The sequence below is a fragment of the Pinus tabuliformis genome, chromosome 1_1 (assembly GCF_031772625.1).
Source record: "Pinus tabuliformis cultivar Carrire ecotype Pingquan chromosome 1_1, CPIR1, whole genome shotgun sequence".
NCBI classification, from domain to species: domain Eukaryota; kingdom Viridiplantae; phylum Streptophyta; class Pinopsida; order Pinales; family Pinaceae; genus Pinus; species Pinus tabuliformis.
Window position 1 is genome coordinate 741,468,768 of NC_142297.1, and position 72,089 is coordinate 741,540,856.

Here is a 72,089-nt window from a genome sequence, read left to right on the forward strand (position 1 = left end):
ACCTTGCTACATGAAAAAATAGAAATACATGAAAAATGTGATTGCAATCACATTTTTTCATGTATTTCTCATTTTTCGTGTAGGAGGGTCCATCAAAAGTATGCAACATGGGTACTCCTTGGATGATGAATTAAATTTTGCATCCAACGAGTACTACCACTTGAAATTTGAGTGAAAATTTAGGGAGATAAGTTGAAAATACGAGTTAAAAAAATAGTTGTATTATTTTATTACTTTTTGATCTTTTTACTTTTTTACTCCAAAAATGATGAATCATCCCCATGGTTGACATCATCATCTTGAATCCTATTGGTTCTTATAAAGTTTATTTTGGTTGTACATTTTTCTTAGGAGACCCATTTTAGACCTCAAAATTCCCCTAATGAGCGAAGAGCATTTTGATGCTTCATTAATGAACACATGGAATTAGTGACATTGGAACAATTGTAATCCTTTTTGGCTAGTGACGGAATTAGAGGGCAACATTAATGCCATTGCAAACAAGCCCTTGTATTGGAATGATGTTATTATACAATATTTATTAAATAACATCTTTGGGAAGCTTTACTATAACATTAAATTAATGGCACACGACATTGGTATTATTTGAAGACAATATTGAGATATTGACAACATTGATACATTAAAGGAAACATTGATACATTTGAAGGTAGCCTTGGGATTATTTGATATTGTTGAATAAAGGCAACATCTTATATTATTTGTGGTGGCATATTACTTTGATACCAACATTTTCTTTCTCCTGACAACAATGCATTTTCTATGGACAAGCAATTTGTATTTACAAATGAAATGGTTTTTAGGGTTTTATGCCCTAATCTGGGCAATATTATGTATATTAAATGCTCAATGTTATCAACGGAAAACGTTCTCATAGCTCCAGTTTTTTTTATGGTGCCATGATATTTTTCTCACAGCTACAGTTGTAACAACATATGAATTTATGCAGCGTTAGCCTTGTATGAATATTGGTACTATCTTCCTGAAAGCAGCGTGGAATGATAATGCATTTATCTCTTTGGAGTGTTGGTGGAATGATAATGCATTTATCTCTCTCTTCAGTTCAAGCAGAGAATGTTCTCACTTCCAGGAAGGACCTCTCTAGATGAGGATCTTAGCATTGCAAAGCTAAAACGCTTCATTGATTGCAGCAACATGACCGGTAGGAGAATGGGTGTCAATAGAGATATTAGTGCCAGCATACAACAATGCCCAACGTACAACAAATGAAGTGTTCATCATTATTCTGTGCAGCCTACAACAAATGGAGCGCTCATCATTATTCATTTAGTGTTTGGTATTATATACCTTGGCAGATTACCTATGCATATGAAATATTACATCGACTTCCAATGCAAGTATTATATATACCTCGACTTTGAAATGGAATGGAAGAAGTATTATCTATGCATTCGACTTATGTGTTTGCTCCAACGATATTACATGCCTCCAACGTTAGATTGTTTTATAAATTTTATGGATGGAAATGTCACTAATATTTTTTCTGTACAAAATTTCCTATATTTTGAGTTTTACTCTATTTGTCGAGTTTCACCGACTCTATAACCAAGTTTTGATGCATCACTGGGTTTTGACTAGCCTCGAACTGGCCAACTTTTTGTTGAGTTTGAGTAGCACAACCTTCATTGCAATTTCAGTAATCAGCCTCAAACAATTCCAAGTGGGTCAAGTGAACTAGAAGCAGATACCACGCAGATTGAATAATTGAGATAATAACGCATAAAATGACATTCACAAACTGCATAGTTGTCGATGGGAATGTGTAAATGATGTTGCACCTTGGTATTACAATATATTACAAGAAACATTAATACCAACGTTCAATATTATGGAGCAACCTATTATTTATTTATTATAGAGCAACATATTTATTTGGAGCAATGTATTATCTCTCTTGCCACAAGTTTATTTGGAGCAGTTTATTATTTTTCTTAGTTATTATTTGCAGCAATATTATTCATACATTAGACAACAGTGGCATCCCTATTGGAGAGCAGCAAGAAATATGGCAACATTTTCAATATATTGCATTTGAAGGGTCTACAATTTGGAGCAGCGTCCACATTCACAATGCATTAATACTTGGCACTAATATTGGATATGATTTTATGGATTGAGTGTTATTATGAACTATCATTGTCAGTCTTAAAACCCCTTCCATTGATGTCAAAGGGGGAGGTAACAAAGGTATATTTTTTTTGGAAGCAGAGGTATTTTGTGTTGCCATCAATGCCAAAGGGGGAGAATGTTGGCATTGATGTCATTTATCACATGAATGTTGAATTTTGAATTGGGGATAATTTATGCTTGAATGCAAAAGGCTGAAAGTGATGTGAAATGCAAAGGCTGAAAATTAAATGTGAAGTGCAAAGGTTGAATGTGAAGGTTGAACATTGTTAAAATGGGACATTACAAAAGCGCGCGCACACACACACACACACACACACACACACACACACATATATATATATATATATATATTACTGAACACAAAATGTATAAAATAAAGAAAATAAGATTTGTCTCTTGTAATTATTACTAATTGAGTTGTTTTAATTCAAATCTATTTTATGTTACAAATTATTTTTTCAGAACTGAAACTAAAGAGACAAGACTGTGAGCAGTTTTTGGAAGTCCAAGAGACAATGCTTCATTTCATATTCTTGCAAAGAATACAAACAACCAAGATGGCTTGCTTATAAAATATACAATGTGGAATGGTAAACGATTTTTTTTTAAAAGAAACAATCTGCATAAGAAAGTGGATGAGCAACAAGAGAAGAGATACAAAGTGAAAGGGAGAAGTAGTGCAGCGGTAGACTTGACAACAGAACTATAAATGAGGTAACCAACATTTGTTACATGATGTTGTGATTGAGAGATTTCTATCCCTTTCTATGTTGTAGCTTGAAGAGGAACATGTTGTAGCCTGTTGAGGTAGGAGCCTCCTGTGGATTCTAGCCTGTAGAAAACTTGTGGGAGTTGGAGCTTCCTTTGAGGTAGGAGCCTACAAAAATATGATGTAATAAGGAGTAGCAGCTTGCCTTCACATCACTTTCAGCCTAAAATTCGTGGTTTTCTCCCTTCAGGGTTTCCACTTATATCTGGTGTCTTCATGTGTTTATTCTTGAATGTTGTGTGAATGTTTTGAATTCTTGATAAATAAATTTACAAATTTCTCTCTTTGACACCTGCAAAAGGAATTCAATAATAATTGAGCACAAACATAAACCATTAACTACATAAGGAGAAGATTAAGTTGAGCAAAAGTAAATAATTTTGAATTATTGATTCACCCCTCCCCCCCAGTAATTCCCAATCATAAATATCAAGAAAATGATAATTTTCATGGAAATATTATCTAAAATTTTCCAAAATATTAATGTTCCAGCTACCTCCATCAAAGATATATAGAGAGCTTCATGTCTTCCAATTGAAATTATTTAGGTAGGTTATGATTACTTCAGTATTTTAAAAATATTATATATATTTTATTATGTTAGATTTATAAAAAAATTAGGTTAAATAAAATTAACATATATTGAATCATCTTGTATGACTCTTTTTGTGTTAATGGTCAACTCTTTTGTTAACGCCTAAGACATATATCAACCACATTTATTAATGTAGTTGTGCTAGTATATATATATATATATATATATATATTGTAATTCAACATTTTATTCATTCAAAAAAAAAAATTTTAAAAATAATAATAATAATAATAAATATATAAAAAAATAATAATTAAAAATTAAAAAAATTAAATATATCTATATATATATATATATATACACACACACACACACACACACACACACATCCAATACTTCAAAAAGAATGTGGTCTCACCCCGACCAGGTTTGTTGACCAAAGTCTGCAAAAGGTGGAAAAAATACAAAAAAGATGCCAATAACAGTGTCCACAAATGAGAGGGCCATAAGCTCCAATAGAAAAACAAAACATAAAGAAAACCAAAGGACATACTAGACGTCATAGGTGATAGAAGCTGGGTTATTTGGAGCATTCCTTAGAGGAGGCAAAGGATGGAAGTTGCATTGAATGTGCCCTTTGAAGTGTGCCATCTAATTCTCCAGCTTTTCCACTTTCTCTGCTAGATGGTTTTGTCCCCTCCAGACTACCACCACTCGCTCCCTGACTTGGCACTGGAAGTAATGCATGTGATCCAATATTGCCATCAACTGGTTGTGCTTTTCCCGATTGGTTCATTATGCCACATCTACCCAATCCATCAAGGATTGGATTAGGCCTCGGCAGTTTTCCAAGTAGCAGTGATGTAATCCTTGTGGGTCTGGGGCATCACATTGGCCATCATTTTGAGATGCATGAGCTCTCTGGTGCCCACCACCCCTCCAAGAGCCAAGAGTCTGAGTACTGCTACAAGTACGAGATGTCTTTGTGTCGCCACTATCGCCACACTGAGTCAACTACCCCTGACTCTTGCAACATCCTCAGGAGGTCTTGCATCAACCACGTCGAAGTTCACTAACTCGCCCTCCACGCGCTCTAGTACCTACACCCTGAGCCTTTCCCACTGGTTTTCTCCTGCTTCCATCCACCATGATTTCCACTGCAAGGGCCTCCTCTGCGATGAGGATAAGGGCGCATCTACCACCACCCAAGCACACCCAATTTGACCGGGGGTACTGCCCCGTTTGCTAAATTGAATTGTTGCCCACCCATCCACTAGACAGAACTCAAGGTTCCCCACCTGCTCCAATGCACGACGGTAGCTGCACCGCTCCACTCGTCAGTCCATCCAGAATGAGTTCGAGGAGAAGGTGGAATGCGGAGTAGATTGTCCCCATCCTGCATAAACCAGATATAATTGTGCCAACTGTGAAACAGGGTCACTCTCTTGGAGCCCGGGGAGTCCGCTCGAATGTCTCCACAATCACCACATTTACATTCCCTGCCACACCAGTCACTACACTATACAGAGCCAGCTACCAGGACGATGACCGTCCTCCAGAAGCTTGGTGCCTCCCAATAGCCTCCCTCACAATGGCACTGCCAGCTTTTACATAGACACTCCTTAACCCGAATGAACCAGAAATAACATTTTCCTTCACACAACAATTGCCAACCCAATCTGGCCCTGCAAATTCCAAGAAAAACAAGGAGTTGGACTTCGTTGTATGCAACAAACCACAATTCCCTAGAGAAAATCAAGAAATCACCAATTCTATCACGCCTTTGATGCCTCTTTCATCGTCGAGAAAGAGGCCAAGTATAGTTCCACCACCAAACTTGAGCACTGAAACGAAATCCCGACACCTTCCTCATCCAGCTTATCAACACGTTATCGCTCCCCATTTCCAATGCAATGTAAAGACTCGCACGTCTGAAACCTAAGGCTTTTGTACGCCATTCTCTCCGCCGTATAAGAAGAGGGGACTAGGAGGTATGACCCTCCTTGATGACCCATTTGTCACTCCTCATGGGGCCTGACAGCCACGTTATTCTCGGGTCTCACCCCCATCGGGGAGGTTATGCTAGTATATATTATAATATAAAGAAATTTTATATTATATTAAAGTTAATAATATTATTTTAATCCAAAAGTAATAAATTTAATATTAACAATAAAATATATTAATATTAATTTTTTCGTATTAATATCATTTTATCATTTAATTTAATAATAATAATAATAATAATAATAATATTTTAATATTAATATTAAATTTAATAAAGTTTTTACATGACATTATAGCAAAAATTCTAATAAGATTTGAAATTTTAAAATATTTAATTTTACATCATTCAAAAAATTTCAATAAAGGCTAGATCGAGCATAATACCTTAATCGATCTATAACGCTCGATCAAGCCTGTGTTAACCATGTTTATGGCTCAATCGAGAGTTTACAAAACCCTCGATATGGATATTTAAATTTGAAATTTATACACTTGATTGAGCACTTTAAGCACTGGATCGAGCCTCTTAAGTCCTAAAAGCAGCAATTTCAGCACGTCTTATGCAAAATTTCCTACAACTCCATTTTGTACCCTAGCGAACTTAGGGCTAAATTTGTCCTTAGGAGGCAGAGTTGATCACATTGGATTCATGAAGGAATCCTCTATCTAATAGCATATGAGTTTGACATGTTTCGAATTCATATGATATTTTTCATCTAATTTCTTTTAAACATAATGCTTGAATTTATTTTTTTAACTCTTTTAAAGAGGTTGAATAAATAATCAATATCATAAGATATACACAACGAATTTTTTTTCAAAAAATACCACTTTCTTCGTTTACGAGTTCTACTCAAAAGGGTACTTTTGGTTTTTCAATTTATTTAAATATTAAAAAAAAAACTTACGTGAACACATGTGTCTGCAAAATGCAATTGAAATATTACTTCGCCAATTTCAAAAAATAATAGAAAATATATTTTTGCATAAAAAAATAAAATTTTAATATGAAACTTTTAGCTCTCTCTGTGTAGATCATGCTCATATATATAATTTTTTTTTAATTACACATTTTAGACTAATTTATGCTACTTGAACGCACACATACCTCTTAAGATGTGTGAAAATTTGCAAGGACAAGTGTTTCATTTAATGGGAAATTGACATATTGACACTAAATATTTTTGCAAAAAATATCATTAGGACAACAACATAATTCTCCACAATTTGTTTTTTTACTCTAAATCAAAATTCACAATGCTTACATGAATTTTGAGGGCTTCAATTCAATAAAAGAGGAAAAACTTGAAATTTCATCTCCACATTTGGCCCCAAAGTGTAACCCATCTTCATGCTTTCATTCATGTATATATAAATATGATAATATTGTAACACAATGCATATTTATACCAGTAGTCTTTTGATTGCAAGTGTTTTGCTAAGATGACTTCACATAATATTATGAATCTAGGGTGCATATATAGTGATGTTAAGTGGGGGTTGGAGATAATGTTTTCATTTCTCCACTTTTGTTGTTTCATAACATCATGAGGCTGATTATCTAGCATGACTGCATGAATAATGATTTTGTATAAGTAGCACTCAATGTGAAGAATAATGTGCAAAAAAGTGTGGGGATATCCATAGAAAGGAGACCTTTTGTGTTGTATTCATTGATTATAGATATTCTAATTGGAAATCATTCAATTGTAGCACCAAAATGGTGGTTGGATGCTTTTAAATATTGTCATACTTATTGCACTTCTATATGTGTATTGGGAATAATCGATATAAATAATTATGTTTGTTGGAAATTTGGGTTATTGGAATCTAGATGGGATTCAAAGGGAGTTGGAGACGAATGTTGGATGGTTGGATCGATGGTGTTAGAATGGAAAAGAGAAGAGGAGACATTAGTGGGGAAAGCTAATAAGGATGCAAGTGCATTGTGGTCAATGTGAGCATCTAAATAGTAGGGTTCATTTGATATTTTGTATTCCAATCCAGCCAAAAGACGATGTCTACTTACCATGCAATCATAAGCCCAATGGTCAAGGATACTATGGGTAACCAAAAGGATGTTAAAGTCCTCAACATGAAGAGCTAAGATGTTGGTTATTGTTGTAATGTCTTGTGGGAAGATTATTATGTGGCCATTGTATTTATATTAGCCACCACATGCACGCGTTAGTTGGAATATCAAGTTGACTCTAGCTATGAGCATTTCTTTGATTTGTGTAAGAAAGCTAGGACACATGGTTGATGACCATGGTCCATGTTGTTCCATAATGAGACGTGATGGTTGTTTGTTTCAGACATGGATTTGGAGTAACAATGCATCTTGTTGGAGATGTAGAGATGGATTTAAGGTTATGATTCAATACAAATAGAATATGAATTTGTTAGTGGGAGTTTGTCAATTCTTGCATGGAATTCATGATGCACATGGATAATGTGAGTGTTGTTAAAAGCATGTGCTAGTGAGTTGGTGGCATGATGAATAGTGTGGGTGTTTTTTTAAGTGATATATTCATGAGGAAGATAGTTTGTTTATTGTAAAATAGGGTTGATTTGGAAGTGGGAAGTGGTAGCCACATATGGGTTTAAGGGAAAATGTGAAGTAGCAACATATGACTTAGAGGGGGAGGGTTGGGCATTTTTTTGTTTCTTTTTTTCTTTTGAAATTTGTAGATTCTTTTATAGCATGATAAAGTTCACGTCGACATGTATTTATTCATTTTTTATTTGCGATATAATATCTTTGGACACATTCATCATTAGAAGTAGAGGACATTTGCAGAAGTAATTGCAAACAAGGAAATGTACCTAGAGGTGACAAAGGAAAAAATGAGAATGTTATGGGGAACAGAAAAAAGAATAACATTTAATAACAATTAACAAATAATAGAAAGTGAAGAACAAGGTATTCTTATATTACATTATCACATTAATAAAATGAGGTGTGGCATTGCTTTACATATGGAAAGAGAATTTAAACATTTGAATAGTATGCATGCAAAAACATTTGAGTATTTTACAACAACATATGTAAATAAATGCATTTGTTAGACTCATCAAGTTCCATGATTTGTTACAAGAGGGAAAATGCAACCTATGTTGAAAAGTGTATTTACACATTGGAATTTTACATACAACAAATAAGGGATACAAGGACTATATGTTGAGAAAAAAATACCACAAACTATAGAGGTACACGTAATTAAATCCAAAAAAAACTTGTGCTCAAAGTATCTTTAAACATTAGAATATTACATATAGTCGAGGATATGAAGGCTATATGTTGAGAAGACATTATAGCAAATTGTAGAGGTACATGTAATTAAATCCATTTATGATTTAGAAATTATCTTGATTTCTTCAAGGATGATGTTGCATCCTAACAAGAATTCAAATCTTTCTTCCTTAACGATGAAAAAACTTCAAGCGTGGTATTTGTTGAAAATTGGCAACAAGAAATTGCTAAAAATAGCAGTTTGGACATCAGTGCTGGATTGGGCAACAAGGAATGAAATATGGAAGTGCTAAAAATAGAAGTTCTATTTTTAGCAGTTCAAGTTGGATTCCTATTTTTAGACAGTCCCTGGTCTAAAATAGGAAGTAAATTTCAAATTTGGTCTTACCAACAGTTTGAATATTAATTAATTAACTCTCCATGAGTTAATTAGTTAAGGAAAATCAAACTTGAAGTCTTTGTGAGAACATGCAATAATTTCTCCACTGATTGGGGAATTTGTCCTTGATTTGCTCCACTGATTGAGGAATTAAAGATGAGTTCTATATTGAGAGGATCAGTTGACTTAGTTTAACTTAGTCAAGTTCAATTAGATTAATTTAACAACTTGTTAAATTAATGAGATTTAGTTTGTTGATGCTTGCATGCATGTGACAACTGGTATTTTCAGATAACTGAGTATTCTCTCATGGATAACTGATGCATGGAAGTTTAGACAGAGACTCAGTTGAGATCAGAGAAGGGACAGTGTATTATCAGTTGGATGAATATTTTTCCTATAAAGGAAGCTCATCCATGATGAGGATTTATCTCCTTCAAGTTTGTGTAGTTAGATCAGAGGTTAGTGAGTGTGTGAAGAGGCCAATTCACACAGGTGGCAGCACTGGACCCCAAGGAAACTGCACAAGGAAATAGGAGGCTTGGAGGGTAGAGGAGAAGGTTTGTGAGAAGCCTTTGACTATCTATGAGCGGCAGAGGGATTGTACTAAGAGTTGGATAGCTTTCGAGCTAAGGCTTTGTGTAATCCGGACATATTTCCACTTGTATGATAATACAGAGATGGGGTTTTAAGCAAGTGCTTTCCCTGGGTAAATTCTTCTGTGTTATGTGTGATTGATTCCTTCTTATCAGTTATATGTGTTCTTATTGATGTTTCTCATGGTTGTAGAATTTTGTAGAATTTTTCCTACAAATCAGCTAGCTTTGATACCATGTAGAACTCTTTCTACAAATCAGCTAACTTTGATACCATGTAGAAATTTCCCACCTGTAGATCAACCTGGTAATGCAATGTACTAAAGCAAAACACTTGATCTACTTCTACAAACAATTTAGCGGAATCTTAATCAACCATGAGCAACATCAATAAGAACACATATAACTAATAAGAAGGAATCAATCACACATAACATAGAAGAATTTACCTAGGGAAAGCACCTGCTTAAAACCCCATCTCTGTATTATCATACAAGTGGAAATATGTTTGGATTACACAAAGCCTTAGCTCAGAAGCTATCCAGCTCTCAGTACAATCCCTCTGCTGCTCATAAACAGTCAAAGGCTTCTCACAAACCTTCTCCTCTGCCCTCCAAGCCTCCTATTTCCTTGTACAGTTTCCTTGGGGTTCAGTGCTGCCACCTGTGTGAATTGGCCTCTTCAAACACTCACTAACCTCTGATCTAACTACACAAACTTGAAGGAGATAAATCCTCATCATGGATGAGCTTCCTTTATAGGAAAAATATTCATCCAACTAATAGTACATTGTCCCTTCTCTGATCTCAACTGGGTCTCTGTCTGAACTGCCATGCATCAGTTATCCATGAGAGAATACTCAGTTATCTGAAAATACTAGTTGTCACATGCATGCAAGCATCAACAAACTAAATCTCATTAATTTAACAAGTTGTTAAATTAATCTAACTGTACTTGACTAAGTTAAACTAAGTCAATTGATCCTCTCAATATAGAACTCATCCTTAATTCCTCAATTAGTGGAGCAAATCAAGGACACATTCCCCAATCAGTGGAGAAATTATTGCATGTTCTCACAAATACTTCAAGTTTGATTTTCCTTAACTAATTAACTCATGGAGAATTAATTAATTAATATTCAAACTGCTGGTAATACCAAATTCGAATTCTACTTCCTATTTTAAACCAGGGACTGTCTAAAAATAGGAATCCAACTTGAACTGCTAGAAATAGAACTTTTGTTTTTAGCACTTCCATTTTTCATTCCTTGTTGCCCAATCCAGCATTGATGCCCAAACTGCTAGTTTTAGTAGTGCTATTTTTATCACTTCTATTTTTAGCAATTTCTTGTTGCCAATTTTCAACACTCCCTCTCAAGAAGAAAGGCTTCGTCTCAAACCCGATCATGTACCTCTGGAATGTTCTGCATGCAACACATCTACCAAGTGTGGTTGCTCCAGTAACTCTCGGAACAAAAAAAACTCCCAACTGACCACTCTATTGGGCTAGAAACATACTCTGATGCTAAAGCTCTACCTGCTGCTGACAAGTGCTCCCTCTTTGACCTATGCGCTACTGCAACATCTCCATGCATCTCACACCGTTGCACCCTTCTTTATAATACCCTGCACAGTGCAACACACTTGTTCCTCTCGCATTGTTGCAACCTGCATGCTCTGCGATGTCCTGGGACTCCCTGCATTGTAGCTCTCTCTGCCACTCCATCCGCATCTGTCTCTACCCAATCAATTAGTTCCTACTACTCCATGTTGGGGCTTCCGTAGCAAGGTCTAATCCAAGAGGTTGGGTACCTCAAGAATCCTACCCCTCCTCCTTGGGACGATCACTCTATATCGCCCCACCTCCTACCTAGAGGTATCGCTGCATGTGATCCCTCTACCCACCTGGCTTGAAGTTTCCCCCTAATGGAGGTCTCTGCATGAGTAGATGTCTCTACTCGATCTCCTCTCAGCTTCTCTAGTTGTGGCTGCTCCACAACTTCCTGAAGCTGCTACATCAATCGTGACTCCTCCACAATCGTCTAAGACTTCTTCTGGCGCTGCATGTTGAGAGGTAATATACTCTCCGTCTCAACCACCAAGTATCTAACCTTTGCATGCATCTTTTACCTCGAGTGCATATAGGTTCTTGGCTAGCACACCAATCTGTTTCCACTTCTATTTCCTGTTGTCACAAAATTTTCTATAAAAAGAGCTGATTGTAAATCAACGATATCTCCCCCATTCAAACTCCGATTCAGCCGATTTTTTTTATTTTTTTTTTGGGTATTTTTCCACAAGGAATCAAAATCTGCTATTTATTTCTAAAAATTTTGTACAGAAATTTTCATATCTTCTCTACAAACGCTCGGCCCAAAACTCAAAACTTTGAAATCTGCTCTCAGTATACTATTCTCTCCTTGATCACTTGTGCTTTGATACTATGTAGAACTTTGTAGAATTTTTCCTACAAATCAGCTAGCTTTGATACCATGTAGAACTTTTTCTACAAATCAGCTAACTCTGATACCATGTAGAAATTTCCCACCTTTTCTTCCTTAATGATGACAAAATTCAAGCGTGGTATTTCTCTAAATGTTTCCATCTTCACTAACAGTGTGAAGAGGTGATCTTTCTATAGTACTTTGGAGACAATCTCCTTGAATGTATCTAGGTTTGAAGATAATAAGTGAAATTCTTTTGCACTATTTCCAAGTATGGTAGATGTTGCATCTTCAAAAGTAATTGTTGGGCATGGAATCCCCCCAAGGCATGTTTTTGGGCTTAAAGCCCAAGTTTTGACCAAATCTTTTTGTAAAAGCTCTGCAAATTGTGGGCGCAGAGTGCAAAATTATGATAGAGTCACAGGGTTGTCCGCCCTCGTTTTGTAATGTAATGTCGGCTTAATAGACCTACCCATGGTCCGCGGACCATGGGATTGTATAAATAGAGCGAGGCTCTAAGTGTAGAGAAGGGCACAAGAGCAGAGCGAGGCTCTAAGTGTAGAGAAGGGCACAAGAGCATGAGAAGTCTAAGGGATTGAGTAAAAGTGAAAAGTGTGTCTTTGGGTCATAGGGTAGGGGAAGGCTCTGCAGCTCAGTGCACAGAGGCCCAGTAGTCCGCAGCAAAGTGCGTGGACCCCTGCAGCTGAGTGTGTAGGGCGGGTCAAGTTTGTAACCATTGGAAGAATCAATAAAGAGAAGTTTACCATATTTTTGTGCATCTTTTCCTGATTTAATATATGATTAGGTATAATTTGCAGGTATACTGTTTATCTATTGCATGAACTTATATTAATTTTTTGTATAAATAATTATAATGTAAGACATCCAAGTACGTAGAGGTAATTAACTCGTATAGGAAGATAAGTAAGATCTCATGTAATAGTGCAGAGCGCGGCTCTAGCAGCATGGAAGCTCCACAGCCCCTAGTTAGGGTTGTGCGAAGGCAGTGTATCAGGTTGTGAGGAACAGGGAAGTGCGAAGTGACCTGCACGCAGGGACAAACAGTGGGACTAGTCGAACCTCTTAGACATCTCAAGGGTGTGGAAACCTGGTTCTAGTACCCTCCCATACTACTTCGGGTGAGACCTCAGTCCGCGCCCCACGGACTGTTGCCGAAAGGGCCAATAGTACAAGGATTTTTTTGGCTAATTAAACTCCGAACCTGGGTCAAGCCCCAACAAGCCAACAAATGGTTCTATTGCCAGGACCAGGATCTGCATAGAGATGTTTGATGTCGTATCACTGGAATCCGACAAAGAAAGGAATTGAAGATTGGTTGGACAGGAAGATTCACGAATTCGCGACACAGGAAAATAGGAATCCGCAACTATCAAAGGAAGAGTGGTTAGACTACTACTTATATACAGAGATCCATGAAATTTTCTTCGCATCCTTCCCCACTGAGTTATACGAGTGGATAGCGAAGCTAGCAGATAGCCAAGGAAGGTGTAAACTCGACAAACCTATTGTGTGGACTCTAGAATTGGTGTGCAGACTGGAAGTGTCGAAAGATAAGATTGCAAGCGCCATCAATCACTGGCTCGATCGAATCATAGGAGGATTCATCACCGAATTCGCGATAGATACTTCAGTCAATTATAGCGAGGCAGAACGACGCTTCCTCAAAGGACCGTGAGGTAAGTACATTAAATCTTTGAACACTTGGATTAAAATTCTACTGTGTGAAAAACAGGTTATGCGAATAAATTGATGTTTGGGGCTATGCGAAGTGGGAGAATCTACAGAAACGAAGGTAGCATAGAACTAGAAACTAGCCCCTTGATTTCACCTCCGTGAGGGGGAAAGAAGAGTTCGCGAAGAAGTGTGATCAATCTAATAAGGAAAAGAATTCCGCGCATACCACCCCCACCGACACCACGGCCAATTTCACCATATTCACCCCGTCTTCGCCCATACCACATCTGCCACCACTGCGAAGAAGTATGGCAAGCGCGATAAATCTACCAGTGTTCAAGGGAGTAAGGAATGAAGATCTGGACCAATTTTGGTTCATGATAAAATTTGTATGGGAAGCACATGGAGTCATGGATGACAATATAAAGAAGGAAATATTGGTCAGCGCTCTGCAAGATCACGCCCTAACCTGGTACATTAAGCATTCCAATGACAATCCAAATGTGGGGATTGCAGATATCCAAGCTGCTCTAAACAAAGAATTTAGCAGGCCAAAGTCAAAGGCACAGTCAATCATTGGGTTCAAGGAAATCACAATGCTACCAAGCGAGACCCTGTGGGAGTTGGATCAAACACTGAATTGCACAATTCGTGAAGAAAACATGACGTTAATAGATGGGAAACACCGCGAATGGTTTGTAGCATCATTAACATCGCATCTACGGAACGCATTGTTGTAACAGAAGCTAAACACTTAGGTCGAGGCCTTAAAGGTCGCGATGAGATTACACAAGACCCCGATACAAGATCCCAACCTGGGAGTTCAATAGATTCATGCGCAGTTGAAAAACTTGTGCCTTGAGATGCAGAGTTTGAAACAAGACAAGACAACCCGCCTAGAGATGCACGATGAGGTATGGTGTGTAAAATGCAAGGGCCAGGGGCATGACAAGGACCACTGCCTGGTGTTCACGAATTACCTTGTGGGAGGAGGGCCAATGCCACTAAGATCGGAGGCACAAGCAGGACCAAGCGTGGTGCCTATATTATGGTGCGCGATTTGTCAAATAGGAGGAAATAATGCTACAGATAAATGCCATCTATTATAGAAGTATACACAGAATTCACAACAATAGTTCTATAATTTTTGTAGGTCAGTGCGACACAATGAGTGCACCTGTAGAAGTTATGAGTTTATGATGGATCGAACTCCTATTACAGAGTTCAAGTCGAAACACGGCCCCTCAATCAAAACACAAGAATGATGCGCATCAAATTTCAGAGGTGTGGATGAGGTCGAGGTGGAGGGTGACCAGCAAGAGGTCGTAGACAGCTGATATGTTACAGTTGCAGAGGGTCAGGGCATTATGCCTGCGATTGTACGAATCCAAGGCGACCATCATGCTTGTATTGTACATTGTTTGATCATGAGATAGAGGATTGTCCCACATTGATAGTGAGGTTGCACGATAAAGGAGCACTCCAACCTCCCCCGACTCAGAACCTGCAAAGGATGAGGTCTGAGACGCACGAGAAAGACCCTAATGTAAATATCATGCTCCGGAGTGGATTTACAACAAGGGATGATAAAGGCAAGAAGCCTGAAGAGAGTACATGTGTTCACAAGGCTCCAACGAAGGAACCAAAATTTGATTTGGAGCGCACTAAGGAGACCTTCATGGAAGCTAAGAGGAGCTTCGCTAATGCCTCCACTTCAGGAAGTAAAGACATATTGGAGCTGGAAATGGACCCATCAATGCTCACTACGTTCTTGGAGACATCCATGAAGCTGTTGCACGACAGCAAGGCTGTAAAGGGGCTATAAGAACTCATAACTAGATGCACTGGGACCCCGCCAGGAGAACCGCGCGGAGTACGGAATCTCAAGAAGCACACGACACGAATAGGAAGGGAGATGAGATTGACCACGCAGATTGGGGAATATGATATGGACCAAGCGATTCTGGATCTAGGATCAGACACGAATGTCTTGCCAAAGCAGACATGGGAGCGCATGGGCAGGACTACATTGCAATGGTCTCCTATCCAACTACGAATGGCGAGCTAGCAAAAGATCCTACCTATGGGGAGATTGCAGCGAATAACAGTAGATATTGAAAGAGCAAGCACGCTAGTATATTTTTAAGTGATAGAGATTGTTGATCACAGAAATCCCTACCCCGTGCTATTGGGAATAGATTGGGCCACTGACATGAATGGAGTGATAAATCTAAAGAAGTGCAAGATGATCTTTGAGAAAAAGTCTCTGCGCGTAGTGGTACCTTTAGACCCTGCAGAAGGATCGTGCTACATGGAGCCAATGCGCGACTACGACAGCGACGACGATCCAGACTGCATCTACAAGATAACTGCGTAGGAGCAAGACTGGGTAAATCCAACCGCAGATGGCCAAATCTCATGGGAGCACGAAATCTCTTGCACATCAGATTTTGACGAGGAGATAGAACAATGGCAGGACCGGTTACACGAAGTAACCACATTCAACTGTAACATGATGACGAGGTCGCTACATTGCGTAGCAATAGAGGTAAGAGATCTGCCTACGTATGACGGGTTAAGTGAGGTGGATGACTTCCTGAACAAATTTGAAAGAGAAGTGTCGCAACAGCAGCACTTCGACACTCTGAAATGGGTACTACGAGCTACACCCGCAAGATGGTGGGGTACGCACCAAAGAAGTTTTGAGGACTGGCGCGACTACAGAAGAATGATGCGTACATGGTTTGGGAAGCCTCTGATGTAATTAACAGACAATATTGTTGGACGAAACGGCCTGCACACCCACATATCTAGGTGGATACAGGCATATGGTGTGAAACCTGCACGAATGCACATCGTCATCGCGGTAGGAGACATGATCAGTAAGAAGGTACAGGTAAGGCAATGACGTGAAAGACCCCTCTAGTTAGGACCACGAAGTATGGAAAGATCAAGTGCACAGAAGAATATCCACACAGAAGCCTTTAACAAAGTATGTGAAGTGCTGAATAAGGTCCACAATGCGAAGCAAACTAACTGGGACCTGTGCGTACCAGCGGTTCTATGGGCTTATAGGACTACATGCAAGAACCTAACCGCCAAGGCTGGAGTATAAAGCAACCATTGTAAGCCCTATAGTACATGAAAAGCTTAGATCGCGCATGATAGTACCAGTAGATATGATGGTTCACAGAACCTTGGAAGAAAAAATTCAATAGGGAAATTCTAGACTCCAAGAACTTGAAGAAGAAAGGGTACGATTACGGAAGAAAAGACGCAGAAGTCAAGAAGATGGAGGATGAGATAAAGGAATATTTTCTTGGTAAAAATACCAGGGTGATAAGGCAGGATGCGCATGATCACGATGACAAGTTTGAGGCCTATCGTCGCGAATTGATCATTCTGATGCCTTGGCGTGGACCGCACATTACTAAGTGAATCGACTACGGTAGCGCGTTGCAGATGATAAAGTGTGCGATGCCGCCCATAACAATAAAAGGTTGGTATTTTCCAGGAAACGTGATGGGTGACATGATGAAACTATACACAAGTGGTGCGACCACCTGACTAGCCGAGGGAAGTACAGTCTTAGCGCTCCAGGCATTTGAAAGGAAGCGCGAGACTATAAACTATTCTGCCCGGGAGCTGCGCGCAGAAGCAAAGAGTCACAAGGTCTGCGACGTGCACGGGGGGTTGTGCTGCCACGCGAGTTGGCCAGAAAGTGACCGTTGAAGTCACTATTCACAATGGGATGCTTGACTTGAGACCAAATGGAACGGGCGACAGGTATTTAAGATGCGCTTTATGGGCAAGATTTGGGAAAATTTGCTGCCAAGGGAGCATTAATGAACCGGATTTGGGGGGGAACGGTCGAATTCAAATTCAAAAAGCGTTATAAATTACAAGGGGCTGCCCAGCAAACAACACTTGGTCATTTGCAAATTTATCTATTGAGCAGAGCACTATTTGTTTTGTGTTGAGCATTGATTGAGCCCCTGAGTTTGCAAGTGATAGATTTATGGACAGACACAATGGCAGCAGATGAGGAAGTTATGGAAATCACAGAAATGACTGCCGAAGAGGCCACGCAGGCCCTAACTATGGGGGATGCTTCAGAAGGCGTCGGGATTGTGGAAGAAATCTTGAAATCACCGCCCATGCCAAGACCAAAGAAGGACAAACAAGTGATGGTTCTTGTACGTGTGTCCCCGCGGAACCTGTTGTGCACCAAGCTGTCAATGGAGGAGAAGGGAAAAGTCATCACCATAGAGATCGATGATGAAGAAGAAGACCTGGAGGACCTTATCATCGAAGATGATGAGGACGAAGGCATGGAAGAGGAAATTGAGCCTGCGCACCCCCCGATAAAGTTTCCCGTCTGTGTCCCCCCACGGAAAGGGAAGGCTGAAGTGCCCAAGGACCTTGACAAGACCAAGAGCTCACTCTAGACCTCGCTCCTCCCAGACAACATTATTTTTTAGGGCACGCACCTAGGATGGGTGCCGAGCTTAAAATTTGAATATTGGGACCTCACTGGCACCTCATGAAGCCCAAGAAGAAGACTGCGGCGGGGCTTATAGAATTAGAGCCGTGAAAGTGGTTGTGCAGAGTGGAAAGGTCGGGCTACTTAACCTGCTTTGGGTGTCGCATTTCCACCGTGCCCCAATAACAATTTTCGTCATCAGGTAGCTACTTTGCCTGGTGCATGATGGGTGTTTGTGGCTGGAGGAGCCCATCCCCATCACGGCAGACTTGATTCACCACATTTCCCGGCTTCCATGCAAAGGAGAGGACCCCATAGACATCTCGAAAGGGAAGAGTAGTGACTTGGCCATCGCGGAGGCCATGAAGAAGAAATACAAGCTGGCAAAGAAGAAAAGGGGCTACGCCATATCCAGCATCAACAATAAAGCAATAAGAGTGGTGACCCAAATATTGGCTGGTAAGATTATGCGCAAGTGCCACGCGGACGAGGTACCCGCGCCGGTGGTAGCACTTGTTGAACAGTGCGCGGAGGGGGTCCAGTTTAACTGGTCCGAGTTCCTCTGCAAGGAATTCTTAGAGAATTGTCGTGAAGCTCAAGAATAGGGCAAAACGTTCCACTATGCGTGGCTTCTGCTATCCATAGTACTTGTGGCAGGGGAATTGCCGGAAGATAGTCAATTCCCCACAATTGACAGGGATCTGTCGGAGGCCGCGAAGTATGCTTTGCTCTAGGCCACAAAGGATGCAAATAGGATCCGCGACAGTAAGATATTCTGGGTGTTCATGGAGATGAACCTCAGAATGGGGATCAACCACAAGTCGCGGTTGTCGCCCACTGTCTACAACAGCCTGCAGAGTTTTGTGGAATTTAAAGTGGACATCCATAGCATATACAGCAGAGTGTGCAAGGACCCAGCCAAACAATGGAGAAAGCTACCCTTAGTAGCCACAGACGATGTCATCTTTAACTTACTGGAGACATGGTTGCCGGAGTGGTGTGCTCTAGACATCGCGGAGATAGAGAAGTCGGCGACACAGAGGAAGAAAGAAGAGGCCAAACTGTGCATCGCACAATTGGTAGAAAAGAGAAGGAAGGAGGCAGTGACAGCAAAAGTGCAGGCGGCGCAGGATGTTGCATAGGCAGTAACTAAATAGGAAAAGGCTACAGCAGCAGCAGAGAAGGAGGTAGCCACGAAGGCGCGCAAGGGCCAAACGTCGCCTTCACATGGGCAGGAAGCAAAGGAAGAAGAGGGAGGCGCGAACCTACAAACCACGTCAACACAGTTGAAGCACCAGCACCAAACCGAGTGGACATGGCTGCACAAGAAGGTCAAGGCATCGAAGTTGTCTATTGACCTGATTACCCTAACCAAGGGTGATCTACACAACATCAGTGAGATAGTGTGTGATGTCACCTTCGAGGCCCTCCAAAATTTTATGCAGGATAACCAGATTGTGTTAGGGGCCCTTAGAGCACAACTGTAGGAGTTGCAGGTGCACCCTCCTCCAGCTGGCACCCTTTTGACCAGCCTCACAGTCGGAACAACGACAGCAGAACATATGTTGTGCGCTCAGGTGTCGAATACCATAGTGCTTCGAGAAGGGGCACTAGTGACAATAAATGAGGCCGACAGGCCAATGGTTAGCACGTTGAAAGTTCTCAGGATCAACATGGCCGCACTCCTATGGGAGACCTTATATGTTCTGTAGGATGGGATAACTATAGAACTGCAGGCTAGGGAGAGCCACGCACTGCAAGTCCTCAGCGAGCAGAAAATCAACATGGAACAGTTGAGCTTGCAGCATGATGAAGTGGTGTTGCAAAATCGACAGCTTGTACAGGTACTAGATGAAGCTTGCCAAATCATCCTGAAGTTGGCCATCCCATCAGACACACTAGTAGAGGCACGCATCCACAGGCTAGCAGTAGGGGTGCGCGAGGCGCGGGAGGAAATGACAAAGGTTCAGCTGGCGTTGAACCTTCAGATTACCGAGATGCAGTTAAAGACACAACCGTCCACCCCTCTGGAATTCAGAGAACAATGTGCTAGCACTATTACAGCGGGACTGGATGAGATTGGCAGTGCAGTGTGAGACTGCACCAGCATGTTGGAAGAGTCATTTGAGGTCCTCACAAATCTGCAGAAGGACCCCAACATCCAACGCTTAGAGACAGAGGCACGAGAACTCCAACAACAATATGACAGCATCAAAGGAACTGCGTAGACGGTGGCCCTCACTCAGAGGCTCGCGCGAATGCAACAGGCCAAAGCACTGAAAGAACAGGTGGATGTGGCACGACACAAGGAAGCAGTCCTGAAGGCACGCGTTCAGCCTTGGATCGACGAGGCCTTCACCATCACAACAGAAATTGAAGGCAAGCTCGCACACATGCAAGGGATACAGGCACAGATGCAAAGAAGAACTTTCGACACCGCGGTCTCGGAACAACGCATGTAGCAGATCCAGCAGGCAGCAGCTCAGTGCGCTGCCAACCTTGCAGCAGTTTGAGCAGAGTTGGAAGGACTCCGCACAAAGATCTCCGCGCTAGCAGAGTGACTTGAGGGCGAGTCACGATGTTTGTGTTGGGGGCCTGTTGGGCATGGAATCCCCCCAAGGCATGTTTTGGGGCTTAAAGCCCAAGTTTTGACCAAATCTTTTTGTGGGCGCAGAGCATGAAATTATGATAGAGTCATAGGGTTGTCTGCCCTCGTTTTGTAATGTAATGTTGGCTTAATAGACCTACCCATGGTCTACGGACCATGGGATTGTATAAATAGAGCGAGGCTCTAAGTGTAGAGAAAGGCACAAGAGCATGAGAATTCTAAGTGATTGAGTAAAAGTGAAAAGTGTGTCTTTGGGTCGTAGGGTAGGGGAAGGCTCTACAACTGAGTGCACAGAGGCCTAGTAGTCTGCAGATGAGTGCGCAAACCCCTGTAGCTGAGTGCGCAGGGTAGGTCGAGTCTGTAACCGTTGGAAGAATCAATAAAGAGAAGTTTACCATATTTATGTGCATATTTTCCTGTTTTAATATATGATTGGGTATAATTTGCAAGTATATTGTTTATCTGCTGCACAAACTTATATGAATGTTTTGTATAAATAATTATAACGTAAGACATCCAAGTACACATAGGTAATTAACTGGTATAGGAAGATAAGTAAGGTCTCGGGTAACAGCGCAGAGCGCGGCTCTAGCAGTGTGGAAGCTCCACAACCCCTGGTTAGGGATGCACGAAGGCATTGTATCAGGCTATGAGGAACAGGGAAGTGCGTGAAGTGACCTGTGTGTAGGGACAAACAGTGGGACCAGTCAAACCTCTCAGACATCTCAAGGGTGCAGAAACCTGGTTCTAACACCCTCCCATACTACTTTGGGTGAGACCTCAGTCCGCGCCCCGTGGACTGTTGCCAAAAGGGCCAGTAGTATAGGGATTTGTTTGGCTAATTAAACTCCGAACCTGGGTCAGGCCCAACAAGCCAACAATAATTGTTGAAAGCAACTCTTATGTGTGATCTTGTATGTCTAGTTTAAGTAAGTATCTAAAATCATAGTTAGTTACATCAATGTTGCATTTTGGACAATGCCATGTGTTTACATTATTGGGAATGAGTTTTTTCATGCATTGTTTCCCCACAATGATAGAAGGGTAATAAAGATAATAAAAACTCTCCATCCATATTTTATCCATTACAACCTTTACATGAAAGAGTGTGAATGTCTGAGAGACATTGATGTTGGAAAGCTATACAAGTGTTATTTTTTAGGTAGTTGGTAAGAAGAAGGTGCATATCTTGTAGTTAGGGATGGAGAAGTTGTAGCTAAGACTTCCTTTTCAAACCATGCTTTTAGAGTCTGGGCCTCTTCATTATCAGAGTTGACAAGAACAATAAATTTTGATGTAGTTCCAATATTTTTGCCATTGAATTCACTAAATTCAAATTCTTGCTAGTGATATGATAAACTATAATGCCTTAATGAATATTATTGTAATGTCTTCGCGGCTAGTGATAAAAATGTATAAACAATTACCAAATAAGATAAATGAAAAACCATTATAAAATTATATGATTTAAATTAAAAATACCATTGCTAAATGAAATAATACCAGTATAGATCCATCATAACCACCAATCTACGGAGAGCCAGGAAATTTGAAAAAAGATTTATACGTCAAGACAATTAATTCTTTTTGGTGCTTGATAAAACCATGATTAAGATAGATCCATCTCTCTATATAGACCATGTATAATTTTTCATTGTTTAACTTGTATTTTTGAATAAATTATTATTATTATTAATATTTTATATTAAAAATTGAATGAGTTACACATTTTCCTCTTATTAAGAAATAACTAAATTAGTTTACCTTTAATTTTAATTACTTTATCTTTATCTTTGGAAAGTTATATAAAATTAAATTATTTAAGATAAGCATAAAAATATTTTATTTATTATTTCAAGCATGAAACAATGAGAATGTGATTTTTAACATTTTATAATGTTTTTAATCAAAACTAACCAAATATATATAATTATTTACGTTTTTACTATAGCCCAAAATGTTTTTTCATTTAAGTATTTTTTTAAGAGACACATGTCAACTCTAAATTGACCATTAAAAAAATTACACATCCCCTCATACTCTATTGTAAAATAAGTCTCTCAACTCAATAAGTGAACAAATATATAAACAATTATTCAATAAAATAAGTGAAATATACCATTATTAAATAAGACAATTTAAATTAAAAATACGTGAAAATAAAATTTACTCCAAAAATAAGTTTAAAATACCATATTTGAAATGGTAAAAATTAAATATGTGAGGTGCCTTCAAATATCAACTAAACGAAAAAACCAAAAACTTCAAAAGACATTACTCCTTTCTCTTTTTCACATGCCTTTCTTACAAAAACGCCTTTCGTAAAAATTCCAATTCCCATTACTAAATGGGATGGTGTGACATGTCTGCCTTTGAAAATTTTAATTCCCAACTTCCATTACTAAATTCCAATTCCTATTAGTAAATGGGATTATGGGATACGAGTCATCAATTAAAAAAACCCAAAAAAACCCTCGAGACTTCCACTAAGCAAGTGGTCCAGGTGTTTTTCACCTGAGTAGAGTTCCATGATGCAAGTGGCGTAGACAATTTAGTTTACTTTTGAAACGATGTGGATCTTTGAAAAAAAATCATAATCCTACGTCTATATCAACTCTAATCTTTCTCTCATAAATTCCAATTCCTATTAGTAAATGGGATTATGGGATACGAGTCATCAATTTAAAAAAACCCAAAATAACCCTGGAGACTTCCACTATGCAAGTGGTCCAGGCTTTTTTCACCTTTGAGTAGAGTTCCATGATGCAAGTGGCGTAGGCAATTTAGTTTACTTTTGAAACGATTTGGATCTTTGAAAAAAAATCATAATCCTACGTCTATATCAACTCTAATCTTTCTCTCATATATGTTATGCTAAATAACATAACAAACTTATACTTCCAATATTTATGACATTCTTTCTACAATGGAGGGCTACTTGAAACCTATGGAATTATCCAAAGCCACATCTAAAGGCTTCTCACGAATGTTGTCTACCACAACTTCTTCCAACACCTGTAAACACAGAAGATGATACCACCAAAGCCCAACAATATTACTCAAAAGCAAATAAACATTAAATTACTATAGGTTTGATTATCGCATTATTGTTAGAAATTACAGTATTTCTTTATATTCTTGGGATAATAGTTAAGATTGGTTCTTTTGGTTTGTTTTTTCTAATCTAAGTTTTTTGGAAAAAAAATATATAAAAGAAACTTTTTTTTGTTCTATGTAAAAAGTTTATTATGTAACTACTTTAAAAGTTGTGGACAAGTTGCTATTTATCCATGTAAGCTTATAGAGGCAATATGAAAACATAAAGTGAATGGAGAGTGGGTTGAATGGTTGGATAATGTATACTTGTGAGTTGGTTGTTGTAAATCTCCCTTGAATAATAAGAATACCGATTATCATTGTCCCGTGGATGTTTCCCTCACAAGGAGGGTTTTACCACGTAAAACGTTGTGTCAATCTATGTGTTTGATTATTCTGCTATCTTGTTTATTCCCCATTATTTTCTACAATTTCAATTTATTTGCAGGTTATGTTTTCACTCCTCAACTCAACAAGTGGTATCAGAGCTTTTAGAAAAAGTTTGTGTTAATGGAAAAGATGCAGAGTGTGAAGTTTGAAATTGAAAAGTTCAATGAGGGTAATAGCTTTGAGCTATAGAAGGCTAAGATGTGGGATATGCTTGTGCATCAAGGAGTGGCAAAGGCGTTGTTGGGCAGGGCAAAGAAACCCGTGGGCATGGATAATGACCACTGGGAGGACATGGATGCAAGATCCCTCAGTACTATTTGTTTGTGCTTGGCAGATGATGTGTCGTTTAACATCCTTGGAGAGAAAATAATTGCAGGCTTATGGACCAAGTTAGAAAGTCTCTATATGACAAAGTCATTGACAAACAAAATCTACTTGAAGTGGCAGTTATACAATTTGTGGATGAAGAAAGGTACAAAAATATCTGATCATTTGAATTCTTTCAATACTCTTTTATGTGAGTTGTCTAGTATAGATGTAAATCTCCAAGGGGAAGACAAAGCAATTGCCTATTGTGTTCTCTTCCTGAGTCTTGGGATCATTTTGTAACCTCTATCAGTTTTAGTTCTACTGATACCATCGATTTTGATGTTGTTGTGGGAGCTTTGTTGTCTAAGGAAACTCGGGAAAAATCTAGTCTTGAAACCTCAACATCAGAAGCAATGGTGGCAAGAGGTCAATCAAAAGAAAAATATCAAAATTCGAGAGACACATCAAGATCGAAGTCAAGAGGCAAGAAGAGTAAGTTAAAGTGTTAGTATTGTAACAAATCAGGGCATCTTAAGAAGGATTGTTGGAAAAGAAAGGAACACGATGTTAAAAAGGACTCTACAAAGGAAGCTAATTCAATTGAAACTAGTGTAGGTATTGTTGATGAGGTATTGTCCACTTCTACTATTTCTCAACATCATCATAATTGGTTGCTAGATTCTGGTGCTTTCCATCATATGTGTGTTCATAGGAATTGGTTCTCGTCATACCAATCTATTGACGATGGTGTGGTTTTCATGGGTAATGATGTTACTTACAAAACTATTGGGATTGGTAGTATCAAGATTAAAATGTATGATGGTACTATTAGAATGTTAACAGAGGTGAGGCATATGCCTGAGCTTAGAAAGAACTTAATATCTTTGGGAGTGCCAGATTTTGCTGGTTATAAATGTATAGTTCAAGGTGGAGTTATGAAGGTGACGAAAGGCATCTTGGTAGTCATGAAGGCTAAAAGGTTTGGGAACCTTTATAAGCTTGAAGGAAGGACAAAAACATATCATGCAATAGTAGCATTTGAAGGTGCAAGTGACTCTACTCGTTTATGGAATCAGCGCTTGGGTCATATGAGCGAGAAAAGGTCGAAGGTATTGGTTGATCGTAAGTTACTTCCAAGCTTGAAATCTCTGAATTTGAATTTCTGTGAGCATTCTATTTATGGAAAACAATCTAGACATAAATTTAAAATAGGAAAACATGTTAGTAAAGGCATCCTTGATTACATCCATTCATATCTTTGGGGACCATCTCCTAAAGTCTCTTTTGGAGGATCGTCATATTTTGTAACATTTATAGATGATTACTCTAGAAAGGTGTGGATATATTTATTGAAAAGAAAAGTTGATGTATTTGATGATTTTAAGCAGTATAGAGTTTTAGTTGAAAAGAGCACTAGCAAGTCAATTCAGTGTTTGAGAACTAACAATGGAACCGATTTTACTTCAAAGGAATTTGAAAATTATTGCAAGGAATTTGGGATCAAAAGACATAAAACCATGGTTTATACTCAGCAAAATGGTGTTGCTAAACGCATGAATAGGACTCTTCTAGAGAGAGCATGGAGTATGCTTAGTAATGCCAAGTTGTAACATGAATTATGGGAAAAAGAAGTTGTTACAACGTGTTATTTGGTAAATCGGTCACCATCAATTGCAATTAATGTAAGATTTCGGAAGAGGTACGAACAGGTCAACCTTGTGATTATTCAAATCTTAAAGTTTTTGGTTGTGATGCCTATGCTCTTATTCCAAAGAATCAATGTTCTAAGTTAGATCCAAAATTAAAAAAGACTAATATTTGTTGGATATGGTGATGGAGTTAAGGGATATAGATTGTGGGATCCTACTACCCACAAAATTATCATTAACATAGATGTCATATTTGATGAATCATCACTCATAAAATCAAATGTAGATGGTGAAATGAAGCAGGAAAAAGTACCACAGATTCAACAAGTGTAATTGGAAACTCAATCATCTTCAAGGGAGGAGGATCATGAAGATGTTCATGAAGAAACTCCTACAGAAGTAGATGAGGATACAGAAAATTCTTAGGAAACTGAGGAAATTCCACAAAAAATTGTACGAAGGTCTACACAGATCAGATCTTTTCCTAAAAGGTATGATGATTTTGCTACATCTGTTGCTTTAATTGCTAATGATGGATAACCTAGTTGTTATCACGAAGCAATGGAAGTATTTGATAGCAATAAATGGAAAGTAGCAATGAAAGAGGAAATGGATTCCTTACAAAGAAATAAGACATGGGATCTAGTGGAACTTCCTAAGGATAGGAAGGTTGTCGGTTGCAAGTGGGTTTACAAATTGAAGAAAGGATTTGATGATATTGTTCAGAAGTACAAAGCAATACTGGTTGCAAACAGATATTCTCAAAGGGAAGGTATTAATTTTCATGAGATTTTTTCACCAATTGTTAAGCTTGTTTCAATTAGGGTTGTGTTAGCATTAGTTTCATTACTTGATCTAGAGTTAGAGCAACTAGATGCTAAAACAACATTCTTACATGGAGATTTGGATGAGGATATATATATGGAACAACCACAAGGGTTTGCTCAAAATCGCAACAAGAGGTTTTTTTGGAAACTCAAGAAGTCATTGTATGGCCTAAAGCAATCTCCTAGGCAATGGTATAAGAAGTTTGATTCCTTTATGATGAGCTACAATTTTACCAAAAGTGAGTATTAGCATTGTGTTTACTTTCAAAAGTTGAAAAATGGCATATTCATTATTTTGGTGTTATATGTTGATGATATGCTTGTATCAAGCAACATGGTTGAGATCAATAGGTTAAAGGCTCAGTTGGCTAGGACTTTCGAAATGAAGGATCTTGGAACAACAAAACAAATCTTGGGCATGGAGATTTACAGAGACATGAAAAATGGTAAGTTGTGGTTATCACAACAAAAGTATGTGGAGAAAATACTTCTGAGATTTAGTATGAATAATGGGAAACTTGTTCAAATCCCTTTAACTTCCCATTTCAAGCTTTCTTTAGGTTTGTGTCCTAGTAATGATGAAGAAAAGGAGTATATGACTTGGGTACCATATCCTAATCTAGTAGGATGCTTAATGTATGCGATGGTTAGTACAAGGCTAGATATTTCACATGCAATTGGTGTTGTCAGTAGATACATGGAAAATCCAGGTAAATAACATTGGGCAACAATGAAATGGGTGCTTCAGTATCTTAAAGGCACAAGTAATTACTGTATCACCTATAATGGTACTAGTGATTCATTCTGTGGTTATGTTGATTCAGATTTTGTAGGTGACTTGGACAAGAGGAGATCCACTTCTCGATATGTTCTTACTCTTGCAGGTGGAGTTGTTAGTTGGATGTCAAAGCTTCAGAACATAGTTTCTTTATCCACTACTAAGGCAGAATACATAGTTGTCTCACATGCTTTCAAAGAGGCAATTTGGTTAAAAGATTTTCTAGGTGAGTTTGGAAGGGTGCAGGACAAGGTGAAAGTATTTTATGATAGTCAAAGTACTATTCATTTGGCAAGGAATCCAACGTATCATAGTAAGAAAAAACATCTACCTGTTAAATACCATTTTGTAAGACATATTATTGATGAAAGTGGAGTGGTGGCTCTGGAAAAAGTCCATACAAAGAAAAATTGTGTAGACATGTTCACAAAACCAATCTTGTCAGAGAAGCTAAAATGGTGCCTAGCTTCTCTTGGCTTGCAAGGAAGGTGATGAATAATTTGGGCATGATATATCAGGTAAATTGTTGTCAAGGTGGAGATTGTTAGAAGTTGTCAACTATTTCCATATATTCTTGGGATAATAGCTAAGATTGGTTCCTTTGGTTTGCTTTATTTTTAATAATCTAATTTTTTTGGAAAAAAAAATATAAAAGAATTTTTTTTTTGGTAAAAAGTTTATTATGTATCTACTTTAAAAGTTGTAGACAGATTTAGAAAAAATTGACAGGTTGATATTTATCCATGTAAGCCTATAGAGGAAATATGAAAACATAAAATGAATGGAGAGTGGGTTGAATGGTTGGATAATGTATGCCTGTGAGTTGATTGTTGTAAATCTCCCTTGAATAATAAGAATAATGATTATCATTTCCCCATGGATGTTTCCATCACAAGGAGGTTTTTACCACGTAAAGCATTGTGCCAATCTTTGTGTTTGATTATTCTGCTATCTTGTTTATTTGGCATTATTTTTTGCAATTTCAATTTATTTGCAGGTTATGCTTTTGCTGCTCAACTCAACAAGTTTTATCATTACTATGCTCACTTTGTGCTTGATAAAATCCATGGTTAAAAAGTTAAGAAGGATCTATGCAACATGATATTATTGCCTTTCCATCTACACTTATTGTTGCAGGTTCAGGAGGAAGCATCCCACCAGAGTTTTTGGACTTCGACTTATCATCAAAATTAGGATCTGTTATAATTCGAGTAGATGTGCCTGACAAATGATTTCCTGCAGCATCATATTCTCGTTTGCAAAGCCTTGGATCTGCGAAAAGAAAATAATGTTAATAGCAAGGTAATCAACATATTTGGTAGCAATCAGAGATGAAATGGCTCAGGATGTGGTGCTAAAGCCATACCATGGGAGATGGGGCAGAGGATGTCTACACGCACTTGAGTAAATGGAGCATTTTTCAGGCAACCCACGAAAACACGAGTTAGTCTGAACGAAACCATGATTAACAACTGATATTCTTGGTGCCAAACGAAATTCAAAAGGAAAATGGTAGGCAATTGGATTCAATTCAATTCATTGAAGATATGTGAAGATATTATTTAGGTATGGGAGGCAGTAGTGATCAACTTTTAAATGTGGAGGGTGGTAGGAGGAAATGTGTTTAGGATGTGCAACATTCTCATACAACCCTTGAATGGTACAGTGGTAGATTGAAATGAATAAGCTTTGAAGAGAATATATCAGAGATTTTCATACTTCATGGAAACTAGTGCAATTGTCTAACAAATTATCGAGCAAAACATAGTACAAGAATAAAGTTAATCCAAAAATGAAAAGTCTTAAGACATAAAAATGCAAAAGATTAAAGAGTGGATAATATGAGTATAATTGGCATACCCTGAGTGGTGTATGTTAAAGAATTTTAAAATACAAATGTTAAAGCAATCGAGGTAAATATTAATTACTATAGCAGTAAATTGATGATTTGTTTATTGTGTTTTTATTATTATTTTTATTTAATAAAAAATTAACTAATTATATAAAAACTAATACTTATTAATAAAATATTATGGTTTATATATAATTAATATTTATTAATAAAATAAGACATAGTTTAATTTATAAATGAAAATTTTAACAAAAAAATTTTAAAATTTGAGTTTAAGTGATTTAATCTATACAATTACTATCCCAATTTTTTTTAAGAAAAGATAATCTATTTAAACATTCAAAAATATATTTAAAAAAATATATATTATTTTTTAAAATTATTTTACACTAAAAAAATCTATTTATCTCTAAACTAAACTACGCCATAAAATAATACGTCGAGAAAAATGTGGTAACTTGTCAGAGCCGTCACCACTAAACATGAATCTCTCTGCCAATGAGGGATGGGTATTAAATTCCAAACATTGTCCATGGTGTTGCCTTGGGTGGTCCCTCTTCCAATGTTGATCGGTTTGAAAAGAATGAAGGAAAACGAAACGGCAAGAACGCATGAAATGCATAATGTTAAAATATAAGCATCTAGTGACTAACATTTACAAAATATTTAATAAAATATAAATGTTATAATTGACGGTGCAGGTCGACCATATGCCAAATATTGTTTTTTAGTCTTTTGTGGGAAGCGAATCTTGAATATCAAGTGGCGGATGGTGCCAAGTGTTAGCTGTGACAACCACAGTGTATCGACATTGCTCACAAACTCTCTTGCTTCACGCTGCCTGCAGTTTCCACTCCTCTGGTCTACCTGCCTGCCCTTCATCTTTTTGTTACTCTTATATCGATCTTATCTTTCTGTCTATCCCATTCATCCAAATCCACATTCCAATGGCAGACCAAACAATCCGCAACAGTGGCAATGCTTCTGGTGCTTCTTCCTCCTCCTCCATGGCCTCGTGTTCTTCCCTGATTTCTTATAACAGCCACGATGTTTTTATCAATCATCGTGGCCCTGACGTAAAGACCACCTTCGCCACAGATCTATACCGTAGTCTTAATTCCCGTGGACTGCGAGTTTTTCTGGACAAACCGGAACTGGAAGTTGGGCAAAATATTACTCCTCAAATACTACACGCAATCGAAACCTCCTTCATCCACATCGCCATTTTCTCATCGACTTATGCCGAATCAAAATGGTGTCTAGACGAACTGTTGCACATGTTGAATGCATTTCAGTCGAGGCCGAATGAGGTTACAATTATTCCTGTCTTTTATGGTGTCAAGCCTTCGGAGCTCCGGTGGACCACTAAAGGACCGTATGCTGAAGCCCTAAGCGATCACGAAAAGAAGCAGCGATTCGACTTCAATGCCATTCAGAATTGGAGACGCGCTCTTTCTGAGGCTGCAGAAATAAGTGGTCTCGATTTGGAGGCGTTTAATGGGTGAGTACCTGCATCTGACCTCTGCCTTTCTCCCTTTCCCATTTACCTTTTTAATTTATTGGACTCATAGATTTCTGTAGGCGCTTCTCACTTTTTTCTTCTATAACCTGATATTCAGCAACGTGGAGCAACTTTTGGATGATGTGTTGCGATGGGTGTCCAAAGTATGCGACAAAACCCCATTGAAGTATGTTGCCGAACACCCAGTTGGGCTGAAAGAAAAATTAGAAAAATTTGAAAGCACGGTGTTATGGCCAGAGAAAACCAAGGTTTTCGGGATTGTGGGTGCAGGTGGTGTTGGTAAGACAACGCTGGCCACAGAATTCTTCAGCAAGAGGAGGTCAAATTACAATAGATCAGGCTTTTTGTACGATGTCCGAGAGAACGCAGCTAAGGGTTCTCTACCTTCTTTGCAGAGAAAACTCCTTAAGCAGTTGACTGAATTGGATCTGCCAATCGACAACATTCACGAAGGCACAGGCATGCTTGTAAGGCATCTTTCTTCCTCTCACATTCTCATCATTTTAGATGACGTAGATGAAGCCTCCCAGTTGGAAGCCTTTTTGCCAATTAAAGATATCGTAAACCCCAATAGCTTAATTCTGATTACCTCTCGTGACAAGAAAGTCCTCAAGAAAGCAAAAATCGCAGAGGCATCAATTTATGAGCTAGAGGGGCTAAACAGACAGCACTCCGAAGAGCTTTTCTGCTTTCACGCCTTTGGTCAACCACATCCACAACCAGAATTTGCAGATCTGGCATATCAGTTTATAACGGCGTGCGATGGATTGCCACTGTCATTAAAAGTATTTGGTGCGCTTCTTTTTGGAGAAAATGAAAGATCTTACTGGGAAGAGACATTGAATCGGCTTCACCACCTACCTCCCGAGATACAAGAAAGACTTAGAATCAGCTACGATTCACTTAATCCAGAGGAGCGACAAATATTCTTGAACGTTTGCTGCTTTTTTATAGGAGAGGACAGAGATACGGCCGCAAGAATTTGGGGTTCCGTGGGGCTTCGAAATATAGAGAACAAGTGTCTCTTTAAAACGGACAGTGAATATAAGATACAAATGCATGATCATGTTAGGGATTTGGGAAGAAGCATTGCTGAGGAGGAAGAAATCATGCCCCGTGGTCTTTCGCATCACACGACCAACAACATTGACGATTTGTTGGAACGATCATCCCGTGTAAGTATTTCAATCATTCACAGCTTTGTTTTGGGTTTGAAGATGAATCTTTAGGGTCGTTTCCTTTGTTTTAGTTTAAATAAAAATTTTAAGGTTTTTTTATTCAAGACTATGATAGATCTGTGGCGTGGATACATTTTTCGAAGGAACAGGTAATAGCTGAAGTTCGCGGAATTAAGATGGTCAATCGGGCAGATCTTACTGAGGATTCGCAAATTATAATGGAGTGTTCAGAAATGTCATGGTACAAAAGATGGAGTGAAGAGCTATTGGGGAACTGTCTCAGGTATCTGTTCAGTAATTTCAATCTTCGTGGTATTTCCAATTTGCAACTTGTTGCAACTAAAGAGCGTTATTTAGAACGCATATTGAGGAGGGCGCAGTCACCACAACTCATGTGGCTCTGCTGGTATAATTGTGGATACTCTTGCCTACCTTCTTGGATTCCAATGGAGAGTTTGAGAGTTTTAGATGTTGCAGGGGAAAATTTAAAATTATTGTGGCAACGTGAATCTCAGGTATGTTTTTTTTTCCTAATTCCATTTCATTTTGTAATGCGAAAGTTATAGTTAAAACGTCTTTATGATAGTTGAAACGTGTAAATTGCAGGCCCCTCTCCAACTGCGAGAGTTAAATATCTGCGCTCCCCTTTTAAGCTTTCCTAAATCCATAGGGCAGCTGAAGCACCTAGAAAAGATTGCCATATTTCATGCACTATTCAAAACCATGCCAGAAGAATTTTGCGATCTGCCATCGTTGAAATACCTCGAGTTAAGATACTGCTCAGAAATGGTGTTGCTTCCTGATTCCTTCGGTACCTTAAAAAACCTCCAGCACATCGATTTGTCTGGTGCTTTGAGTTTGCAGATGCTTCCAAACTCATTTGGGAATTTAACTCGACTCAAGCATCTAGTGTTGAGAGGTTGCTGCAGTTTGGTCATCTCCAATGGAGCATTTGGAAATATTACCACCCTGGAACACATAGATCTTTCAGGTTGTAGCAATGTGAAAGAATTGCCATCCCAAATCGCATATCAACGGTCCTTGAAAACATTAGATGTGTGTAAAACGAAGTTATCAAAATTGCCAAGCGGTATTGGAGACATATGCAAATTGGAAGCTCTGGAATTAGGAGGGGAGCCTTTGTTGGAAATGCTGCCAACATTGTTCGGTTGCCTCAAGAGCTTGAAGGAATTGTTTCTCTTCAACTGCTCGAAATTGAAATGCTTGCCGGATTCCTTTGGACTGGTTAGTCAATTGATAGAGTTGAAAATTTGCAGATGTGGAATAGAATATTTACCACGAGATATTCTGGGGATGAAGAATCTGGAAATTTTAATAGTCGAAGATTGTCCGCTGCGGGAACTTCCATTTATAAAGGCTGAAGGAGAATGTGACTTCCTCGATGACAAATGCATGCTTAAACTCAAGCAATTAGTGCTGGCACGCACACAAATATCAGATGTATTCTTTGACGAAGGTGTTTGCCCGAATCTTCAATATATGTTCTTTGTGGAGTCTTTCGAATTGAGAGGAATAAGAGGGCTTTGTCATCTGGCCAAGCTTCAATTTCTCTACGTCAGCGCGTGTCTAAATGTAGAGGCGCTGCCCGCTATCGAACATCATTTGATCCCAATCAAGGAGGCGGATGTCACTCTGTCTGGGTGGGTAAGTTCGATCTTAACTTATGGGAGACTTACAAATGCAATGATATATTTAAATAAATGTCATGAGATTGGAGACGCGAAAGATTTGAATTATTTGATAGATCAGTGGTTGCTCTTGCTAATGGCTGCGGAGAGAGAGGACGAGGAACAGCATAGACGAGGGTTTAGTATATCTAGACTTTTTATGTCACGTGGGGCATATAGGTGATTTATGTAGGAGTCTTTAACGCGACTTTTTGAAAGCTTTTCCGGCGATTTTTCCGGGTGAAGATCCGGCAGTAATTCATTGGAATCCAAGTTTGATAGCTAATTTCTGCACAATGAAAGCGTCCCAAGGGTTTTTCAGGGTGCTGAATCCGAATATGCAGTTAAAAAACCATTTTAACTGCAACAAATAATGATTTCATCTCAATTTTTTCCGCCGGATTCCATCACCGGAATCTCAAAAAGTCGCATTATAGACAACTCCGTGATTTATTGTTTCTTTTCTAAAGGTTAATATCATCATTATATATTTATTTCTTACACCGCCTTTTCGAACTTTAGAGGCTGTAAACGTTGGATTGTATTTCTGGTAGTGTCAAGGATTAACGTTGGATTGTATTTTCTGGTAGTGTCAAGGTTGTCAGCTTCAGGAGTAGGGGTTGGGGCTGGAGAAATGCTTGGAAGACTAAATATGTCCTTAGGGAGCAGTGCTTTATGCAGAGTGTAAAGTGCCAAGGGATCCATAACATGCACACTGCAAAGCAAAATACATGTTTTGGGCATGAACAGTGAGCCTTAAAATTTCTCTATTCACGAAGTTGATCTTGCTGACAGTTCATCTATTCACGAAGTTGATCTTGCTGACAGTTCATCAGTTGGCATAGTTGAAAATTTTACTAACTCGCATAGTTGAAAATTTTAGTAATTGGTTGCAACATCATTTTCTTTTTTTCTGTTTTGTCTTATCTTTATGTTGTACTGGCGTTCAAGACTTAAATTTTGGAGAGTTGTTGCTTTTTTTTTGGTGTGCCACAACCTTGATGTAGCTATTACCTTAAATTTTGCGAGTTTCCTTTTTGTTGATAATTCATCAATTGGCATAGTTGCAAATTTCACCAAAGTGGATGCACTACAATATATTTCTTTTATCTCTCCATTCTTATGATGGTACTGACCTTCAAGACTTAAAAAATTGGGTTATACAATCTATTTATTTGATTTCTTTGTACTTATGATGGTACTCACCTTCAACACAACAAATTGGGTTATTGTTTCCTTTATTTTGGTGTGCCACATTGTAGGTTATATAGTAGGATGTTTGTGCTTGTGGTGGCTACCTTAGTAGCACCATTTTTCTATTTGAAGATACTTGTACAAAAAAATTGTGTTATGTAATAGTGAAAGCGAAGCATTTTTTTAATCAAGATTACACATTTTTTTGCAATTTGTGTTTTTTTCCTTTTGTTAGAATGCAATGTAAAAATGAAACTATAAAAAATATACATATCATAGAGTTGAAATATAATTAGATAAGATAATATCTCTAAAAAAAAATTGTGCATATATACGAATTTACCACATACGTTTAAAAATATATATATCAAAAAAATATACTTATTATAAATATATTTATAGAATAAAAAATATGTTTAAAATACTTTTTTTTCCTCAAAAAGAATATTTATATTCCAAAACAAAGATATACATATTGTATGTCCAAGACTCATACGAAACCATAAACCACATGATGATAAACTCTATAACTTCAACCAATATAAAAAAGCAAACCATCAAGCCAAAATTAAGACTTGAAGTAGAAATTCCATGCCTTCAAATTCCTAGCCATCAACAAATTTATATAAAGCAAAAGAGCCACCTGGTTACTTGATTGCCTCCTCAGAGAGCTTATCTTCTAGTTGATTGAGCTCATGATAAATGTTGGTGATGGATGACCATTCTAGCTCCTAAATGCACAACCAAATTTGAGACATCAGGGATTGAAGTCGCACATTCTACATAAAAAAACTTGCATTAACCCGTTCAACAATATTTGAGATTCCCATCTCTTGCAACCTCTTCAAACCACAAGCACTTTCCAAACAAAGAACAACAAACAATGCAAAGAACTCGACCTTTGAATTGGAACTAGGAGCTAGAGTATATCTGATATGAAAGAATTGAAATCAATTTATATACAAAACACCACCAATCCCACACCTAGGTGGATGCCCTTGGTTGGAGCCATCAATTCCATTTAACTTCCCTATGCCCTGGCTGTATAACATGAATTTGTAAGGATGTGACATTGAGATTGAATACAAATTTTGGGTTGTTTTGAGTTTATCTCTAAGACCTAGCATCTGAATAGAAGGAAGCATGTTCGGTTGTGTTATATTCTTTCCATGACTAGCCCCAGTGGTTAAACCGGGGGGTTAAAGGGGGGATGGAGCCCCTCCTTCGTTGTGCCGATGCGTAACAGGGGGTTCACGGGGGGGGGCGGCAGCCCCCATGTTGGGGGGTTTGAGGGGGACGGTAGCCCCCCTCTACAGGGTCTGAGGCAGTGCCTCGTGAAATTTTTTTTGAACCCCATATTAGGTGGGCGGACCTACCTATGGTTTTGTGCATGGTTTTCGGTCCATGGTATTTTGTAGATCTGGTCAAGGGAACTATGATTATGTTCTAATCCAGGGTTAATGGATTGGGGTTTATGGATGCTTCGGCATGTATATATATGTATTGTAACATTGAAAGGACCATAATGAAAAATCAATCTGGTAATCCCGGTTTTGGGATCCAGGGGAAAATCTCTGTGTATATTTTTTTTATGTGTTATGCTCTCGCCATTGTTTATTTTCTGTTTTTTAGAATTCATATGCAGGTAATTTCTATATGGGGTTAAAACTTACAAAGCCCACTCAAACTCCTCATTTCTTAAACATTTTTTAAAATTAATAAGTTAAAAAGAAATTACTTACGAGCGTCTAGTTGCTATATGCCTAGCTATCTAGTCTGAGTTTCAAAGGAGTGAATTCGGTGCAAGCTAGATTGTTTAAGATAAATCATTGCCTCTCAAACCTAGCACCTAGGCAGAAGGAAGCCCACTCAAACTCTTCAGTGTATGTTTCTTGAAGCACTTGAGAAAAAAGTATGAGGAAAAAATACAAATAAGCAAGCCAACCTTTAGTTGCATTCTACCTTAGTTGTTTAACATAGGTTTCAAAGAAATGAGATTGGGTGCAAATCCTAGATTGTTGAGGCCGCATTTTGCATATTGCAATTGTGCAGGTGGAGTATATTTTTGTCTTTGATTTGATGATGTCCCTGTTTTCTCTCTTTGCTCACTTCTATTTGTTGAAACTTACATCAAAAGAATTTTGTTGAGAGTTTTCTTTGAAGTGCATTTGATAAATTGTAGAGGAAATGACCTTGTACGTTTTCCCCATCTTTGTTTGCACAAGTTCTAGCATGCCATGGACAGTATATCACATAGATTAAGGCATTTTTAGCTTGTGAAAATTTTGTATCTTCTCAGTTTCTCTTGATGAAGAAATGCAAAGCTAAATGAATCAGAGAACTTTTTGGATGACAGGTTTATTCATGGCTTTTCAACCTTGACTTATAGCATGTGGGAAAATTAAAGCAATCTTTGGAACAATTCTTCATTTTCTTACTAGACTGGAAATTATGGCAGTTGCTTCAATTGCAGCTGATCTTTGAGGCCGCATTTTTCATATTGCAATTGTGCAGATGGAGTCTTTTTCTTGTCTTTGATATGATGATGTCCCTATTTTCTCTCTTTGCTCACTTCTATTTTTTGAAACTTATATCAAAAGAATTTTTTTAAGTGTTTTTGTTGAAGTGCATTTGATAAATTGCAGTGATGTGAACAAAGATGCTTGTGGAGACACTATTTCCCCTTGAAAAGTAAGGTACACATTATTTTTGAATGACTTATAAAAAGCAACAAACAAGAAGCTATAATAACAAGACTGAAATGAAATAGAAATAGGACTTAGGGACTCATTTCACCTTAGTTGTGGTCAGGTTGTAGAGATATTCTATGTTATATCGCTAAAATCTAAATTGTTAGTACACCCCATCCTACAGTATGATTATTTCAACTATCAAGAGCTTCATAAATTACCATGCCACATGGGAAAGCATCTATGGCTCCAATAAATTCAATTTGCAAAGAAATTGTGACTAGTGAGAGCTTACCTAAACTGACCAGTAGGAAAATACCGTCTTCTTGACCCAAACTACAAAACTTCCCTTTCTGCATCGACAACTACTTTCTTTTTTTATTGATGAGAAGTAGAAACATTCCACTTGTGAAATGTTGCAACAAAGACATGGATAATTCGAGTGAGAGGACTATCACTGGGAAATTTATGCCGATAAGATATCGTCTCACACAAGAAGATAAACAGAGCTATTTCCATGGTCACAGTGGGAATGCCAAATCCCAGACCCCATCGAACATTGTCCTAAATATACATGAGTACAATGACTCCTATAAGAATACCAATGCATATCCCATAATTCCAATAGTTGAAGAATGAACTCTTATGCTTCTTCACTACAAGGTCATCCTCTTCAAACTGATCTACACCAAATTATTCTAATGAGGGTTTGTGGGCTCCTTGCCCCAGAGAAACCAGGTAGATTTAGAAGAAGAAAATCCAAATCCGATTCAAAATCCTAAAAGAGGTTGATAAAGTGACAAAAGTTAATCCCTGTAACAACCCATTACATGCAGTGTTTGTTACTCAGTCTCCATTCACAAGGTTAAAGAAAAATTAAACAACTATTTTCAAACCCAAAATATATAGCAAAATATATAGAAAAACGTTCTTGTATCCATCAAATTTTGCACGAATTCATTGGCAAGTAATTGTATAGATACAAAATTATCAATTTCATAATATTACAACATTAGAAAAAATGCCAGTGGGGTGCCAAATACTGGAAGGTAAACCCAATAAGGTAGTGATCAACTTGACGCTAACAAAGGATTTGTCCTTCAAGATCGATTCGTGGAAGGAACGCCCATGTTGGCTTTAGTGGGATGGTCCTTATTGACTTAATCCTAGGACAATTAGATAAGGTTCCATGCTGACAACATGAGGTTTTAAACTAACTGTTTTTTGGGGTGGTAGGTTGGATACTTTGGGTGTCTTGCTCATCTATGAGATTTCGAACCAACGATTTTTACATAGGAAGTACCTTAACATAAACTTTGTCACCATTTATTTTACACCTAATGGGTGTGGTTCACTAACTGTTAACCTATCCATCAGTTCCATTTAATTGCCCTATGCCCTGGCTGTATAGCAAGAATTTGTAAGGATGAGACATTGAGATTGAATACAAATTTTGGGTTGTTTTGAGCTTATCTCTCAAACCTAACATCTGAATAGAAGGAAGCCCACTCAAACTCCTCATTTCTTAAACATTTTTTAAAAGAATAAAGTGAAAAAGAAATTACTTACAAGCGTCTAGTTGCTATATTCGTAGCTATCTAGTTTGAGTTTCAAAGGAATGAATTCAGTGCAAATCTAGATTGTTTAAGATAAATCATTACCTCTCAAATGTAGCACCTAGGCATAAGGAAGTCCACTCAAACCCCTCAGTGTATGTTTCTTGAAGCACTTGAGAAAAAAGTATGAGAAAAAATACAAAAAAACGAGCCAACCTTTATTTGTAGTCTACCTTAGATGTTTAACATAGGTTTCAAAGAAATAAGACTAGGTGCAAATCCTAGATTGTTATGGCCAACTAGTTACCTCTTGGGATATGTTTATAGAAACACTTTGAAAAATAAAATAAAATAACCAACCATCAAATAGATGACATAAGACACGACAATGGTCCAATATCGACCCAAACATGAATCTGCAATAAAAGCTCCAAGGAAAGGAAGCATGCCGATCACACCAAACCAGACATTCACATTCTTTGCAGCAATAGTGGTGCTCTCATGCATAACTTATGTGAGGTAAGTCGCCAAATTTTAAAGAATTCCTTCATCGGCTAACCTTTCTGCTATCTCCACTCCTGTGAAGAATATGATGGTAAAACATATGGACCAGACAACAACTACTAGAACATAATGGAATGTGTAAGAGAATATAATTGTAATGTTGATGATAAAACATTTGGAACAAACATACCAGCTACTACAATACAATTGAATGTATCAGATAATATAATTCAAATGAATTCATACCAATTATGAAGAGTGATGCTTTGCATTGTCCAGTATGAGTTCTCCTAACAAAGTGTCCATGGAAATCAACTGATCCATCTCCAACAAAGCCACTAGACGAGGAACAATAATCCTCTTCCATTATTGTGTGCTTAAATAGTTTCCATTGATTTTCTATAATAATAATAACAACAACAGAGAGGCTCTAATAATAATAATAACAGAGAGGAAATTGTAGTTTAAAGTGACTTTCGTGACTAGTTGAACCTTCTCATAAATCTTGATAGGGAATTGTTTAACTATTTTTCTTTGTAAATGCTAGTTTTGGTCGTACATTCACTGCTTTTTCCCATAATTTCATTTATTTTAATCATGTGTAAATGTAAAAAGTAAAACAATTTAGCTACTCCTCTTACTTGATACTCCATGATTAGCTATTTCTTTGAGTATCTCTTGAATTATTGTCATTTGCCTTGGAAAAATATCCCTTGCAAGTATGATGTCAATAGGAATACGTATTGTAAGAGTTACAACATGTATAGATTCTGAATACAATAAAGAAAGGTGAGCAATCAGTGGAAATTTGGTTAGTAGGGAATTTAACTTTTTTCATAGGACCAAACGAGTCTCTTATGAAAATCAATCAATGAGGTACATTGGGAAGCATTTGGGACCCATTGTTGTACATAACTTGTGATAGGATTTAAAACTTGTGCCAATGTACACAACAACAAGCTTGTCCCAAAAAAGTATGCTTCAAAAAAGGCCACCCCATCCCATCCCTTTTCCTCAACATTAAAAACACATATGTTTTTATGTCATCTATGCCCGTGTATTTTTCTACGGCTCCTCAAAGGAAAAAAAACATACATTAAAACACATTTTATTTTACATGGTATGGATTATGGAGAGCTCTTATGCCTCTGTTATGCAACACATTTGTACTGGTTAAAAAAAATTGCCACTGTAAGAAGAAGCACTTGACCCACATGGTGTAGAAACAATAAATGTTTCCATCTATTCATCCGTCAAAACCTATTGGTAACGACATTCCACGTTGCAAAATACTTTGTCACATCTACAATAATCAACAAGCAAAGGATGAGAAATATTTGAAACCAAAGTTTTACATACCTTTTGAAAACAAAATCCATTAAAATTGAAAAAAATCATTGGCCTAGCTAAGGGAAAACTATAATAAATTCAATGTGATTGTTTGGTCAATTTAGTGTGTCCTAAATTGCTATTTAAAATGTCAATCCGAGAGTCGTAAACTGCTGAATTGAAGTGCACTGTATATGCAAGATAACCGATTTCTTAGTTCTTTGTCGTTTTTGAGTTTTTGATTTGTTTTTGGGTTTACCTTCTGTGGATTCCCTAATGTGAGATGGAAAAATTGAAGGTCAAGTATGGATGGTAATGGTGATTTCTACAATGATTTTCCAAACTTTAAAGTTCTCAAAAAGAAGGTTTCAAACTGGCTGTGATGAAATCAATTCTCAAAAAAAATAAAAATGTACCAAAACAGTGAACTAGTGACAATGAAGCCCAGTATCCTTACTGTTGTGTAAAAAGAAAATAAAAACTGAACTCAAAGCAATTCAAAGACTGAAAGCAAAGCAAACTAAATCACACTACTTCAACCCATATTCTGGCCCTTCACCTTTCGACTCGCTCTGGCTATAGGAAGTAATCATAAACAAGTTGAGTAATATGATATCTAAATTGCAGGAAATGAAATTGCATAAAATGAAACTAAGATTTAACTACTCATTCATATTTCAATTCCTGAAAATGACATAAGTAATTTAACCACTAACTTGTAGGAAAGTAAACTAAATCATACTACATCAAGTAATATTCTGATTCCTCACTATTTGAGTCGCTTGGCTATAGGAAGGAAATCATAAACAAATGAGTAATATGATATCTAAGTTGCAGAAAAGTAAATAAGCAAAGTAAGACTGAAAGAAATGACAATGCTAGAATTAAAACTCAGTAAATGTATCAGCAAAAAGGACAAGATGATCTGATGTCATTAGTAATTAAAACTATGTAATTTTCCCGGGCTGCCTACAAGAACCTGAAAGAAAAATACTGATCAGCTAGCAATCATGAGAAAGCATAAAAGAAAAGATGAACAGCAGTTAGTATAAATATCAGGACAGCGTAATATATACAAGCAAATGATTATAAAAGCAGTGACATAATGAAAGCAAGTAAGAAACTATACAGTAAATACAGAGCCTTGGTGTACAGGGGCCCTCTGCAACCTCGGCCAATCAATACTCAGTCACAAATTGAACTTAAGAATGTTGTCTTCTCATATATTAAAGTGCAGTCAAAACATAGAAATAGAGCACGGCACAGTGGGCTCGTAAACACAGTCAAGATTACATGTAAAAGCTAACTATCAAGCGTATGATAACGCGTTATTTATAAGTGAAAATTCTATAACTAATTCCTAAATTCTACGCTGCCAAACAGGCACATAAATCTCCACGTCCTGAGATCTAGCAATATGGTAATCATGACAAATAAATCTATGGAGTGGTGGTTGTTTGATTTGGTTCACGGATTGATCCCTAGGTGTTAGCACACCTCCGGAGATTAAGGATCTTGCCACGCAAAACTTCACGTGGGAAAAACAGAGCCGTGCCACTGCAAAACTCTTGGTTTGCCCACTCCTTTGACCGTCTTTGACCATGGCTGTTTGTGAGTGATTCGGCTGAACCAAGGGGACACGCTCCATGTACATGTCATTTGCAGCTTGCCCATGTGGCCGGACTCTCCATTGGACACCTGTAACATAGTCTTCAACAAAATGGCTACGGAAACTTGAGCTGGCTGCGGAAAGTGACAAGTTTCCGCAACTGATTGAACAAAAATCTAAATCAAACAGAAGTCACAAACATAGTTAGGAAACCATTTTATAATCTCTTTTTAAACTAATATGCAATGATTTGACAGCTTGGTGGGTCAAGTAAATGGAAAAGAAGGCTGAAACGGTATATAGGGAAGATGCAAGTTTGGGACTCAACATACCCCCACTGTGAAAGTGTTGCATGTCCTCATGCAACCAAAATTTTAGTCATTCCCCTTTAATCCATATGTTCTGAAGCCTCTGCTAGGACATCTAGTCCTCTTTTCTTCTTTCTTGGTGCTACCACCATCCTGGGTTTCCTTATCAGACATCTGAATTTGAGATTGATCAATTCTTTGCTCAACTTTCTGCACATTTTCTTTAGTTTCTTGTTCTTCTTTTGCCATAGTCCCAAATGAAGCATAGTATTATCATGAATAATTTTATTTACTTTGCTCTACTCCTTAAGTGCTTAATTTTCTTGCTTGATATGCCTGTTTAGAACCTCTAATTCAAACACCTCTTGCTTTAAGGATTGAACTTGTGCATCTGGTGTCATGTGGGGCAGAGTGGTACTCGGACCTGCAGCTGTCTTTTCTAAAGATTCGAGGTAGTCATATACCTCCTGTTGATTGGGATCTATTTCGGGTGTCTTTCTTGGACTGAGTTCAGAGTCTTGTGGAGGAGGAGGACTGCTTTCTAGCTCTGGCCGAGAAGGGCTTTCATCAACATGTGGAGGACTAATTTCAATACTTGGCTGAGGACGAGGTGGACTACGGCCAGCTAGAGGTTTCTCGGGTGTTTCCCCACCGAAGTCAATGAAGTGGGGCCGTTTTACTTGTGTTTTACTCCCCTTTCCTCTAAGCCTGGTGCTTCTTCTTAAATACGGTGGACTAGTACTCCCTTCTTCTATGCTCTGTTTCCCTTTTTCCTTTTTCTTTGCTGTAGCAGCCTGTTCTTGAAGATGCACTAATCTCTCAGACAATGTTTGATGATCTTCCTCTATAGATGGCTCAGGTGATTGGTAAACTTCTTCTATGTTTCTTTTGCCTTTCACTTTTCTCTGTTTCTTGTCCTTAGTTCTGTTCTCTTTTTCTTTTTGACCAACTTCTTGAGTTTCGGTAGTAGGAGAGTCTTGGACTATGGCACTCTTTTCTTTTTTTCTACTCCTTCTTGGTGTCTTTGGTGTACTACTTTTAGGTGCCTCAGATGGCTCTTGAAAGTAATTTCTTATTAAGAATTGTTCCCAGGTATCTTTGTTTTTCTTCAGTTGGTCTTCAATGAGAATCTTTACAAGTCCATGATGATATAGATGAGGTTCTATATTTCCTATGTGCTTTTGGACTGTGATACTCATCTTTTTCAAACTCAGCAGTAAGAAATAAGGCAAATTAAGAGTTTGACTCTCTAAGAAGTTCATCAACAATCTAGCATGGTACATGTACATTGAACCAAAGCGTCATTTGCAAGTGATAAATTTTTGGATAACTAACAGCAGGCTAGCCCATTCTTCTTTCAATGCATGAACAAGAATTCCTTTTGTAAACACAGTGATGTCCATACCTGGGTTTCGTAGCATAATTCTCCATGCCTGTTCGTCCACGCTTTTGTTTTTAAACCATCGCTCACCTTCCTGGGGTAAGCCTGTGGCAGCTGCTACTGTTGTTTCAGTCACCGTGAGCTTTAAGTCTCCAATTTCCACCATCTGGCCATCGAAAGACCGTGCAAAGGCTTTGGTTACCTCTTTATTATGGCCCTTGAATTTTTGGATGAAGCGTAACCATTTTGCTTTCTTCAGCAAATCTTTTGCTTGAGGGTAACCTTCTAAATATTTAGGTCCTTCTGGTTCTGCCCTTAGTAATCGTCCCATTCCTTCCTCTGTTTTGAATTTCAACTGAAAATTCAATTGTGTGTGAGGGTTTAGCAGAGGGAAGGTGGCTCGGTTGCAGGGTTTATGGCAAAATATAGTGGCTGCAATCGATAAATGGATAGCAGGTAACGTGAGTGCTTCGGAATTACAGGCGGAACAGAGGATGAGCAGCCGTAGTGAGTTCACAAGATGAAGTGCAGACGGATATGAAGAAGATGGTCTTAATAGAATGGTAAGGAAATGGAGTGAAGTCGGGATTTTGAATTAAACGGCTGCGTACAAAATGTTACATGTTTTAATGAATGGCTACGGAAAATGCGGTGGAGAGGAGCCGTAATGAGATAGGTCACATCTCATGATTATAGGTGGTGAATGAAAGTGCAGTCGACTATGAGTTTAAACCCGAAAATCAATCATGAGACCGTTAAGAAATGAATTCATGGTGTGCGGAATAATATCGTGGAATGGTAGTGGGTAATGGAGCTATCGTGACAATCATTGCACATAGTAGAGCTTTTATGGTTTAACAACTATGCATAATTGTGACTTTAATTGCTATTTGAAAAAAAAATTTGCTCATACCTTTGGAAACCTTGTCATTTGTTACTCATTAGCTTTTAACCAACTGCTCTTCATTGGTGTCTGGAGATGCTCCATGTCTTCATAGCATATGCTCAATCACACTTGCATTTTCATGATTATTGCACTAACATTTTGACTGTGGATTTGAAAAACAGAGTGGTGGCTGCGGAAACTGCTACCAGCCGCGGAAACTAAAACAACACCCTCTTAGTTGAACAAAGATAGTTAGATAATAACTAACTGAGTGAAAATGGTCCTGAAAGGGATATTTATTGATGAAATGGAATGAAATGAATGAAATGGAGTGAGATGAAGCGGAGTGAAGTGAAATGAAAATGAGATGGAGATGGAGTGGATGGCAAATGAGGTGGAGTGAACATGGAAAAAGAAGGAGATAAGATTTTTTTTTTTGGAAAATATAGAGTGTCAGGTGTAACTGATTTTCACTCTACATTTTCTGTATAAGACCGCCAATCTGTGATTGGTTTTCAGTCTTATACAATTTATTTTATTTTATTTTTTTATTTTTTTAATTCTTTTTTAACTGAAAGAAACAAAGGCTAGGCTGGTGGGGAAAAAGGATTCTTCTTCACCAGCCTTATTGCAAAATTCTCTTGAAACATTTTGACAAATTCCTCTTTTGAGAATGGCTTATGATAAATTTTCAATCGGTGGCCATTCACAATGAGAGGAGTTTGAAATTCATCAATGGTCTTGATTCTTACCGCTCCATTGCTAAAGACTTTGTCAATCTCATATGGCCCAAGCCAATGGGTCTGAAATTTACCTTTGAAGTCTTTAAACTTGGAATCAAACAATAGTGCCCAATCTCCCTCTTGAAACTTTTTCTCTTTGATGTATCTGTCATGCCACTTAGCTCTTTGATGTTGAACTAGATCAATTCTTAAAAGTGCTTCTTGTCTGATCTCATCTAGCTCATTTAGCTGCTCCAATCTGTGCTTTTGGGCTTCTGATAGATTCATCCCCAACTGAATTGCCATCTTGAAAGTCTTGACTTGAAATTCAATGGGGAGCAGGACTTCTTTCCCATAAACAAGTTCATAGCGAGAATGTCCTGTTGTATTCCTCCATGTAGTTCTGTAGGCCCACAAGGCTTCAGGAAGCCTTTCTGCCCAATCTCTTCTGTGTAGATGGATAGTTTTGGTGATGATGCTCTCAAGAACTTTGTTTGTAGACTCCACTTGGCCATTTGCTTGCGGATGGTAAGGAGTAGATTTTCTGTGCTTGATTTTGTATTCTTCCATCAGCTTTTCCATCAAGTTAGATGTAAATTGACTTCCCTGATCTGTCACAATTTCTCTTGGGACACCAAAACGAGTAAAAATATCCTCATAAAGAAAATTAACAATTGAATTTTCAGTGGCAGAAGGCAATGCTTTGGCTTCTACCCATTTAGTGACATAATCAGTGCATACCAATATATACTTCTTCTGTTTAGATGATGGATTAATGGGTCCAATAAAATCTAAAGCCCATTTTTCAAAGGGTTCGATGAGTACCTGTGGTTGTAATGGCATTTCATTTGAAAGAGTCGGTCTCCCAACTCTTTGGCAGCTGTCACACCTTCTGACATATTGTTTTGTATCTTTGAAGAGGGAAGGCCAATAATATCCTAAAGAAAGGATTTTATAGGCCGTCCTTTTGTCAGCAAAGTGTCCACTGCATGGTTCATCATGACATGCCTTGAGGATGTCAGGCATTTCATCTTCCCGAACACATCTTCTGATCACACAATCTAGCCCTGTTTTAAACAATTCGTTAGAAATCCATGAATAATTCAAACTCTCTTGAACAATTCTTCTTTTTTCACTAGGAAATAAATGTGGAGGTAGCTTCCCTGTAACCAAATAGTTAGCAATATCTGCATACCAAGGAGTCTTAGTAGTTACTGCAAATAAATATTCATCTGGAAACTTATCCTCTACAGGAGAATATTCGTTAGTATTTTGGATCCTAGACAAGAAATTAGCTACTGTATTTTGTTTCCCTGGTCTGTCCAACACAGTAATATTGAATTCTTGTAAAAGTAAGAGCCATCTTGTAACTCTGCCATTAGTAACAGGTTTGTTCATTAGATATCTAATTGTAGAATGATCAGTATGGACAAAAGTTTCATAGCCTGTTATATAAAGTCTAAACTTATTGATTGCATGAACAACAGCTAAGAACTCTTTTTCAGTCACAGTATAGTTCAACTCAGTGGGAGTCAAATTTTTACTGGTGTAGTAAATGTCATAAGGAACTAAATCCTTTTGACCCAACACAGCTCCTAGAGCTGTATCTGAAGCATCTGTAGAAATATGGAAAGGAAGTTTCCAATTTGACCCTCTCAAAATGGGTGCTTCAGAAATTTTTGTTTTCAAAGTTTCAAATGCAGATTGACAATCAGAATCCCATTTGAATTGACAGTCTTTTGTAAGTAATTTGAAGAGTGGAGATGCTATTTTGGTGAAGTTTTCGATAAATCTTCTATAGTATCCAGTATATAGTATCCAAGAAAACTTCTAACATTTTTTTGACAATTTGGAATAGGCAACTTGGAGATAACTTCAACTTTTGATCTATCAACTTTAATCCCATCCCTCGAAATATGATGTCCCAAAACAATACCTTTAGTAAACATCATAAAGCATTTTTCATGACTCAATGAAAGGTTTGTTTCTTTACACCTTATAAGGACTTTTTCCAAATTCTCTAATGCCTCTTCAAATGAATTACCATAAACTGTAAAATCATCCATATAAACTTCTACACAATCATGGATTAGATCAGAAAAGATTCCTAGTACTGCCCTTTGAAATGTTGCGGGTGCATTACATAATCCAAAAGAAAGTACTCGGTAAGAAAAAGTTCCCCATGGACAGGTAAATGTGGTCTTATCTTGATCTTCAGGTGCTACCTGAATCTGATTATAGCCACTAAAACCATCCAAAAATGAAAAATACTTTTTGCCTACTAAAGTATCTAATACCTGATTGATAAAGGGTAAAGGAAAATGATCCTTCAAAGTTGCTTTGTTCAATTCCCTGTAATCAATGCATACCCTCCATTTACCATTCTTTTTAGGTACTATAACTAAAGGAGAAACCCATCGGCTATTTGAAATTGGATAAATGAAGTTTACATTGAGTAGTTTTTGGAGCTCTTCTTTCACTATCTCCCTAAGGTTTGGATTCATCCTTCTCTGAGGTTGTCTGGTTGGTCTACTGTTTTTCTCGATATAGATGTGATGAATGCAAGTCTTAAGGTCAATACCTTTCATATCAGTATACTCCCATGCAAATGCAGTAGAATGTTTTTGCAAGATTTTGGTTAGCTCTCCTTGTTGTGATTTTTCCAAGTTTTTGTTGATATTCAATGTTTTACCTGGAAAGATCTCAATGGCGGAACTACCAAACTCTTCCATAGAGAAAAGAGACATTTGTCTAGATAATAGATACTCAATGTCAGAATCTAACTGAAATTGTGTGTGGTCATATTCTGAAGATGTTTCAAAGTTTTCTAATGTGTTCAGAATTTGACTATCTTCACTGATTTCAGAAATGGTAAAGACAGGTTGTATAGTATCCGCATCATCAACCCACTCATTATCTCCTATTTCTGTAATTGCTTTTGTTGGAGGATACAGATTGAATTTCTTTGTCTAATTACCATCAGAAATATACATATCCCCAGATCTACAACTGATAAAAGCATCAATTGTGGCTAACCAAGGTCTTCCTAAGATGAGAGGGTGTCCTCCTAAATTACTCTTGGGAGTTAAAATCATGAAATCTACTGGATATTCCCAAGAGTCTAAAGAGACCGAAATGTCTTCTAATACACCATCTAGTTTGATAATTGATCGATCTGCAAGTTGCAGTAAAGTAGGTGTAAAAAGAAGCTTAGGAAGTTTTAGCTGTTCCATAGTCTGTCTACTCATAATGTTGATAGCAGCCCCTAAATCAATCAAAGTATTTGGAATTTCTACCCCATTGATATGTGTTTTGAAAATTGGACTACTGGGATCTACATACTTCTGCATAGTAATTTTTCCCATCATGATATCTGCAATTTTTCCTACCATGTGGATTCTTCTTGTATCTCTCGGTTTCCTTCCTGGTCTTTTAAAACTCAACTCCTTTATTGTTTTTGCTAGAATAGGAATCTCTCTAATGGCTTGTAACAAGGGAATCTTGATACAGACATTCTTTAATTCATCTAGAAAATCATAGTCAGGCAACAAGATTTGTTTTTCCACTCCTTTCTCAATTTGTAATCTTTCAGGAAAAGGAGGTGTGGATGAAGATGCAGGTTGCTCAACTATAGGAGTTGTGGGGGTTGACTCTTTTTCTTTTTCTTTTTGAGTGCTTGGGTTTTTAAGAGATGCTTTAGAACCTTTATTGGCTTCAAGAGAATCTTCCTCAGAAATGCTTTGCTTTTGAGCATCTATAGAAGGCTTATCTAAAACTCTACCAGATCTGACTTGTACATCATTGAGAGGAACAATCATATAAGTAGGAAATTGTTGTCCTTCTACCATGTAAGCATTTTGAGGGTTTTTATTGTTGGGGTTCGGCAATGGCTGGGAAGGTAGTTGATTTGTCTTCTGTTGGAATGGAAGCAAGAGTTGAGAATTTGGATTCTGTTGAGAAGGTTGTTATTGTTGTGGAAATGGCAATGATAGTTGTGGATTTTGATTTGGAAGTTGTGGAGCTTGTTGATTTTGAAAAGATGGAGGATATTGATAAAATTGAGCAAATCTCCCATAAGGATTTTGCATACCTTGTACCCATGATTGAAAAGGATTTTGAGATTGGAACCAAGGTTGTTGTCAAGGATTCCAATTTGGTGGGGGTTGAAAGTTCATAGAGTTGTTAAACCCTTGATTTTGTTGCCCCTGCCAAGGTCTCCTTGCAACAAACAGAGAGACTCAATTGAATTTGGATCTTCTTGAAAGACAACTTTTAGCCCAAGAATTGAAGGACAATCCTTGGTCTCATGGTTTTCCGAACAAATCACACATGTTTCTACAACTTTTGAATCCAAGGGACATTCCCTTAGAGCATGTTTCTTTTTACATTTTGGGCAAAAGATGGCCAAAGCTTCAGCTTCTGCTTTCTGCTTGTTTTGTATTTTAAGGGTATCTAGTTGCTCACTAAGACTCCCTAAGATATCAATTTTGAATTCATCAAGCATGTTGCCAATCTCAGCCCTACTTACTGATCCAGTTGCAGATTTGTTTGCTCTAATGAGAGAAGGATCTCTAGGCCCTTTTCCAGTTTTAGATTTTCCCCTTGAGAGATGGACACATAGCTCTGCTATATCATGAAGTGGAAGTTGAGATATATCTCCTTTTCCCATCATGTTCAAAATATCTATCCATTCATCTCTAATGGATTTTAATAGAAGGGATTTCAAGGTTTCCTCATCTAAGTTATTCATTTTTGCTCTTTTCAGGTTGTATTGAAATCTTTCAAGTAAATCCTCCAAGTTTTCATCTTCTCTATGCACCATTTTGAATACCTCATCCTTGTGATTGGTGGGCATACAATAGTCCAGGTATCTATCCAAAAATGTTTGTTTCATATCATTCCAAGTCCTAATGGATTGAGTGACTAATCCCATGAACCATTTCAAAGCAGCTCCTTTCAATGTTGAAGGAAACAATTTGAGTTTTTGAGAGTCTTCCAGATAATCATAAGTTCGACACACGACTTCAAACTCAAATAGAAATGTTTCAGGATCCTCATTTCTTAACCCATGAAAGTTTGGGAGGACAGATGGTGAGATGTTTTTAATTGTTGCTCAAGAATCCTCATCAACTATAGGAAATCCGAATGAGTTATCTCCATCCCTATTTCCCCCATTGTTACCTCTACCTCCTCCATTATTTCCTCCTCCTCCTCCTCTATCTCTACCTCTACCAAATTTGTTTACTACTTCCTCTGTCATGATAGTTTCCTCAAATACTTCAGAGTCCTCTGGTTCCTCTACTAATGGCGAACGAGGAGAAATTTCTCCCTCTTCTTCTTCAGGTGATTCTACTTCTTCAATTACAATGTGTTTTCCTGTAGAAGTAAAGAAATGGTCTTTTCCTAATTCATATTCGGTGGATGGTGTGGGAGAGTCTCCTAATTCAACTACTGCCTCTTGAATTCCAGGAATCCTAAGGCTAGGAGTGTGAGTTGGAGATGATGGAGGTGTCTCTTGTCTATTCCTTGAAGTAGATGGAGTTGTAAAAATCGAACTCTTGGCCCTAGCTAAAAACCTTCCCTTAGAATCTCTTGCTCTACGCATGTCATTTTTTTTTTATTTTTCTTCAAGTCGGGCTAATAATTCTCTTTCTGATCTTCCAGGTCACTCTAGGTGCAAGAAGAGAGCATACTCAAGAAATTATTAAACCAATAACTCTCTCTTTTCTAATCCTCCAGATCACACTAGGTGCAAGAGGAGAGCATACTTTGAGAAGTTACCAATTTTTCCTTTCTTGAAATTTTCTTCTTTTTTTTTTTCTTTTTTTTTTTTTAAGAAATTGGTTATCTAGTTTCACTTCCCCGGCAACGGCGCCAAAATGTTTGGTCAATTTAGTGTGTCCTAAATTTCTATTTAAAATGTCAATTCGAGAGTCATAAACTGTTGAAGTGAAGTGCACTGTATATGCAAGATAACCGATTTCTTAGTTCTTTGTCGTCTTTGAGTTTTTGGTTTGTTTTTGGGTTTATCTTCTCTGGATTCCCTAATGTGAGATGGCAAAATTGAATGTCAAGTATGGATGGTAATGGTGATTTCTACAATGATTTTCCAAACTTTAAAGTTCTCAAAAAGAAGGTTTCAAACTGGCTGTGATGAAATCAATTCTCAAAAGAAAATAAAAATGTACCAAAACAGTGAACTAGTGACAATGAAGCCCAGTATCCTTACTGCTGTGTAAAAAGAAAATAAAAACTGAACTCAAAGCAATTCAAAGACTGAAATCAAAGCAAACTAAATCACACTACTTCAACCCATATTCTGACCCTTCACCTTTCGACTCGCTCTGGCTATAGGAAGTAATCATAAACAAGTTGAGTAATATGATATCTAAATTGCAGGAAATGAAATTGCATAAAATGAAACTAAGATTTAACTACTCATTCATATTTCAATTCCTGAAAATGACATAAGTAATTTAATCACTAACTTGCAGGAAAGTAAACTAAATCATACTACATCAAGTAATATTCTGATTCCTCACTATTTGAGTCACTTGGCTATAGGAAGGAAATCATAAACAAATGAGTAATATGATATATAAGTTGCAGAAAAGTAAATAAGCAAAGTAAGACTGAAAGAAATGACAATGCTGGAATTAAAACTCAGTAAATGAATCAGCAGAAAGGACAAGATGATCTCATGTCATTAGTCATTAAAACTATGTAATTTGCCCGGGCTGCCTACAAGAACCTGAAAGAAAATACTGATCAGCTAGCAATCATGAGAAAGCATAAAAGAAAAGATGAACAGCAGTTAGTATAAATATCAGGACAACGTAATATATACAAGCAAATGATTATAAAAGCAGTAACATAATGAAAGCAAGTAAGAAACTATACAGTAAATACAGAGCCTTGGTGTACAGGGGCCCTCTGCAACCTCGGCCAATCAATACTCAGTCACAAATTGAACTTAAGAATGTTGTCTTCTCATATATTAAAGTGCAGTCAAAACATAGAAATAGAGCACGGCACAGTGGGCTCGTAAACACAGTCAAGATTACATGTAAAAGCTAACTATCAAGCGTATGATAACGCATTATTTATAAGTGAAAATGCTATAACTGATTCCTAAATTCTACGCTGCCAAACAGACACGTAAATCTCCACGTCTTGAGATCTAGAAGTATGGTAATCATGACAAATAAATCTATGGAGTGGTGGTTGTTCGATTTGGTTCACGGATTGATCTTCGGGTGTTAGCACACCTCCGAAGATTGAGGATCTTGCCACGCAAAACTTCACGTGGGAAAAACAGAGTCGTGCCACAGCAAAACTCTTGGTTTGACCACTCCTTTGACCGTCTTTGACCATGGCTCAGCTAAACCAAGGGGACACGCTCCATGTACATCTCATTTGCAGCTTGCCCATGTGGCCGGATTCTCCATTGGACACCTGTAACATAGTCTTCAACAAAATGGCTGCGGAAACTTGAGTTGGCTGCAGAAAATGACAAGTTTCCGCAGTTGATTGAACAAAAATCTAAATCAAACAACAGTCACAAACATAGTTAGGAAACCATTTTATAAGCTCTTTTTAAACTAATATGCAATGATTTGACAGCTTGGTGGGTCAAGTAAATGGAAAAGAAGGCGGAAAATGTATATATGGAAGATGCAAGTTTGGGACTCAACAGTGATTCTTCAAGATTTAAAGCAATCTCTAACAAAAAACATGGTATGATCATTATAACATACCAATACATGTAGATGTCCCCCTCATGGCTCAACTGTCATTTGCAGAAATAGTAGGCATTGAGAAAAATTGCAACAGGAAACACTGGAGCCTTTGTATAGCTTTTAGGTAGAAATGCAACATTCCATATTCCATGTTCATTTTTTTTCGAACAGGATATTGCACAATTTCGCTCTCCATACCACAATGAGAATATATGTGTTTTGTGGCCGATTTTGGACCATGGAATGTGACACAAGTATAGCTCTCTGAATGCTCCATTCGAACCTAAGAGGTGAGATTTGTAAATTCATGTGGAGAACTAATCATTATTGTCTCGCTTCGCTTCCCAGAAGAACTTAGTTGGGGATCTAACCTCTTTTCATTCCAATGATTGTTCCCAACTCTAGAAAATATCTTGAGATCCAATGGAGAAGTTGAGATTTTGACCCTCTCTGACTCTGTGGACCCCTTGAGATTGAAATCTATGAAGAAACAAGGAGAATTGAAGAACTTGTTCTTACCTTTGGGCCAGTATCTGGTGGGTGATAAATTGGATAGTTAATCACTCATCAGATGAAGGATGCATGGGGATTTCTGAACAAGCCTAGAGATTTTACCAAGCATCCTTTCCTCTCCTTGGCACTACTAATCTTGATCAAAACACTTTCTTCATTTAGGAAATAATTCAAACCCAAAAATTTCCCTGTTAGTGGTAAGGGATTTTGTCCAAAAGAAAATTTTGACACCTTGTCAGTTGCCACATAAGTGTCTTTTAAATATTCACTGAATGAATCAAATCCACCTTTGTTGTGTTTTGATGTTACAGTTGCAGAGCCAACAACTCCAGATTTGACATCAAAAAAGGGACTAATATTGGATCAAATATTGGAATGCACACCATCGTCATCAATTATGCTCTTCACTTGAAATTTCATACTGTGTTGCTCAGGTATGTTATCGGGTGAGGTGACAACTGCGGAGTAAAAGCCAGATTCATTGATTTTATCAGAGGATCCAACATTCGATAGATCATCCACAAGCAGAAAGGACAGATGCCCACTACCATCAGAAGATGCATTCTCCTCGAATGACTTTGAAGGATGATGTTCATCATCAACCCAAAATTAAGACTTAAAGTAGAAATTCCATGACTTCATATTCCTAGCCATCAACAGATTTATATGAAGCAAATTAGCCACCTGACTACTCGAATGCCTCCTTGGAGAGCTTATTTGCTAGTTGATTGAGCTCACGAGAAATGTGGGTGAAGGATGACCATTCTAGCTCCTGAATGCACTGCCAAATTTGAGACATCAGGGATTGAAGCCGCACATTCTACATAGAAAACTTACATTAGCCCGGTGAACAACTATTTGAGATTCTCGATCACTTGCAACCTCTTCAAACCACAATCACTTTCCAAATAAAGAACAAAAAACCATGTTGAGAACTCGATCTTTCAATTGGAATCAGGTCGCAGAGCATAGGAATGAATTGAAATGAATTTATATACAAAATACCACCAACCCCACAACTAGGTGGATGCCCTTGGCTGGCCCCATCAAAGAAACCCTATGGGGTATCACAGTCCAAAGTAGACATAATCAACATACCATATTTCTTTAGTTTAGGATTGCACTAGAAGTTCCCCATGAGCTTAACCATAAGACTTGTTGCAGGAGCATGTGACTTGGAGGGAAAAATCTTCAAACATATTCCAAAAATCCAAAAAAAATATACAGGCAAAGGAGTGGGGTCCTTTAGCCATAAATTTCCATGCTTTTCTAGTTTAGGATAGAGATAGAATCTAGGAACAAGATCATGTTTTTGCATGGATAACCTATAATGAAGGTTCTCAAGGGTGATGTCTCGCAGAACTATTAGTCATAATAAATAAGTTTATGTTTTAGTAACTGATTGCTAAAATGAACCAGTAGATATGTAATGGGAATGCCATTGTAAAGGAGGAGGACCGAGTGGGCTTGATCTATTTTTTTTTGAAGGAAAGATCAAAACATCTCTGTATTGGTTGATCTCGGAGACATTGTGGTCTTCGAAACCTTCTCTGTGCATATGAATTTACGTTTCTCTGTTAATCTGGTATTTTAAGTGTAATTTTGGTTGTATGCAGTGTTATCTTCTAAATTCTTATAATAGTGGTTCGGTCTTTGTTTTCCAATTAAGACTTTGACTAAAGTCTGGTTGAGTGTTTTCCTGTGTATCGGCGTGTCTTGTTTTCATTATAAGCATCGTTGAGTTCCGCAGGCGGAAACTCATGTTTACACTGTAAAACTGTGGAAAACTTAGCTGGAATCGAGTTTCGGACTTGAAATCCTGTTCAAGTTTGGCTGATACCCTTATTGGGTCCGCAACCTTATCGCATCACAGTGTTGGAGCAGGGAGAGACTAGCCTTTGGAAGCGCCGAAGTCCGAAGTGGAGTTTCGGATCCGAAACCATAATAGGAAGGTTTTAATAACCTGTCGGGTCCGCGGGCTGATCGCATCGCAAGCCTTTAACAGGGAGAGCTTGGCGTATTGGAATCGCTGATAGCGATTGCCGATAGTACCTCGTATTATCGCATCGGGGTAGTGGAGTGTTGTGATATTGTCCTGTTCCATGGGGAATCGCCGATAGCGACCATAGTTATTCCAATCTTATGGAATAAAGACGTTGTCGATAGTGTATTGTTCTTCCCTTTGTAAAAAACCCGCCGATAGTTAATTTCATGTGAAATAGCATTGTAGCCATTGGAAGCCACCAATAGTGTATTTTATACACAGTTATGTTAATTCCGTTCAAAAGCCCTGCCGAAAGTGTAATTCATAATTCCTATGGAATTACAAATTCGATAGTGGAAAAGAGGCTCTGTTTGTAAATTGTTCCCGATAATAAGGGTTGGGGCGATTAAGGGAAAAGGAGTGGTGATAGTAACCAAAAGAAGGGAAATCCATAAGCAATCAGTCTAACAGTAGATGACTGATACACTAGTTTATGCAGAAAGAGGAATTCAGCCAAAGTTAGAAGAAATTGTAGTCGGATTTGGAAAATTGTGTATATCACCTGCACCCAGGCCACCATTAGTGGTATCAGAGCAACCAGCTGACACTGAATTGAATCTCAGAAGCAAGAGAAGGAAAGTTAATATGGCTTTCAGAGTTGGAAGAGGACGAGGACGTGGTGGAAGAGGACGGCCAGTTGCAAATGTTGAAGTGATGGAAGTTGTGCAACAGATGCAAGCTAGATTGGATGCATTAACAACAGGGAGAAATATAGATGATGGAGATGTTAGTGAGCCTGAGGTTGAAGCTGCAGAGGAGGAAGCTGTAGTAGTTACTCCTGATATGAGATTCTTCTGGTCAGTGTTGAGATTCACAACCAGGCCAAAGACTGAGGTTTCAATATATGAAGGAGGATTGAACCCAGAAGAATTGATAGACTGGATTAATGGCATGGAGAAATTCTTTGACTATGAAGAAACAGAAGATGAGAAGAAAGTAAAGTTTGTTGTCACCAAGCTAAAAGGCCATGCAGCGCTTTGGTGGGATGGTGTGCAGGCAGAAAGGAAGAGACTTGGAAAGCAACCAATAAAAAATTGGAGTAGGATGGTAGCAAAGCTAAGAGGTAATTTCCTACCAAGTAATTATTAGCAAACCTTGTTCAGACAGATGCAAAATCTTAGACAGAGGTCTATGACAGTGAAATAATACAAGGAGGAATTCTACAAGGTAAGCATAAGAGCTGGAGAAGCTCAGGATACAGATGAGAAGGTGGCTAGATATGTGAATGGTCTTAGGATGGACATTAAAGATGAGATAAGGATAATGTCTCCTAAAACAATAGAAGAAGCTTATCAGATGGCACTAAGATCTGAAGAAAAACTCATGAGGAAGAAGTCTGCCAGAGGGAGAGGTACTTTCCGAGGAAGGGGAAGTCAAGGTGGTAGAAGAAGATATACAACACCTAAAGATGGAGCTAGCAGCAACTCAACCCAGCATGCACCCACAGGAGGTGATGCAAGAGGCAGAGGGAGCTTTTCTAGAGGAAGATGAGGAAGAGGAAGAGGAAGAGAAGTAAGATGTTACAAATGTAACAAACTGGTACACAGAGCTTCTGAGTGCCCAGCAAAAGCAGAAACAAGTCAGAGGAATGCAATTGTTGCTCAAGCTGAGGGAGAAGCAAAAGCAACAGCACTGACAGAAGAAGAAAATATACCAAAGAGAGGAGAATCTTTGGTAGTTGATAAAGTTTTGCTCAAGCCAACAAAGGAGATAGTTGAACCATCACCAAGAAAGACTTTGTTCAGAACAGTGTGTAGGGTTCAAGGGAAATGTTGTTAGATGATCATTGATAGTGGAAGCACTGAGAATTTGGTCTCTACAGAAGTGGTGGAGAAATTGAAGCTGAAGATAATGAAACATCCAACACCTTACAAGGTGTTATGGTTACAAAAGGGACATCAATTGTTAGTGAATGAACAATGTGAAGTGGAGTTTTAGTTGGGAAAGTATAAAGATAAAATTGTATGTGATGTGATGCCAATGGATGTGTGTCACATATTGCTTGGAAGACCTTGGCAATATGACAGAGGAGCTATGCATGATGGGAAAAGAAACACCTACAAGTTTGGAAAGGATGGTGTCAATCATACGTTGTTGCCTCTGCAAGAAGAAGATGCATCAGGAAAGAAGACTGATCCAAAAACTCTATTACTAGCAGGAAAGGAATACTTGAAACAGATTGAAGACAATGAGGTAAATTTTGTTGTAATTTGCAAGCCCAAGGTAATAATGACTTCTACTAAAGTTTCTGATTTACCCATTGAAATTCAAGAAATTTTGGAGAAATATTGTGATATTTTTGTTGATGATTTTCCTAATGAGTTACCACCCATTAGAAGAATTAGGCATCATATAGATTTGAAACCTGGAGCAAGTCTACCTAATAAAGCAACTTATAGAATGATTCCTACATAAAATGAAGAGGTTAGAAAGCAGGTGCAAGAATTGCTTGACAAAGGGCCGATCAGAGAAAGCTTGAGTCCTTGTGCAGTGCCAATAGTGTTGAGTCCAAAGAAATATGGAGGCTGGAGAATGTGTACAGATTCAAGAGCCATCAATAAAATCACAATTAGGTACAGATTTCCTTTACCTAGAATTGAAGATTTAATGGATTGCTTGAGTGGAGCAAAGTATTTTTCAAAACTAGATCTTAAAAATGGGTATCATCAGATAAGGATAAGAGAAGGGGATGAGTGGAAAACTACCTTTAAGACAAATGAAGGATTGTATGAGTGGAGAGTAATTCCTTTTGGGTTGTCAAATGCACCAAGTACATTTATGAGACTCATGAATGAAGTTCTTAAAGAGTTCATTGGTAAATTTGTAATAGTATATCTGGACGATATATTAGTTTACAACAGATCTAAGGAGGAGCACATAAGACATCTGAATTATGTCTTACAAAGGCTACAACGAGAGAAATTATTGTTGAATTTGAAGAAGTTCATTCATGAAAGGAGAGCTAGTTTACTTGGGTTTTTTTTATTTATGCTGAAGGATTGAAGATGGATCCAGAGAAGATCAAGGCAATCATGGAGTGGCCTTCACCTAAAAGTGTTTTTGAGGTAAGAAGTTTTCATGGTCTTGCTAGTTTTTACAGGAAATTTATAAAGAATTTTAGTAAGATCAATGCACCTATTATTGAGACCATAAAGAAGGATAAACAACCATTTAGATGGACTACTGAAGCATAAAAGAATTTCCAGCTATTGAAGAAGAAGATCATTGAAAAGCCTATTTTGGTTCTACTTGATTTTAGTAAACCTTTCCAAGTGAAGTGTGATGCCAACGAAGAAGCTATTGGAGGTGTATTAAGTCAGGAAGACAGACCTATAGCTTATTTTAGTGAAAAGCTGAATGATTCAAAGAAGAAGTATTCTTCTTATGATAAGGAGTTCTATGCAGTTGTGCAGTCATTGAAGAAATGGAGGCATTATCTAATGTCAAAAGAGTTCATACTTTATTCAGATAACCATGCACTACAGTATATTATGCAGTAGCCAAAGCTTAACCAGAAACATGCCAAATGGGTAGAGTATCTTCAAGGTTTCCATTTTGTCTTGAAGCATATAAATGGCCAATCAAACAAAGTTGCAGATGCCTTAAGTAGGAGGAATGTATTATTTCAAGAGAGTCAAATCCAAGTGTTGGGTTTTGATTTTCTTAAAGAATTGTATGAAACAAATCCAGATTTTAAAGAGGCATTTGAAGCTTGTAAAAATCCTGTTTTGGTGGATAGGAGTAAATGGTTGGATTACTTCTTACAAGATGGACTGTTGTTTAAGAAAAATCATCTATGCATACCAAACTATTCTATGAGGGAGAACTTAATCAAAGAGAAACATAGTGGAGGACTTGCAGGACATTTTGGTGTAGAGAAGACTTATGAGCAGTTAAACAGATTTTATTTCTAGCCGAAAATGAAATCTGAAGTGGAGAAGTATGTGAAAACTTGCAAAGTCTATCAATATGCAAAGGGAAGAAGCCAAAACATAGGTTTGTATGTTCCATTACCAATTCCAGATAGGCCTTGGGATATGGTAAGTATGGATTTTGTTTTGGGCTTACCAAAGACTCAAAGAGGTAATGATTCAATTTTTGTTGTAGTGGACAGATTTTAAAAAATGGCACACTTTATTCCATGTTATAAAACTAGTGATGCTGCTCACATTGCTAATTTGTTTTCCAAGGAAGTTGTAAGATTGCATGGGTTGCCTAAGAGTATTGTCTCAGACAGGGATTCCAAATTTGTCGGAAATTTCTGGAGGACATTATGGAAGAAGTTGGGAACTAAACTAAGCTTCAACTCTGCCTATCATCCACAAATTGATGAACAGATTGAAGTTGTGAACAGGAGTTTGGGCAATCTTTTAAGGAGTCTTACTACAGAACATCCAAAACAGTGGGATCAAGTGTTGGCACAAGCTGAATATGTATATATGACTCACATAACAGGAGTACAGGACGAAGTCCATTCCATATTTTTTATGGAATGCATCCAAGAGGAGTATCTGAGTTAAGAAACTTGGGAAAAGAAGAGATGAGAAGTGCAGAGGGAGAAGATTTTGCTTCAGAAATGCAAGCAATACATGAACAAGTGAAACAACAGCTGCAGGATAGCAACATCAAGTACAAAACCAGAGCAGACATGAGAAGAAGAGAGGTGAAATTTGAAGTTGGAGATTTGGTTTTAGCACACCTCAGAAAGGAAAGGTTTCCAAAGAGGGAGTATAACAAATTGAAGTTCAAGAAAATTGGACTGTGCAGAGTATTGAGGAAATTTTCTACAAATGCCTATGAGATTGAATTACCCCCTAATGTTGGAATATCACCAATTTTCAATGTTGCTGACCTGTACAAGTATGAAGGTGAAACTGCAAATGATACAGAAAAGGATCAAGAGACCCAAGAGATTGACTGGGTAAAACAATTACCCACAGCAAAGGAATTGCAGCCAGAAAGAATTCTGGACAAGAAGGTGTTTAAGAAAACAAGGGGACAAGAGTACTTCCAGTATTTGGTAAAATGGAAGGATCAGCCAACCGCTAAAGCTACTTGGGTTACAGAAAACATGCTACAGAAACTGGGCAGTTCTGTAGATGAGCTCATGGACAGGAGCCCATGAAGAATTTTGTCCTCAGGAGTCTGATGCAAGAGCATGTGACTTGGAGGGAAAAATCTTCAAACTTATTCCAAAAATCCAAAAAAAAAAATCTACAGGAAAAGGAGTGGGGTCCTTTAGCCATCAATTTCCATGCTTTTCTAGTTTAGGATAGGGATAGAATCTAGGAATAAGATCATGTTGTTGCATGGATAAGCTGTAATGAAGGTTCTCGAGGGGGATGTCTCACAGAACTGTTAGTCATAATAACTAAGTTTCTGTTTTAGTAACTGGTTGCTAAAATGAACCAGTAGATATGTAATTGGCATGCTATTGTAAAGGGAGGAGGACCGAGTGGGCTTGATCTATTTTTTCTGAAGGAAAGAACAAAACTCTCTATATTGGTTGATCCTGGAGACATTGTGGTCTTCGAAACCTTCTCTGTGCATCTGAATTTATGATTCTCTGTTAATCTGGTATTTATGTGTAATTTTGGCTGTATGTAGTGTTATCTTCTAAGTTCTTATAACAGTGGTTCAGTCTTTGTTTTCCAATTAATATTTTGATTAAATTCTGGTTGAGTGTTTTCTTGTGTATCGGCATGTCCTGTTTTCATTATAAGCACCGTTGAGTTCCATAGGCGGAAACTCGGGTTTACACTGTAAAACTGTGAAAAACTTAGTTGGAATCGAGTTCCGGACTTGAAATCCTATTCAAGTTTGGTTGATACCCTTATTGGGTCCGCAACCTTATCGCATTGTAGTGTTGGAGTGGGGAGAGACTAGCCTTTGGAAGCGTCGAAGTCTGAAGTGGAGTCTCAGATTCAAAACCATAACATGAAGGTTTTAATAACCTGTCGGGTCCGCAGGCTATTCGCATCGCAAGCCTTTAATGGGGAGAGCTTGGCGTATTGGAATCACCAATAGTGATTGCTGATAGTACCTCATATTATCGCAACGAGGTAGCAGAGTGTTGTGATATTTTCTGTTCCATGGGGAATCGCCGATAGCGATCGTCGATAGTTATTCCAATCTTATGGAATAAAGACGCCGCCAATAGTGTATTGTGCTTCCCTTTGTAAAAAACCCGCCAATAGATAATTTCATGTGAAATAGCATTGTAGCCATTGGACGTTGCAGATAGTGTGTTTTATACACGGTTGTGTTAATTTCATTCAAAAGCTCTGCCGAAAGTGTAATTTGTAATTCCTATGGAAATACAAATCCGATAGTGGAAAAGAGGATCTGTTTGTAAATTGTTCCCGATAACAAGGGTTGGGGCGATTAAGTGGAAACAAGTGGTGATAGCAACCAGAAGAAGGGAAATCCATAAGCAGTCAGTCTAACAGTAGATGACTGATACACAAGTTGATGCAGAAAGAGGAATTCAGCCAGAGATAGAAGAAATTGTAGCTAGATTTGGAAAATTGTCTATATCGCCTGCACCCAGGCCACCACCACCACTTTTGCTCGAAGTTGCTTATCTTGAAAACATCGATATTGTGAGCCCATCATACAAAATAAAAATAATGAGAAGGCATCAAATCATAGTTAAAGACATATTCATCCAATAACCAACCTTGTACACATATCTCTAAGCTTTCCTTATTCCAAGATACCTTCAAATAATTTTCGAGCTCTAGGTAGGAGCTATCAACCCACTTTTGAGTCCAATGTGCCATGTAAGTAACTTGTCACTGAGTCAGCCACTGAACCTTGCAAAGTTTATACTGAAAAAGAAAGTTTGAAAACATTAGTAACTTTTGAAAATATGAAACCCATGTGCAGTTATTTCATGGTCAAAGATCCATTTGACAGAGATGGAACTACGAATCTAAGTTCAGTTCTGCTGGATTTGAGATAAAAATTTCACCAAAAGGGAAAATACTTGAGACCCATGATATTGTAGCCTTCCTTTACAAAGAAACTAACCAACAAGAGATATTTTACCGAAGTGTGGAAGATTGGAGTGGCAATAAATGAAACTATGAAGAGAGAACATGTGGAAGATGTGGTGGCGAGATTGATGAGAGGAGAAGAAGGGAGGGAAACGAGGAAGAAAAATGAGTCAAAATCACGGTGGGTTTATCTATCTATCTTTGTTTAAAAAGTCTAATCTATCTTTCTTCTCATCAAAGGACACAGTATATGAAATCTCAAAAAATACAGAGGGATACACATGCAAAAAATAATAACAACGCCCTCCATTATAGTAAATACACTAGGTTTAGAGAGTGGCAAGAAGTCAGCAAAATACTTTTTAAAAACTACCTTCAATTGCATCGAGAAAAGCCCAACCAAAATAGAAAATCAAGTTCATAGAAGCACCTATAACGGACAAGTTTTTGAGACTTAAAAAATCGCCTCTCAAGGTACGCAGTTGGAAAACATCCATGTGTTATGTGTTAGTGTTAGTAGATAGAACTTACGATGACTTGACTTGAGCATTGGTTACAAATGCATTGATGGTGAACCCACTTCCTCTATTGTCAACCAAGTAATCCCGTATTTCCATTTTTTCCAATAGAGAAGTAGAGAAACCATATGTTTTGAAGCAACCAGTGAGTGTCATGTTTAAGAACATTTCTATTACTATTGGCACTAAAATAACCTGCCCCATATCTGACTTCCACTCCCCTGGCTTCGATGATTTCAGAAGATATTTAGTTTTCCTGGGCACCCAAAGCCATGTAATTTTCCAGGGCATCAAAAGCCTTGACTCTCACTCCTCTGCCTTCCTTGTCTTTAGAACTCAAATATCTCATCATCAACTCTATCCAGTCATCATTTTCTGTTGGATGCAATGGAATGGAGATGAAAGAATGCTCTTGTGGGATGGGTTTCTAATAAATGTAATCAATTGTTTCATGGACTGAAAATATATCCAACTCTTCCCCTTTCATGTGTTTCTTTTCACCCTCCCTCAATCTCAGCCCTTCAGCTCCATCAATTTCCTTTTTATCCACGTACAACATGCTCTGGTCACACCCATGATAGCCATAGGTCAGACAGTCCTAATATACCAGCAGGCACATGGTATCAGTCAGTCGATTCAGCTTTCCAGGCATCTGAAGAGCAAGAAGGATGGTGAAGTTGTGGTCTTTCTTAAAAGTATTAGTATACTTGAGGGTCAAACTGAGAAGAAAAAAAGAAGGTACGTTGATTCACGAACTCGTTACCTGTTTTATTTACTGGGACATACACCATAACCTATTAGAGGTAGTGCTATGATGTTTTCTCATTATTACACTAATCAAATACAAAGCTACAGAGGTTGAACTCCCAAAGATTGACCACACAGATGATCTTCCCCGTAAAGAAAGGGAGACAAAGAGGAGAAAATGATCCAAACATAAATCCTGCAATTTGGAATAACTAGCAAAATACGATATTAGAACAGAAAATACGAGATTAAAACATAAACACAAGAATAAACTTGCAAATAATTCTACACACACATAGAAATCCACGATTAGAGAATGCAATGCATAAATTGATCATATAATAGAAACATCATTGAGTTATATTGACTTGCTGAAAATGAATATATAAATCATCACATCCCCCTCAGCTTAAGACCTGAACCTTTCTAGAGGAAAACAAGAATAGCATAAACCATTCCATCTACGCTCAGAATGAAATATGTCCCTGCCATTATGAAAATGGCCGAAAGGGATTAGAAGGAATTAGGTGGAAACCTTATGAAAATGGTTGAAAGGAATTAGAAGGAAGTAGGTAGAAACCCTTATGAAAATGGAAAGGAATTAGAAGGAATTAGGTAGAAACCCCGAATAGTGGTAGTCCTGGCTGAACAAATTCACATCAGATGGAATAAATTAAGGAGTTGGTTGACAGTTACAGAGTCGGTGTTGGAATCTAATGGCAAAAAATTATGCAATCGTCTAACATTAGATCTAATGGTGTAGACCGGTACATGGTGGCAGTTGGGGGAGTTGTTTTCAAAGGGAATGCCTTACAGCGTAAAAATAAAAATAAACATAATTATAGGGAATAAAATAACATCTAAATACAAATTTGATGTGATATGTACTTTCCCAACTCTATAAAAGTGAGTATGAATGAATGGAACACACTTTGTCTTCCCATTTCCATTGGCCTCAAAACCTAGCCATGGATTGACCATTCTACTTCAAAATACATTACGATCGGGAAACTAAATCACTAATGCTACATCCTACTAAATAAAAAATTGATGTGATCCATATTTTCCCAACTATAAAAGTGAGTATGAATGAATCCAACACACTCTACCTTCCCATTTCCACCCTCACAAGCATTAGATGAGCCAACCAGATACCCATCCTATATGCATTTGCATAATACAGCTAGCCAATTAGTCATTAAAAGGTGCCCAATACTTCCACCTCCTCTTGAGACCAAAGGTCCGTCATGATCAACTTCTGGACCTTTTTCAAATAAATATTGCTCAATAGGCAAGTCAAATCTTAAACTTTGACATAAACTAATAATTTAATTTGAGGAAAATATAATAATGGAGGGAGGGAAGTAACTGTTGGTAAGAATATTTATTTACATATTTATTTTGTGCAAAGAGTTGCTTAAATTATTGTGGGAAGCAAATGATGGTGAATATGTTATTTACCCCAGTATGAACTATTTTCAAGGCTTTATTTTTGGAAGGTTTTCCTGCAAATCTTAAGAATAAAAAACATTATGCAAATTTTTTATATATATAATTAAATCATGCATGAATAATGCAACCATATCCCTAAATTATGACATAAATTATGTGAAGAAGTTGTCCACATGGCATTTTGTTGTGCACATGCTACAATAAACCCTTCAAGTTATGTCTATTTAAATCTATGAAAGATTTTTATTTTTATTTATTTTATTATAATAATATTGAAAAATAAATATTTATTTTCTAAAATTAAACAACACAAGTAACATTAGCTAACGCTAAATTAGTAGTCTTACCTTCTCACAGTTTAATAAACTTTATAAGTAAACTAAGATTTGTTTACTTAGGGTCGTTTTGGGTTTGAAGATGAATCTTTAAGGTCGTTTCCTTTGTTTTAGTTTAAATAATAAAAAATTTAACGTTTCTTTATTCAAGATTATTATAGATCTGTGGCGTGGATACATTTTTTGAAGGAACGGGTAATAACTAAAATTCATGGAATTAAGATGGTCAATCAGGTAGATATTATTGCGGATTCACAAATTATAATGGAGTGTTTAGAAATGTCATGGTACAAAAGATGGAGTGAAGAGGTAATCAGAGAAAACAGGATGCAGAACTGAACACAACACAACTTCAACTTTACATTGCCAAAGACTGGTTTTTATACATTGCAATCAAGTTTCTCGATTCTGATTGTCGGTGGCTTCTTCAGGAAGCTATCTGAAGTCTTCAAAAGCCTCGAGACAATCTCCTGAACTCTCGAGAAGACTCCCTACCTAACATAGTCAATGTGGAAGGTTGGTTGGTTGGAATTACTGTTTATCCAACACTCCCCCTTAATTCCAACACACAAAATATCCTATAACACAATACATAAGACACAAACATACTCTTAATTGACATGCCTGCTGGTCTAAGTCTCAGCTAGGCTTACAACATAATCTGGATTTTCTACAACACATAACTTACTTCTACAAAACTCAAATTTGGCCTACCCAAGAGGCTTAGTGAATATGTCAGCTACATTCTCATTTGTATTACAATATATTAAGTCAATTTCCTTTGATTGGACTTTTTCCCTTACAAAATGATATTGTGTGTCTATATGCTTTGACCTTGCATGACATACATGATTGTTCTCCAATTTGATGTTGCTTTGATTATCACATCTGATCACTGTAGGTTCTTGTTGACCTTCACCAACATCTTCAAGTATCCTTCTGAGCCAGATAACTTCACAGGTGGCACTACATAATTCTTTATACTCTGCTCTAGTTAATGACAAGGAAATTGTTGGTTGTTTCTTACTGCTCCATGATATAGCTCCTAATCCTATATTGAACACGTATCCGGTGGTGGATTTCATGTCATCTGGATTTCCGACCCAGTCAGAATCAGAATGACCTGTCAATTCAACATTACAATCATTAGTATATTCAATACCAAAATTGGTAGTTCCCTTTAAATATCGAAGGACCCTTTTTGCAACTATCTAATGGCTTTCATGAGGCTTAGCCATGAATTGAATAAGTAATCTTACTGCATAAGCAATGTCTGGTCTAGTGGTAGTGAGATAATTCAAACATCCCACTAATTGTCGATACAATGTTCCATTCACTTCTTTTGTTCCATCATCAATTTGATATTTGATATTTTGTTCCAATGGAGTACTCACTTCTTTACATCCATTCATATGAAATCTCTTTAGTACTTCATTTGTATATTTTCTTTGTGTGATTAAGGTTCTTCCATCATCTCTCCACACTTCAAGACCTAGACAATAGTGCATCTGACCAAGATCCTTCATCTCAAATTCCTATGATAACTTCCTTTTTATATATTTAATCAATTTATTAGCACTCCTTGTTATTATTAGATCATCAACATATATAGAGAGTAATACTATAACTCCATTTCTATCTATCTTGACATACAAATTAGGATCATTTTTTCTTTTCTTAAATCCTTGCTGAAAGAAGAATTTATTGATTTTCTCATACCAAGATCTAGGTGCCTGTTTTAGTCCATATAAGGCCTTTTTTAACTTGCATACAAGATGTTCTTGTCCCTTCTTTACAAATCCTTTTGGTTGAATAAGATAAATCTCCTCTTTTAAGTCACCATTTAGAAAAGTTGACTTCACATCTAATTGATGTAGATTCCAATCATATTTAGTTGCCAATGCTATCATTATTATGATTGTATTCGTTTTTGCAACCGGAGCAAAGGTATATTCATAATCTATACCTTCTTTTTGTGAATAACCTTTTGCAACCAATCTTGCCTTATACTTGTCTATGCTACCATCTGCATTAAATTTTGTCTTGTACAACCATTTTGATCCTATAGGAACTTTATTTTCAGGTAATTATGTTAATTCCCAAGTTTCATTTTTCGTTATAGAGCCATATTCTTCTTTCATAGCTTCCATCCATTCTTTATGATTTTTAGCTTGTTCATAATTTAAGGGCTCAAAAACAGTCATTACTTGGGACATTAAAGCATAATAGTTATACCTGATAGGGGTTTGAATTTGTCATGTTGACGTTCTTAGAGGTTCTTAGAGGTTCATTACATTGTGGATTACCTTCTCCTCTTCTTCTTCTCTGCGGAGTGCCTTCATTACTTCTTTGTGGACTTTGACTTCTTGACATGTCTTCTGGAATGTCCATGCTTTCTTGAGCTTGAGTTGATTCCACAACTTCTTCTTCTTCCTTAAAGTTGTCATAAGGAGGTTTCCATACATTATGTTCATCTTCTTTTATTTGTTTATCTACATGCTCATGAAATATAAAATCTCTACTTCCAAAGACCTTGTGAGTACTTGGATCATACATTTTATATGCTTTTTTATCAGTACAATATCCAATAAAAATGCATTTGATGGCCTTGGCATCTAATTTTCCCCTATCATCTTTAGGAATATGAGCAAAGGCCTTGCATCCAAATATCCTTAAATGACTAACTTTAGGTTTAAAACTATAAAATGCTTCAAATGGTGTTTTGTACTCAAGATACTTAGTAGGGCTTCTATTTTTAAGATATACAATTGTATTAATAGCTTCAACCCAAAAATTATTAGGAAGTCCTTTACTTTTTAACATACTACGAGCACATTCAACTAATGTTCTATCCTTTCTCTCAGCTACTCCGTTTTGCTGAGGTGTATGTGGTACTGCAAATTGTTGCATAATTCCATTTTGTTTGCAATATTTGATAAAATCTCCCGAAGTGTACTCACCACCTTTATCTGATCGAATAATTTTAAAGCTCTTTCCTGTTTGCTTTTCAACCATATTCTTGAATTCTTTAAAGTATTCAAACACATCACTTTTATTTGTTATAAAGTACACCCACGTGTATCTAGTGCTATCATCAATAAATATAAGAAAGTAATATGCTCCACCAAGTGACTTAGTTTGCATTGGACCACATACATTAGTATGCACTAGTTCAAGTATTTCACGTTTTCTTCTATTTTCATGCACAAGAAATTCTTTCCTATTTTGTTTTCCTACACATGGAAACGTACATTCCTTTCGTATATTTTCACTAGGAAAGGTGAGGTGCTTCATGATTTGGACGAGCCCAAATAAGTCCATCCTTTGCCCAAGTGGGGATTTTACTTTATAAAACACAAGAGTCTTCTTCAGATAAAATCATTGTAGCAACTTGTTGCAAACTTCTTTGTCTAACCCCATTACCTTCCAATAACCAGACCTCGTTAATCTGCAAGTCCGAGTGAATTACATATTATGTCCAAGAACGAAGAAGAACGATTGTCTCTCCTCAACATCATTAGAAAAACCTACAAGATAACTACGTCAATTTATATTGTGAATAGTTCTTTTCAAATTCAATGCACGAAAGAAACAAAATTGAAGAGGAAAAGAAGAATAATATGAACAAGATGAAACTTTTGTAATAATTAATTGTGTACCGCAGGTAGTGCAGTCAATATTAAGAGTGTGAGTTAATCTGAGTTAGTTTGAGTTAATTTGAGGTCAGTCTATATTTGGAAATGCTAAATTTAGTGTGAGTTTGCATGATGAAGTTAGTAAAAGAGAGTTTCAGTTGAGTCATTAGTTAGAAAGAATAAATACCCCACATTGGGTTGAATTGTAACCAATCAAATTACATGTTAATACTAAGAGTAGCTCGTATTGTTTTGTGTGTGTGAAATTTGTGCCTTACTTCCTTTTCCTTTCCATCAAATTGGTATCAGAGTTGAGATCAATTTGAAAGATCCGAGAGAAATCTCATGTCACATTGGGTTGAATTGTAACCAATCAAATTACATGTTAATACTAAAAATAAGTCGTATTGTTTTGTGTGTGTGAAATTTGTGCCTTATTTCCTTTCCCTTTCCATCAAATTGGTATCAGAGTTGAGATCAATTTGAAAGATCCGAGAGAAATCTCATGTCAATAGCTGCAATCTACATGAGAATATAATTTTTTTATTTTATTTGAAAAGCGTTGTAGTAACAAACTCAAAAATTCTAAATCCACGTTATAACACTAGTGAGGAGGGAAGTCACTTTACACCTCCAAACTTATAACATTGGTGAAGAGAGGGAAGTCGTGTTACACCTCCAAACTTATAATGCTAGTGAGGAGAGGGGAAAGTAACACGAGCCTCTGTATATCGTAAGGCGTGTTATCCTGAATAATTTTTTTTTTAAAGGGCTATAGCCATAGACGCTGTCGAAAGTTTTAAGTTTAGAGTAGGTTTGAAATTTGAAAGTTTTTAAATAAAGTCAAAGCGTCATTTAAGAGTTTGAGCCCTTGTTATGAAGTTTAAAAGCTTTGAAGCATCTATCAGAATTTTTTTTCTTGAAGAGTTTGAGTCCTTGTTATGAAGTTTAAAAGGTTTTTGGTTTTTCATTTTTTTTTTTAAGAGTTTGAGTGATATTAAAAAAGTTAAAAATAAAAATAAAAGGGTTTGGTCAAGGGCTTATTTAAAAAGTTTTCTTTTTTAAAGGTGTTTTTTATATTAAAAAACCAAGTTACATGGGATGAAAAGGTTTGCAAAGGTGCCTAAATAGTTGTTTATAAAGGAATAAAACGAGCTTCTATTAAAGGTTTGGAGATAAGGAATTTAAAAAAAAAAGTGCATGGTATTAAGAAAAAGGGGTTTTTTTATTATTGAAAATAGAGTTTAGGGTTTTACATAGGGTCGTTCGTCTGCTTCAGAGAAATCCCTCTATGTACGTGAATTCAGTGAAGATTCTGCCTTAAGGGTGCACATATTAAAAATCATATTTTTTTTGGGGGCAATATCGAAGGAAGCCTCATGCAATAAAGAAAGTAAATAAAAGACAGAAGAAAGACAACATTCATGGGTCGCAAAGCGAGACTAAAATAGATCAAATGAAGAAATCTAAAGAAAGAGGAAGAGATTGTTTCCATGTTTAGAGAGGTTCATGCCACAGCCGAGAAACCAAGAATTCTAGCAAAATACAAAAGAGCAATCGAGGTTGATTGGTGTAGTGTGGATCTGCTACCACCTCTTATGTTTATTGGTAAAAGTTTTGATTTTTGGGTTTTCAAAATGCAAACTTTTCTTCGAGGTAAAGAGTTAATTGAGTATCGGTCTAATAACCCATATGATGAA

General features: G+C 37.4%; 1 protein-coding gene across 1 annotated transcript; it reads left to right on the forward strand.

The window, feature by feature from the left end:
* Positions 1-30,599: 30,599 nt before the first annotated feature.
* On the forward strand, positions 30,600-34,420 carry LOC149216109 (disease resistance protein Roq1-like). The gene is made up of 4 exons (XM_089391142.1): positions 30,600-31,342; positions 31,461-32,538; positions 32,691-33,056; positions 33,148-34,420. Exons 1-4 carry the CDS (start codon positions 30,789-30,791, stop codon positions 34,411-34,413), a joined length of 3,264 nt encoding a protein of 1,087 aa, XP_089247268.1. The 5' UTR covers positions 30,600-30,788; the 3' UTR covers positions 34,414-34,420.
* Positions 34,421-72,089: the final 37,669 nt, after the last annotated feature.

Coding starts and splice junctions, on each gene's coding strand:
- LOC149216109 (XM_089391142.1), top strand. CDS start 30,789: ATGGCAGACCAAACAATCCGCAACAGTGGCAATGCTTCTGGTGCTTCT. Junction 31,343..31,460: donor GATTTGGAGGCGTTTAATGG/GTGAGTACCTGC, acceptor CCTGATATTCAG/CAACGTGGAGCAACTTTTGG. Junction 32,539..32,690: donor TGTTGGAACGATCATCCCGT/GTAAGTATTTCA, acceptor TCGAAGGAACAG/GTAATAGCTGAAGTTCGCGG.